General features: G+C 31.2%; 5 protein-coding genes across 6 annotated transcripts in view; all 5 read left to right on the forward strand.

Moving 5' to 3' along the window:
- Nucleotides 1-11,444: 11,444 nt before the first annotated feature.
- LOC114410273 (WD repeat-containing protein 44-like) lies at nucleotides 11,445-16,319 on the forward strand. Of its 2 annotated transcripts, none has more exons than XM_028374147.1 (8): nucleotides 11,445-11,703; nucleotides 12,046-13,270; nucleotides 13,376-13,466; nucleotides 13,581-13,738; nucleotides 13,824-13,875; nucleotides 14,266-14,345; nucleotides 14,487-14,580; nucleotides 14,748-16,319. In XM_028374147.1, the coding sequence occupies exons 2-8, from the start codon at nucleotides 12,164-12,166 to the stop codon at nucleotides 15,275-15,277; spliced, it is 2,112 nt and encodes a 703-aa protein (XP_028229948.1). In that variant the 5' UTR covers nucleotides 11,445-11,703; nucleotides 12,046-12,163; the 3' UTR covers nucleotides 15,278-16,319. The 2 variants fall into 2 exon arrangements, with proteins under 2 accessions (XP_028229948.1, XP_028229947.1); XM_028374146.1 differs by having other exon boundaries at nucleotides 11,445-11,602.
- A 10,007-nt stretch (nucleotides 16,320-26,326) lies between these two features.
- Nucleotides 26,327-28,809, forward strand: LOC114410274 (thylakoid lumenal 17.4 kDa protein, chloroplastic-like). Its single transcript, XM_028374148.1, has 4 exons — nucleotides 26,327-26,478; nucleotides 26,596-26,732; nucleotides 27,619-27,865; nucleotides 28,341-28,809. The coding sequence occupies exons 1-4, from the start codon at nucleotides 26,364-26,366 to the stop codon at nucleotides 28,562-28,564; spliced, it is 723 nt and encodes a 240-aa protein (XP_028229949.1). The 5' UTR covers nucleotides 26,327-26,363; the 3' UTR covers nucleotides 28,565-28,809.
- Nucleotides 28,810-35,219: 6,410 nt separating this feature from the next.
- LOC114410275 (acyl-CoA-binding domain-containing protein 1-like) lies at nucleotides 35,220-40,322 on the forward strand. The gene is made up of 6 exons (XM_028374149.1): nucleotides 35,220-35,892; nucleotides 36,292-36,397; nucleotides 36,561-36,664; nucleotides 37,755-37,846; nucleotides 39,350-39,447; nucleotides 39,715-40,322. The coding sequence occupies exons 1-6, from the start codon at nucleotides 35,432-35,434 to the stop codon at nucleotides 39,892-39,894; spliced, it is 1,041 nt and encodes a 346-aa protein (XP_028229950.1). The 5' UTR covers nucleotides 35,220-35,431; the 3' UTR covers nucleotides 39,895-40,322.
- Nucleotides 40,323-42,851: 2,529 nt separating this feature from the next.
- On the forward strand, nucleotides 42,852-47,500 carry LOC114410276 (importin subunit beta-1-like). The gene is made up of 3 exons (XM_028374150.1): nucleotides 42,852-42,995; nucleotides 43,711-46,134; nucleotides 46,215-47,500. Exons 2-3 carry the CDS (start codon nucleotides 43,718-43,720, stop codon nucleotides 46,411-46,413), a joined length of 2,616 nt encoding a protein of 871 aa, XP_028229951.1. The 5' UTR covers nucleotides 42,852-42,995; nucleotides 43,711-43,717; the 3' UTR covers nucleotides 46,414-47,500.
- A 6,730-nt stretch (nucleotides 47,501-54,230) lies between these two features.
- Nucleotides 54,231-54,511, forward strand: part of LOC114408236 — a 941-nt gene continuing 660 nt past the window's right edge. Inside the window, exons 1-2 of the mRNA XM_028371298.1 lie at nucleotides 54,231-54,395; nucleotides 54,478-54,511. The exon at nucleotides 54,478-54,511 is cut by the window's right edge and continues 22 nt beyond it. Of these exons, the coding sequence (XP_028227099.1) occupies nucleotides 54,332-54,395; nucleotides 54,478-54,511 (98 nt within the window). The 5' untranslated portion in view covers nucleotides 54,231-54,331. The remainder of the gene's footprint in view (nucleotides 54,396-54,477) is intronic.

Below are 54,511 nucleotides of genomic sequence, written 5' to 3' on the forward strand. Positions count from 1 at the left end.
AATTTTTTTTTGGAAAAAAACAGTCAAGTTGAAATGATGAGTAATAAAAAAAACTACTATAAAAGTATTCAAAATTGTTTCAGACAAAACAGAATAAGTTGGCTTCTAAGTTCTAACCATGTATTTTATTTTGGTGATAGCCATGCCTTTTTAATTTTTTAATAGATTTATTTTATTTTAATTAAATTTATTTTGGAGTACTACTTACATATATGTACAATTCACATTGTCATCAGTTTATAAAGTCATGTTGCCATATTAAAAAAACTTTTATGGAAATGTATTATTAATGTGCATTATATATATATAATGACAGACGCAAAATTTTCTTCATGGATACTCACATTTTTGCTTCCTTAATATGGACTAGTATTATCAATGCGACTCTCTTTTCAACATAATAATTGAACCAATAAACCTTAAGACCAAGAAGGTTCAGCTTGTTCCCGTTCAACGTCAAAGTAAGAAAAAACCTACTAAGCATGTACACACGTGTACATTTTAGTGAATACTAGATTGCTCAAAAGTAAGGCTGCGGCTGATTATATCATTGATGATCTGTTTTTCCTTTTTGTGTATTTTGCTTTATGATATCTTGTTTTATTTTAAGAGAAGTTCAAGAAACAAACTTTTTAACCTACTTTTATTTCAAATATTCTTTATTTTTTGTTAAAACTGATTAAAATTTATAAAACTACTAATAAAACTCACTAAATAAAAAATACACTCATGGAGTCTAATTTAATTGATTGAGTAATATGAATGAATTATTATAAAATTTTTAAATTTTGTGATTTTAAATAAACTTCAACTAAACTAATAAAAAATAGTAGGTTAAAAAAGAATGTTTATTAGAAAATATAATAGGCTTAAATATGTTTTTGGTTACTCTAAGTTAATGCTTTTTTAGTTTTTTTTATTTTTTAACTTTATTTTTCTAATTTTAGTTCATGTAAGTTTATCTTTCTAATTTGGTTCTTATATTTTGCTCATTTATAGTCCTATAAATTTTCATTTTTTTTAATTTTTGTTCCTTCAAGCGTGACCTTGTAGGAATTATAAATGAAAAAATTAAAATTAAAGAAAAAACAAAATTTATAAAACACAAACTTACATTAACTAAAAATAAATAAAATATATTACAGAAATCAAAATTAAAAAATGCAAAACTTAAAACTAAAATTAAAAAAACAAACTTACAAGATTAAAAAAAATACTAACTTCGAGACCAAAAACATAAGATTTAATGTTATTTTTAACAAATTATATTTTTCAGTTGTTTCACTTATGATACATTAATTTTTTAAAATTTTATTATAATTTTTTATGTTTTAAAACTTAAAGAACAAAAAATGAAACATTTTAAATTTAATATACTAAAATGAAATATTAAGTCAAATAAGTATTTATCTTATTTTAATTTATTATCGGCAGAGGAACCGAGGGTGTTTATACATTGGGCGGTGACCATGCGTTTGGAAAGAAACATGCCGAGTATCTAACCATTTTCAACGAAACTTATCTGACAATATTACTTGTTATACTTATTGAAGACTAGTTATGGCCGGAGAACTGGTTACCGGCCACCTCGCTTTCAAATTTTATGGTACTCAAAGGCTATAACATGGCAAAGAGCCAACAAAGCACTGATTTCAAATTGCTGGTACGCCAACTATTGCCCATTTTGTTGCCACGAAAGGTCTTTATCCTTTCATTTTTTTTATTAACATTAACGTTTATTTTGTCATCCCTTGATTTGTTTTTGTTTATTATCATAATTAAATTCTATAGCTCTTCAGTAAAATTATGAGGCATCCTAATAAGGGTTGATCTTTTAAGTTAATTATCAAACTAATCTTTATTTTTAGATTTCTTTTCGTCCATTCTTTTATCAAATAAAAACTTTTACCTTACTTATTAAGTTTAAAAGATTAATTAAATTTGATTTAATTAATTCAACCCAAGTGTTTATTCACAAATTTGTCACAATTGTTTAGCTTTGTATAGAAGGTTGAACCTTTGTAAAAAAAATAATTCTCATAATCAACTTGGTTGTAATTACAACACACTCCGAAAGGTTGTAATTACAACACACTCCAAAAGCATTAGTTCATTATTTGAATCTTTAATTAAATGTTTGGTTTCATTCTTGTCATTCAAGTTTACAAAAAATTTCGTATTAATGTTGTTAATTCCATATACATGTATATACTCAATGTCTACTTCTGGTAGCAGATGATCTTCTCCTCTATTTCATAATAACCATATCTTTTTTCATCCTTTGATCTATTGCTTTAAATACATGTGAATTGATGAGTCTTCTGTCATTGATAAATTCAACATGAGCACAAGAGTACCAATTAAACTTATCATAACAACAGACTCAATGACAAACATTTCCAGTCATCTCTTACTACAAGTTATAGAGTTTTACAGGTTACAATTATTCTCCTTTGTCTCATAATAAACATGTATTTGACGTAGTAGATCGACATTGTATTAGGAATGATAGAATTACATTTTTGGTCTCTCTAGTTGTCTTCAATTTTGATTTTAGTCTCCCTATAAATTTATTCACAAATTTAGTCCTCCAATTATGTTCAATCCCGTAAATGTGATCCTCAAGTCTAGATTTAGATGTTGACTGTTACAAAGAAATGTTGATTGCCACATCACGTTCTGATTGGATGTGACACGTGGTTGCCACTACTTCTAGAATCACTCCATTCTCTTCTCCCTCTTCCTCTTCACACCCCACCTTTCCCAAATGTTCCATCTCTAAACCCCCTCGGCGGCAACCACCACCACAGCAGGGTTGGCTACATCAGAGCCCTTTGTGTCGCGGTTTACCTCCACTGAACCGCGCAAGGGCTCAAACATCCTTGTAGAGACCCTTGAGCGGCAGGGCGTGACAAATGTGTTAACATACCCTGGCGGCACGTCGATGGAGATCCACCAGGCCTTCACACGCTCCTCCACCATCCGCAACATCCTCCCTCGCCACGAGCAGGGTGGCGTCTTCGCCGCCAAGGGCTATGCACACTCCTCCGACCTTCCCGACGCCACCAACCTCATCGACAGCCTCATCAATGCCTTAATGGACAACATCCCCATCGTTGCCATCACCAGCCAGGTCCCCTGGCGCATGATTGGCATCGACACCTTCCAAGAAACCCCCATTGTCGAAGTCATCAGATCCATCACCAAGTACAACTAACTCATCCTCGACGTCAACGACATTCCTCGCGTTGTTGCCACCTCCGGCCACCTCGGCCCGATCCTCGTCGACATCCCCAAAGACGTCCAACAACAACTCGTCGTGCCTAATTGGGACGAGCCCATCAACCTCCCCAAGTACCTCGTCAGGCTATCTAGCCCCCCCCCCGGAGATAAATTATAAGTGGCGTACCTTTTCATCGTCCAATCAGAACGTGACATGTGACATTTAACATTCCTTTATAACAGTCAACGTCTAAATCTTGGCTTGACGATCACATTTGCGAGATTGGACATAATTGAATGACTAAATTCATGAATAAATTTAAATGGAGACTAAAATCGAAATTGGAGACAATTAGGGAGATCAAAAATGCGATTTTGCCTATTAAGAATCCATAATAGGTTGTGGTGTCAAGTGTATCCATGTAATTTAATTTGACAATTAATTATTCAAATTAAGGTGACTTTGCCTAGATTATGAATGCACTCTTGTTTTTTCTCTTTTTTTTCCGTCATGCCATTTTTTTACATTTTTTATTGACCAATGTTAATTATTAATTTGTGATTTTTGTTATATTATTTTTGAATTTATAAACAAATTCTTATGTTAATTTGCCATAACAAATTTGTTAGACTTACAAAATGTTTTATCATAAATACACATGTAAATGTTAAGTATTATTCTATGTCATATCAAATGATATTGTGTTGCACACATAATTATTTAATTTTTTTTATCTAACACATTTCAACATCCATGTTTTTCATTTTTTAACTTGTCCATTATTTCTCAAACCGTAACTCAATCCTAAAACGTGAATTATGTATCTCGTAGAATGTAACCCTAGATTAATTTGTTTGTAATATTATTGACACTTTCTTAATTACCTTGGTAGCAGTTTGTGGCTTAAAGTTCAAACATATGTAATAAGCTCATGTGTATTAGTTTCGGATTCGCATTTACATGTTGTATATGATAAAATATTCAATTAAAGAACCTGATTATAAATTTAAAATTAATATACGAACCCTAGTTAAAATAAAATAAAATATAGGAACCTAATTAAAAAAATTTATAGTATTATGAAAACCTACAGAATAATTTAAACTACTTAAAAGGACTCTAATATTCAACTCAATATGTACCAGAATTGATAAAAAAAATGAGTGAAGTTATCCACGCCTAATATATATATATATATATATATATATATATATATATATATATATATATATATATATATATATATATATATTCAAGTTTGAAGATCAAAATATATGTGATTATATGATGAAGGGTATTGGCAAAACATGAACAAACTTCTAAATTTAAAGCTATGATTAAAACAGGTTGATTTTTTTTCTTGAATAACACTGTACTTTAAAAACTACTCCTATAATCCAAACATGATATCAGTTGCTTACGAATTACGATCAATTATAACAAAATTAACTACACAAGGGCTAATTAATTATTACCAAAGTTAAAGCTAAATTTAAAGATGCATTTTTTCATTGCATGAAAGGGTTGTCGGCATGTCGATTATGCCGTAACAATTCACTGTACCACCTAAAACTAGCTAGGTACAAAAGGTTGAAACATTGAATCATTAGTGTTTTCTTTGTTGGTTTTGCAACTAATACAGTGCCCATTAAATAAAATACATTTTCTCAGTTATCTCTCCTTTTCAGTACTTTCCAATGCTTTATCATAATTATACTTGTTCTTGGACTTAATCAAGCATATTTTAATAAGATAATAAGACAGATACCAAACACTTTTAATTAAATTCTCGGGTGACTACTAGATTAACGCTAGTGTAGGGCTAGTAGACAACAATAATAAAAGAGTTAATAAGTAATTGAAAGTAACTTGTTGAATTAAATGGAAGCAGTGGATAGCATCTTTTTTGACTTTCTAGGGTTTGTATGGTCCTGGGGGAGACAAAAACACTCCTCTTCTCCCTAATCTGACTTCAAATAGCACCATTTTACAATAATTTATAGGCAACCGAAAATATTGTGCCGACTATTGTTAAGAGTTTAAACACCCTTTAATCTTAACCGTCCGTTTATGTATTTATAACTACATATAAAGAAAATAGAATATTTTGTTATACGTATTTTTATGTCCATTTTATTATTATAACTACAATTATAAGTTATTATTTTATCCTTATAACTACTTTCATAAACTACACTAACTTCTATTATGTTTCCTTTTATTAAAAAAAACATGACAAAAGTAATTAAGACACATGGTGTCTGTTTTCTCCTAATGATTATATAATAAAGATTTATTTATTCTAATTCCTAGACTATTATCATTATTAAAAAATTAATTTACTTTGAAAATAAATTTTAAACACTTAAACAAAGTCCAACACAATTGGTTGATAATTGTGTTTCTTAAGCATACTAACACATAAACCAGCAAAATCAATAAGGTTCAATACAATTGGTTGAAAATAAATTAATTTACTTCGAAAATAAATTTTAAATACTTAAACTAATAAGGTCCAACACAAAATATATTTTATTAATTTCTATGACTTAAACGTTAATCTCGTGATTTTTAACTATGGACCGGATATATGTAGTCTTTTGTAAATAAATTATAAAAAAACAATTGAATAATTATCAAGTTTATTTCAAATTATATGCAATTTCGTAAACTTTAATTATTTAATAAAAGTTATTCATTGAATGGTTTGATTGATAATTTAATATAATAAAAATTAACAAAATAAATTTATCAGCTCATACTCTTAAAGTAATTTCACCCACATATTAATTTATTTAATGGAAAGTTGAATGAGTTTTGTTTGACACAATTTATTTTAACATTCCAATTTTACTATTATGTGATCCTTCAAATTGAAAAATTATTACATGATCAAAAATCATATGATGCCGATTAGAGGTGATAAATGGATTATCAGATCCAATATAGGCTGAGTTATAAGGAGTTAGAGAAAAAAATTTGAATTCTGATCTGTAAAATGAACCCTAAGTTTTTTCAAGATTTTAGCAAGTTTTTGCCTACTAAGCTCAAATTGAGCTATGATCAAATTGTGAAAAAAAGATAAATAAATCAATTCAGTCTAATAAAAATTTAAAAGCCCAAAGCTTATTATATTTCATCACGTGGGTTTGAGTCAGAATAGTTAATTGTGTCAATATATTTTGTATGCTTCCTTCAACTTTGTTGTGTTGCTTTCCTTTTTTTTTTTAAAAAAAAAAAAAACAAACTCTTAATCAATCTTCACTTAGAATGCTAACCAGTATCTTAGGATATCAAGAGTACTGATTAAAGAACTAAAACAAAAAATAGTTTTATTAAAATACATATAATTGTGTTATTTGTTTTTTATACTTTCTTATAATTTATACAATAAATATTTTTTTTAGTTTCTTAATCAATGCTTATATCTTTGTTTAATATATTTATTTTTTTCAAATATTATAAAAGTATAAACTTAAAACGAATCAATAACGAAATTTCCAGTGAAAAATAAACATTTTGGAATTCATATCACTCAATAATATTTTTTTTCTCAAAAGCATTAGTAAAATCCATATAAATTAGTTGGGATCACTTATTCTTGACTCCTCAACCATGTAATAATTCTTTATGTAAATAGAGGTGACCATGAGAATTGTGCAAAACAAGATGGAGAGTGTGATATCCGTATCTTTTGTCCCCCCCCCTCCTCTTTTTACTTGGGACAATTTTTGTTCCTCTTCTCATTCCATGATTCTCCACAGTACTTGTTGGATCTGCATGAAAATCATTATATTTTTTTATACCAGCTTTAAATTATAAAAACTATATATTGTATTAAATTTTATTAAGAATTTGGCTAAAAAATATCTCATATGTTAATAATTAAGAAAAAACAAATAATTATATACATATATAATTAAAACATTTTATTTATTATTTTCAAACATTTAGAAACTATGCAGAAAAGTAAGGACGATCCTTATCCACAAATATATGCTAGGGAATTTTTGTCCCTGTCCCCATTTCTATGAGGTAGAAATCTCTAAACCCAGGGTCTTAAATATTAAGATAATCATCACAATAATTCCCAGATGATGGAAAAATTATCATCTCTACCTTCCATTACATCTCTTAGTTCTAGTGATTTGGTGAGCTTTATTAGTTTTATTTAATTATGACATCTCCTAATCCTTTGACTTAGTAAGTTTTGGTTTTATTTTCTCCCATAGTCCCATGGCACTGTTGATTAGCCTTACTCTGATATCCTTAACGTAATCATATAAACAGTTTTGTTCTTTTGCTCGTGCAACAATCCAATGCAACACCTCTAGCTAATTTAATTTTTTATTCACTATCACTCCAGAACACGTCCAAGGGAATACCAACATACTTTTTCTTGGGAGTAGCGAACAGAAAACAATAATACTAATCATATAATTATATAGGCAATCAGAAATTAGTCAAGAACTTGCTTCATTTTAAAAGTTAAGGTCCCATCGGGGTTGTACAAAACATGATTGAGATATACATCTCAACAACCAATAAAATGACTTAAAACACAATGGTATGGAGAGGCCGGAGACTGGAGATTATATAAAGAAGCATGTAATGTACTAATGCTAATGGGTTTTACAGTTGAACAAGGATAATGCGTGGTAATATAATTTTTTTCTTCATGTGAACAAAAGGTATTTTGGGTATAAAAGGACGTTTGTAAGGGTAAATTTGGCCTGATAAGGAAACGATGTTTGCTTGAACATTGCTTCTCAATTATAAAGAGAATAAAAACAATTTATGGGTCGTATATCTGACCGTTGACTAACTCCTCATTCACGGTCTTTCATTCTTTTCCATAAATAATAAACAACAATACACTTTTTACGAATCAATTCAACCCTAGATCAATGGCGTGGATCCACTTCGATTAGGTACTCTTGAAGAGTTTCCGGGTCAAAAATAATGTCATGTTATATTGGTGCAAGTTTAGGACATTTGTTTAGAATATTTTATTATTCTAACTCTATTTTAGATCATTACACTTGAATTAAATCGAAATTTGACCACCGAGTACTCCTCCAAATCACCAGAATTAAGAGATGTAATGGAAGGTGGTCTTGTTTAACTGTCTTTGTTTTGACTCCTCCGTTAAGAGTCATAATACTTCTTTTAGAGTAAATTTAATTAATTTGTTATATTTAATATTATTATTCTTAAAATATTTTTAATGATTTTTATTTTTTTATGGTAGTAAATTCCAATATAATGAAGAACATTTAAAAATAATTTTATTTTTTTATTTGAGATTAATAAAATTAAATGATATCAACTATTTTTTTATTTAATATAAAATTAATTATTTTTACTGTAAAGAGGAATTACCATATAAAGATTTTATTTTATCTGAAAAGAACAAATTAAAAATGGAAAACTTTCAAAATTAAATAAAAAATAATGAGATTATATTATTTGGATAGAGATATTATTTGACCATAAAAAGGATAGAAACATTATTTCTATATCTAATGACTTGATATGGTATATCAAAATTTAAAATAAAACTCAAATTTAAATTGAGATTAACTAAATTTAAACAATAATGTTTATTATGAATGAAAAATATAAAATGGGAAATACTTGATGCAGAAGAAGTCATATAATTTAGAATATAAATTAACCTTAAGGTAAGATTAATATTTGAGACTGTCAATTAAGTTCGAGTTTTATTGAGATGTGATAAATGCAAGTTATTTATCTATTCGTTGAATTTGAATAAGACTTCTTCGTCTCTCCACTAAAACATTTTAATTAATATAAAAAATCTTAAAATTCCTATAATTTAAAGATGAGTATTTAAAATTATAATTTAAAAGTGAATAATAATATCTTAGCTCCCTGACTAGATTAATTAGTATGGTATACTTTCTTTTAAGAATAACTTATATAAAATATATTTTTTGTTAGCTGAGATTAAGAATCTTTTCAAGTATATATATATATATATATATCAGGATTTTCAAGAAGATTTGGACACAAATCCCTTATATTCACCTGATACAACAATGAAAACTAATTTCGTAAGTGTTATTTACAATACTATTAACTTTATTAATTTATCTAACACATTCTCTTAATTCAATTAACAATATAAAATATACCACGAACAAAAAATGGTGGGTGTATATTGTGTTAATTTTGATCAATTCATATACCAACATATTTCGTCAATGATATAAAGCTTTTTATACTCCGCGAATGATGTACTATTAGTAATTTGTTAAGAGTATTTTATCTAAAAAACACCAACATATTTCTTTCCTGGTAAATAAATCTTATATGAATCATCTTAAAAATAAAGTGTACTCACCATGTTTTAAAGGAAAATTTGCCTAAATTTTATTTAATATAACAATTAATAGTTATTAAAGTAATATATATCAAGAGATATGAAATATTAAATTATATTGATGTAACTTTGATAACTATTATATAATTTTTATGATTTAATATAGAATGTGATTTTTATTGATCCAACCGTTGAATTATATTTTTATATTATTAAGATTGTTTATGTTAAATTTTGTCAAAATTAAATAATAATATTAAGGTGATAAAATGACAAATATTTTAATATATTTTAAAATATTTATACTACATTGATGTTAATATATATGAACTAAGTAACAAATAATTTTAGATCAATATAAAATTTTATATGTATGATCTGCTTTCAATGTAATCATAAATTTTTTAAAAATATTATCCAGTTAAAAATTATAAAATAATGTAACAGTTGTTAATTTTATAATATTTTTTCATATATATATATATATATATATATATACACACATTTAAAAAATATTTTTTTTAAATAGAAAATTTCTTTTCAATATCAAAGTAAGCTAATCTAAAACCAGTTCGATCTGCATAGCATCAACCGTTTGCTATGTTTTGGTCATACCGTCTGATAACTTTAGACCAACGGTAGGGTAGAAGTTACAAACATGCAACAATTTTTTGGTTTTTTCATTTGTTTGATGAGACACACGACTTTAATGCAAGACATGTTATTTTTTCACGTTAAACACCTAAACAACTCTTTGTATCTTTTGCCTAATCGTGGATATATTGTTAGCAAAAATATTTCCAAACATGGAGAAATACGCACGTTTTAACCTACAAACAGACACAGGGGCATTTATATATGCGTTATATTAGTGTTTAATGAAACAAAAATGATTCATGGACACTTGACATCTAGATGGAAAAAAATTGTATAATACATAATGTAATGTACTCCAAAAAAAAAAAAATTCAAATGACATGTGCTAATGAAGTATTTACAATGATATTTCATGTATCATTACTCTTAATGAAAAAAAATAGATTTCCTATCACAAGAAAATATATTTTCTTTCCTCATTGGCAAGATCAGATCGGAAGAAAAGTAAACATAATAAACTTCATGTTGTTAAAGTCACATGTAAAACTGTGTTAATGATAAGTTGATATATTTGTAGTCGTGCAATCACATAATAACTGCACTTTTTAATCCAAACTAGATTTCATTCAAATTTAAATTCAAACCTTTCACAAAAACAAGAATTAATTGCACTTTAAATAATTTTATTAATGAATAAAAACATATACTATCAAAGAGTATTAACTACGAGGTCAGAGAGTTACAAAAGCTCCACGTATTGTCGTTTTTTTTTTATGTTTTCTTTTAACTAATTTTAATTTATATTTTTCGGAATCACAATTAGCACAAGAGCAAGACAGAGCGTACGGGCAGCAGAGAGAGAAAGAGAGAGGATGTTGCGTTTTGCGCTCACAACACAAAGCCTGCGTAGTGTTCTCCTCCCAATCTCGTTTCTTGGGCCATAGCCATCACCAATACCGATGAATTGTCTTCTTTTCCTGTTTTACCCTTTCCGATCCTCATATATATTTTTTATTTACTTTTTACACTGAAAATGAAAACGATTTTTTTTATATGAATACGTTATTGGTTTGACTCATACTGATTAAATCCTTTATATAACATCTTAATTTTGAATATTAAAAAAAAAAACTTCGAGAATTTATCATTAATAAAATTGGTGATAATTCATATTAATAATATGATTATAAAAATAAAAAATAAAAAATAAAAAATTAAAATTTCTCCCTCCTCCGACTTGTTTGCTTTGTTCACTTTAACAACGTATTCACGCACATATATATTTCCCACTTCGTATTTTCGGTTCTGCTCGCTCCCTCGTCTCATCGCAACCCAACACTTGGATTGGATGCTATGCTTCTTCTTCTTCCCATCAACACCCTTCTAACTTTCCAACACACAATCTTATTCTGATTCTGATCATCAACACAACCCATGTAAGCATGTTTTTCGTTATTCCTTCCCCCCCGCTCTTTTATTTTTTCCCTTAAAAAAGTTGTCTCCTTGCAACACTTCCTCTGCCAAATCCCCTTCCCCGGTAATTCCGTTTGTCTTCACTGGGTTTGATTTTTTTGTGTTTTCCAATTTCCATGTACCCTTTTGTTTTTATTTTTGTGGGTTCATTTCGATTTTTATGTTTCTTTTGGAGAAAAAAAAATCTCATTTTTGTGATTTCTCCGAAGGTTTACACTTTACATTCCCAATTGTCGAATGTAATAAGGCCAGGTTAAATGGGTATGGATTGGGATCTATGTTCGATCTCTCGGTATCTGTTTTTATTTTCTTATTAAATTATTGTTATCGTTGTTGTGTGGTTAAGTGAAATGTTTATTTTGACTAATATTGGTTTCCGTGCTGCTTTTTTATTTTAAATGTGTAGTTCATGATCTGGGTGGCTTCGTCTGGAGAGAGAGAAGAAAAATTGGATTTTGACACATTCCCAGGGCATAAAATGTTGCTTCTGTGAGAGGGGTTTCATGGGTTGAACTCGGAGAATCATGGGTAGCTTCAGCGAAGACGAGGAATGTCGGTTTTTCGATGCTCAAGAGGATGTTGTGTCCATTCCAGATGAAGGGGTATCCAATGGTTTTGATTATGAAGTGTGGATTCGGAGTCCAAGGAGTGTGAGAGAGCGTAGGGGCAAGTTTATGAAGAGGATGGGACTGAGTAGTGTGGATTTGGTTGCCCTTGAAAATGAAAATTCAGTAGATGTGCGTAGTGTTGAATGTGAAGAGGAGGTTATGGACAGAGTAAATGTTAACAGTGGGGCCGTGACCCGAAATTGTGTTATGGAAGAGGAATTCTGTTCAAGCAGGACATCAATGTCTTGTTGGCATAGGGAGAATTCTTCAGGGGAGTTTGGTATGGTGGATAGTTCGCCGTGTCATGATGGAAATTTGGAGGGTAATGTGGATCAGGAGGGGTTGCAGTGTCGGGAGATGAGTGAGGGAAGAGATCTGGATTCAGATCGGTCGGTGGTTGCGGAGGAATTTAAGGAATCAGAAAATGCCTTAAGGGGAACGAATGGTAATGTTACTGTTGGGAAGATGAACAAGTATAGAAAGGGTTGGCTCAGAAGATTGCGGTCGATAACGTGCATGGTTAATAGGCAAGAGGAAGGTGATAATGGGAGAGAAGAAGGTCTTGGTGAAATGTCAGGAACTTGTAGGCTTCAGAAAGTTAAGGTCCGCCAGTCCAAGAAGCAAATGAAGGAACTTTCGGCTCTTTACATGAGGCAAGATATCCAAGCGCATGAAGGTTCGATTTTGACCATGAAGTTCAGTCCTGATGGGCAGTATCTTGCTAGTGGTGGTGAAGATGGGGTTGTGCGCTTGTGGCAAGTGGTTGAGGAGGATAGGTGTAATGAAGTTGACATTCCAGAAATTGACCCGTCCTGCATTTATTTTACTGTGAATAATCTCTCTGAATTGACACCACTGTTTATCGATAAAGAAAAAATAAGCAAACTGAAGAGCCTGAAAAAAACATCAGATTCAGCTTGCATTGTTTTTCCTCCTAAGATCTTCCGGTTGTTGGAGAAACCATTGCATGAGTTTCGGGGGCACAGAGGTGAAGTTTTGGATCTCTCTTGGTCAAGCAATAATGTGAGTGAATGTCATTAATTAAGTTGTTTAATAAACTAAACATACACTTAGGCATAGATGAAAGTTTGCAGAAATTAATTTGGTTTTTCATCTTCTTGGATGCAGTATCTTCTGTCATCTTCAGTTGACAAAACTGTTCGTCTATGGCAAGTGAATCATGACCGTTGCTTGAAAGTTTTCTCACACAGTAATTATGGTGCGCCTTGGTGCTTTTCTTTTCTTTTCAGGCTTCTTGAACTCTTATCCAATAATTTGTTTTTATCATTACAAACTGTCTCAGAGTTTGTTTGTATTTGTTAATGTATTGTAGTGACGTGCATACAATTCAATCCCGTGGATGATAATTATTTCATTAGTGGATCTATAGATGGAAAAGTACGCATCTGGGCAATTCCTGATTGCCATGTTGTTGATTGGATTGATATCAAAGATATAGTAACTGCGGTATGCTATCGGCCTGATGGGCAGGTAACATTTTTTGAACCAATTTTAATTCTATAAAAACATAGACAATATAGGAAATGATCTAAGATGAATGATGTTCTTTATACAGGGAGGGATCATTGGCTCCTTGGCTGGCAATTGCCGGTTTTATAATGTATCAGGTATAATCTTTTTTACTTTTATATTAATATTTTATTTTCCTCAAGTTAAACCAGTTAGGTGTCATTTGGTAGATTTCCTAATAATTGTAAAAAAGTTAATTTAAAAATTGTGCTAAACTTAATGCTATAAATTCATTCACTCTATTTATTTCTTAAATGTTTGATTCATTGTGCTGTTGAAATGTAGTTGTTAATTGGCAGAATGTTAGGTTTATGTTATTAAACTACTAATTTTGACAAGGAAGTAATAACGTTCAGTATGCCTTGAAATGCCAATCAAATTATCATTGGGATGTTATGACTTTTATTAGCTATAATGCTATATTACAATTACAACCACATAAGACTTGAGCTTGGCCATTAACTGATTTTGTATTTTTCTTGAACCAGAGAATCGCTTGCAATTAGATTCCCAACTATGCTTAATTGGTAAAAAGAAACTTTCAGGCAGAGGGATAACTGGGTTTCAGGTATTTTCTTTGTCTTTTGCTTCTTGTGCTAAGTGAGTCGTTTTTTATTTTCATTTTTATATTTTCTCATGAATTTTGTGATTTTCAATATAAGTGTAGTTTTTTTGTGATAATCTGCTGATTATCTGTTATTCATTTCAGTTTCTTCCACAAGATTCTAACAAAGTTATGGTCTCCTGTGCTGATTCACAAGTCAGAATCCTTGATGGGTTTAATGTGATTGGCAAGTACAAAAGTATGTTCTTTTGTCTAACTACTTCATTTATTGATATTTTTTTTTTCATTCCCCAACAGATCTTTACAACTGTAATTCTTTTAGTTCCTAAAAGCTTACTTGTTATTAATTTGAATTTTATTTCATTTTATGTTCTGTTACTAAGATTCTTTGTATTTTTGTTTTAGACCTTAGCACAGGGAGCCCAATGTGTGCATCATTGACTTCTGATGGGAAACATATTCTATCAGCATGTGAGGACTCTAACGTATATCTATGGAATGTTAGTCAAGAAGAGTCTAATCCTGTGAAAGCTAAGAAGATTACATCTTGTGAGCGTTTTTTCTCAAATGCGTCCATAGCAGTAACTTGGCATGGTTTGAAATCGCAAAATATTGAAATCCAACATCAACTGGATGCCTTGGATAAAAGATCATCTCAAGTTATACAACTCAGTCCTCCTGCTTCATTCTCCCTGAGTCAAGAGTTCTTCTTGGAGTCTTTTCCAAAGGGATCTGCAACTTGGCCAGAGGAGAAGCTTCCTGTTTCAAGCCCCAAGGCTAAAACATCAGTGATGCGTAAATCCGAGTACAAGTTCTTGAAATCTTCTTGCAAGAGTACCTCCTCTGCTCATGCATGGGGTATGGTCATTGTCACTGCTGGCTGGGATGGTAGGATAAAATCATTCCACAATTATGGGCTACCTATACTGGCTTGAAATGAAGTGATTTTTCCTAGGTTGGAGAGTAGAATCAAGGTTCATTGCTTTTCTTGGACACATTGTCCTTGGAAAATTACATGCCACGAATGTTCACAGCGATTTAAGAGCGAGGTTAAAAAATTTAGCAGCATCAGTAACAAATCCCGGTTGAGGTAAAAACCTTAAGCAGGAATCGCAGTTTAGATGCGGCGTGAACACTGGCTTTTGGAGGGTCCCCTTTAAGATTTCAGGGGATTTATATTGCTAATTGGTTAATGACAAGTGGTGGCACTATCGTGGTTCTAATGCAACCCTGCTGGAAATTAGCCAGTGGCCAAGGTTTAGCTTGTCTTGGCACCCAGTCTAAATTGCCTTTAGCTACACAAGAATCTGCTGGCCCCTAAAAGAGATACAAAGTCATGTGTTACAACTTGGGAGAGGGGCCTAGAGATATTATTTTGATGTGTTGTGGGGCTATTATTTTGCCAAGATGAAAGGAGAAGATTCAAGAGCTAGTGGCTGAGACTCTCACTATGATCAAAATGCTGGGGGGTGATGATGATTTTATTATTGGCAGGACTAACTAAATGAATCTCTTTGTCTGCCAATCTTCCCGTCCATCTCATGGTAGGGCCTCTTGTGCCTGGGGTTAATACTTGCAAAGTGTGGTGAGGATGCGTGTGGCGGTCATCTCTGTTTGAATAGGTGCCTTTTAGCTGCCTGTTGCTCCAATCATACAAACAGTACCAACAACCAATCCTGTTGCTTTCTGTTTAGTGGCTTCCAGTCTACTTGACTGTCACAGTCTATGGCAACTGATGCAGTGCTGACAATTATTGTTACTAACAAACATTCTGAGTATGGTCTCAATGTTAGGCTGACACCACTTTTTTCTTCTTTTTATTTGAGTTATTTACAACTATCTTATCCTTTCTGATTTGACACCACAATACTATCTCCATTTTGTTGTTGATATGTAAATTTGTAACTTATGTAAGTAAAATTTTGTTGACTTGGCCCAATGGTTGGTGGAAATACAATTAAACAAGTGTTCTTTGTATGGTGGCTCTTTTAATTCATGTTTGGAAAACCGGTGGCTCCTTCTCATACGAAAGTTGAGTCCCAAAGTATCAAGGGAGTTAGTTCCTTTTGCAAACCTAGACCCAAACTTGCATTTAGTGTGTTGGAAAGTCATTGAAAACGTGAAAAACACATTTTTCGGTCTTTGCATGTAGTGTGTGGGTCGACTCTTCGAACTAGGTTCCAAAAATGCACCATAGTGTGTTTGGAATTGTGTTTATACTTCATGTCAATATATTTGGATAAGATTTCGGAGGCTCATTTGACATGAATTTCCATGTCTCACCAGAAGCCATTAGTTCTAGCTTTCGCATCTTCTAAGCATCGTACGTGAAACACTCCATTAATAATGTATTTCCAAAGGCACACAATGATGATGCGGAATCTACTATTGGTATTGTTGTAATTGGTGCATGACTTTTCTACAATTGACTCTTCTCAGACTAAATAATAGTAGTATTTCTGAAATTTTAGTTTTTAATTGTGTTGAATGATGTCATACAAGATGATAAAATTTTGTTGTTCTTGATGTGGTTTCAAATGTGTAATTTAGTTTATTTTCATAATTTTATATGCACACATTCAATGTAAATTTTGTGGTTAAAATTAATTTAGATACCTATTTCAATTATAAAAATCAACTCATGATTACTTATATCAAAATCCAATATAAATAGGTACCGTAGACATGAAGAAAAGATAAACTTTTTTTCTCAAGAGATATTCACTCCTTCAACAAGCGAAAGGCCACAAACACCATTGTTAGTCTCTAGCAATGCCACGAAGAAAGTTTAATTAATAATATGTCACCTACTTTTGTGAAGGGACTTGAGGGGAATAAGTCACAAAAGTTGTAGCCAATTAGATTTCGAAATGACTGATGGGAACCTTTGTCCCTTGTCAAAAAGCAGTTAAACTACCGCGCTGGTTTGTCCTGCGCTCTAATTATAAGGCTTTCTTTTGGTTTTGATTGCACACTCAGTCATATGAGGTCTATGCTTAATTCAGTTCTGTGCTGCTTCTCTCCTTTGTGGCTGGAGAGTCAGAGCAAGTCTTTTTAAGCAAATATATCTTTCCACTTACTATTTTGATGTATGAGTGATCATCCTTGGTTTAACAAGTATTGAAAACACGTAGTGACAATGTTGTGACTAGCAAAAAAGTAGACTAATTTCAAATTCACCTGTTCATGGAGAGTGATTCATGAACATGGGCACAGAATGCTGATGCGATGTTGCCTGCCATGCATTTTAATACTCCAATCCGTCCAATTTACAATGTTATTTGCCATTTCAAAAGCAATACACTTTGTCATTGGAAAAATAGAATGTGTGATGGTCACATGGAGGGTACTTATCATTAGTTTAATCTTTTTTTGTAAGTGATTAGTAGGCTTTATTCACTAGTTCTTAAAGGTGGTGTTTGGTTTATTTCCTGTTTCTATTTTCAGGGTCGTTCTTTATTATTAGCAACACAAATGTTGCACTACTTTTTACTTTTCTTAATTAAAACAGTTGAAGAGAAAATAGTGATAGTAAAATAACCTTATTTTAATAATTTTCTTCACTATATCTTGAATACAGGAAAAATATTAAAAAAATGATATTTGGTAATTATAAATAAAAATACGTTAATCAAATGAAAAGAAGAGTACTAATGGACGCACGTCCTTTCTAAAGCAAAAAGAAGTAACTTATATTTTTTTTCTTTATTTTATGGTAAAATTTAAGGTAGATATATGTAACCTACGCATGTCCAAAAACACACTATGCTTCCTTCATATTACATTCCTTTTCTACACGTGAAATGGAGAATTAATATACCACTTGTTTACCTTTCCTGTTGCGCACACATGTATATAAATCAATAACAGTTCATAACTTAATAATGAACTTAAAATTTTAGTGATTAAAACGTAAATGTTTTTATTTGTTTATAAGACTTATGCATACTACTAATAATCAATATTTTAAATGCAAGAAACCTATACAGCTCCAGGGCGGTGAAGAGTATCATGATATAAAAGGGCAACTTGCAAAAGAAAAAAGAAAATCAGGAAGAGAAGCATGTATGCAAAGGAATTAAAAACTTATTATATATAGGAGCATTAATTATTTGGAAGAATATTTATGTTGTGTCTTGGTTTAACCATTCAAATAACATACTCTATCAATTATATAGATTTTTGACAGGAAAAATGCCTTTTGTAACGTTGGAACACTCTGTATGATCCATAATTGTGATGAATAATATTTAAAAAGGAACACAGACACCTAAAACTTGATATTGCTCATTGAAGAAAAAGCGTCTTAATACATTTTTCATACCAAAAACTTTGTAGAGGAAACAAAATATGATCAATTAATGAAACTCAATGGAGAAACCGTAAAGCATAAACAGGCAAGCCAAATCAAAAGCACATGGTACTGAACATTATGAGCACATAATAGACCCTGGAAAGGAATCGAATCAATGACACAACGAGGGAGAGAAAAAAAAACTGAATGATTAATTTTAGAGGGAGTGTTGGGGTTTGCTGCAATCTTAATCAAAGGGGTTTGTATTTTCAAATTTATGTATGTATGCTTATTCTTTTGTATTTTTTAATGTGTGACAGTTTAACCTTTTGAGATTAGGCCAACCAAGCTAGTACACAGTGTTACCCACCAAAGAGCATTGGTGCAGAGAATCAAATGCTAAAAGCTGTGGTAATCAACGAGGAAAAGACAAAAAGCATAACTTTGGATTAACTTAGCAGAGAGATATGTTTCGAGAAAAATATACATAAATCCGACAAAGAAACATGTAACAATTGTTTCCGCGCTCTCTCATGATGTGCATCAGGATTATAGTTAGTTAATTCTTTGATTACTTTAATAAACGCTTTGGATTTACTGTGTAGTATATTGAATATTTATTCTTTGATCTTGTTTACTAATGCCTTCAGAATATTAATTAAGAACTAAAATAAAAAAAATATATTTAATGTGTAAATCATAAAAGAACATAAATATCACAAATTTTCATTTTAAATTCTTTAATCAATGTTGTTTGGAACAATTAACATTTGTCTTATTCTTTTCATGTCCATCATCATGAATATATAAGAAGAATAGTTATTCAAAACGATGTAATCTTGCACCAAAACCTGCTGAACCCAAAGCATATTTAATCAAATGAACATGAATATTCGTTGTTAAATATTCATGGCATTATATTTTTATTATGTCGATTGAAGAGGGTAATTCGGAAAACTCCAATTATGTTGATTATTACTATTATTGTGGGTATTAGACTAACAAAAATTGTTTGTTTTTTCAAATGTTTTATGTGAGGAAGGCAGGCTCGTGATTCAATGCCACAAAGCAGTCTCGTGTGTGTAGATTGGTCGTTATCATGCAGCTCGTTTCTCACGGTATATTAATGCTTTCGTTATTTACTTTTTCTAACTCCCTTACTTGAAAACATTTTTTCCCCCCACTATATGTTCAACTGTTTTTGTAATTCGTGTCGCAGCCAATTAAGATAGTTGATTTATGTTTAGAAATCGTGCTACAATAGGCAAATCATTTTCTAATCAGACGTTAATAGAACATATTAATGGATTCCTCTAAGAAAAAGAACGTATTAATGGATTACTTTTAGTGCCTAAACATTTTTTTTAGTGTTTTGGGTCTTATATTTTCTATCTAGTTTTAGTGTGCGTCTAGTTTCAAGTATGTTAGAGTTTTTAATATAATTTTACTATTTGGTTTTACGTTAGAGTGAATATCAAAATTGATTTTAAGTTGAAATAATTTTAAATAACTTATGTGTTAGATCTAAAAAATTATATTAAATTTTACTTCTAATTTGATTTTATAATAAAAATCATCCAATATAAATCACATAACTTCAAAATCATTTTTAACTAAAATCAATTTCATTCAAAGATACACTTAATCCTTCATATTAAGTAATAAAAGCTCTTAAGTTTAAAACTGGTTAAACAATGATGTTCACTGAATAATAATAATAATAATAATAATAATAATAATAATAATAATGATAATAATAATAATAATAATAATAATGATAATAATAATAATAATAATAATAAAGCTTTTAAGTATAATGTGACACGTTCGTAAGACCCACCCAAAAACTATCTAAGCAACTCAATAAACAATTATGCACTATGATGTTCTCACGTCCGATTATGATCGAATTCAATTGATTTTACTTTGCAAGTCTAGTATTGAAGGTTGACCAAATTAATTTGGTAACTACTTTGTAATTAGATTGCCCGATCCAATTCAATTTTGTCCACAATGATTTCTTGAATGCATACCAAACTTATGTATAATATTGATGATAAAGAATTTTCGTCACATAGTTCTTTATTTGACTTAATGAATGCTTAAATTGATTTTTTATTTAAAATAATTTATAATCAATTTTTTTTTTGCCAAATATGCTCTACCCATTTCCTTGTAATTACGTGTTTTTATATCAATTAAGTTTTCATTTAAAATTTTCAATATTTCTAAATTTTTCTTACACAAATATTATACTCATATTCTTGCGTATTTGATCTGATATTAACACAAGTCAAACAAAAGTTTGGCACCGTCAAATCGGATACATTGGTCCCTACAGTTCTAAAATGTTGGCTATCTAACACCAGTTGGATTTATTGGTGTCTAAAAATATGAACATAATTACCTAATACCTTCCTGGTTTTAGGTGTTAACCTTGTTAACTTCCTGCTGATATTATTTCAAAAAAAAAAAAACTAGCCACTTATATTTGCAATAGTTGAAATAACACAATGGCTATAAAACAACCCACAAAGGAAACCGATGGCATTCGACGGCCACGGAAAACTTTTAAGGCACTGACCAAATGCAAATGTTAATTAAGGTGTGTTCTATGTATGATATACTGCATTTAATTTTTAAAATAGTTTAATTATAATATATTTATAGTATAAAATAAATATTATCATCGATCATTTATCATGTATAGTAAGATTGTTGATTTTTTAATAATTATTTTAAAATTATCAAGCATATTAATAACTAATTGATTATATAAAATTATTTAGAATGACAATGTAATATAATTAATATAAATTTATGTAGAATGGCCATTTGATGATTCCTTATATGTCCTTGTGGTTTGTAGGATACAAGGACAGCAGAAGAGATCTTGGAATCAATGTAGTTTGAAGTTGACGAACGGAAGGTACAATTGTCAAAGTTAATGCAACCTGCAATATATAATTAAGTGGTGCATAGTCTTTACTTGGACCACAAAGTGTTCCTTTCGTATTAATGCCATTTTTTTCTAGACAGGACATGAAGAAATGTGAAAAGTGTGGTCATGGTGAAGCAAAATTTTTTACCCAACATGTATGAGAAAATTATAATTCATATTCACTACTTATATGAAGTTTATTTATGTATCCAATTTATATTTGAGTTCGGAAGAATTTCAGATAAGATCACTAACGAAGGGCTAAACCCCACTAGAGTCAGTAAGTAATGGGAAGTTTTTGAGTAATTAATATGTATGAAGTTTTAGCGACTATTGTATGAAAAAATAAACTAAAGGCAAACCTTATTCCATACATATGCAATAGCCATAGTGGTCATCAGTTTTAGGGGAATTGATTTGGTACCGTGACTGAAAATATTACCTACTTGCTATTAACTTTTTTTGAAGAAAAAAAAGTGATATTTTCCACCTTGAAAGGCAAAAGATGTTCATGGAGTTTAAGCTGGAAGAAGTAAGGGTCTACTCGTTTCGCAAGAAAAAAAAAGACGAAGAAATTATCTTCAGCCAAGAGTAAAGGAAAGTATTGTAGGAATGGTGGGTCCCACGCAATATTTTCTCTACAAAACAGAGGAGAGAAACGATGAAAGTACATGTGAAAATCATTTTTTCAAAACTGTCCCTAGCCTTGTGGGACGCGATAAGATGGAATATGATTATTCGCTCTAAACATTGTGGGAATCAACTCACAAAATATAAAATTTGGCCAAGAATGAGAATTAATTAGATCAAATGTGCATGCTGCTAACCAAATCTAATGATATTTGATTCTATCTCTCCCATAATTGAATACATGTTGTTTAACATGTGCAATTTTTAAGGGCATAATTAATTATGCCTGTTAAATTTTATAAAAATTCATAACAAACTCAAAATGAGATGTAATATATATATATATATATATATATATATATATATATATATATATATATATATAACAAAATCAAATATTATTTAATACAAGCTCACATAGATAAAATTGGAATTATACAAATGATTTACTTAAAAAAATTATTCTATTATTCACTTTATCACTTTTTTCTCTCTCATTTCATGTCTTTTGTTTCTAATCAAACAATCACATTTTTTACTCTTTTTCTTTTCTCACATTTTCTTTTCTTTTCTTTCATCGCAAACAAACACAGGCTAAAGGTTGAATTCATTTTTGTTTGTTTGTTTGAAAAAACCCATGATGAGGAAAACTTTAAAAGAACGAACACTTATAAATGATAATTCATAACCAGAATCTGTAATGGAACCCCAAGCGATTAAATGATGAAATTGTTGGAGAGCAATTATTATTGGAAAAGTTTGAATTATTTGCACAATGAAATAGGAAATTTAAATAAATCTTATTTATTATAAAAGAAATAAATACATTGTAACCAAAAAATATATAAATAAAAATTTTAAAGGTAATTTTATTGCAATATATTTTATCAGAAATTTTTTTTTAGCCATCATTCTGTTGTTGGCTTTTTTGTATGGACATGTGTGATTTCCACCACTTGGTTGCTAATTAATTTCTACAAATTTTAATCAATCTGTAGTTAAGAAATTTATAGTAAAAATATTTTTATTGGAAAATATAAAATTGTATGTTTATTTTATTTTATTAAGCTTTCGTATGATTTATATAATAAATACTTATATTTTTTATTTTTTAATTTCTTAACTAATAACTTAGGAATACTAGTTAACAAGATTCATTTTTCATTAATTTATTGATGATTGATTGGAGGAATTTCAGTACCCTCGAACGTTGTGGACGCTTTAGACGACTGAGATAACTCTTGCGAGCAGTAGCTACCGCGGAAGCTAAAAACACCTGCACATGCACTCCATTGCCCAAATCAACCAATAAAAGAAAAGTGTAAAATGAGATGTAGATGTGTACCTAAAGGCATGTGATGCCTTGTATAGCAGTGAATGGCAAGAAAAGCAGTTAAATACTTGAATGATTGTTGTGGGAAGATCATTTCAAATTGGTTAGATGTTGATTTCTTCAAAAGGCCATATTACTTAGAGTTGAATTTATACAAGTTATATGTTCAAAATACAAGATCTTTTTAAAACAGGACAATTCGAGTTTGAAATCTAAGTCTGTGGCCAAGACAAATGAAGAGTGTCAAATGAAAAGGTAATTTTAATGCATTATAAAATGACCCAAAATTATTTATTTCTAACCAGTTCATTTTATTGCTTGCTCTTTTATAAATATGGACACAATTTTCCCTTCCACCACTTAATTGATAATTAATTATAAAGTAAATCTCTTGCCTAGAACTTGAATTTTGCAAGCATTTACTTTTTTTTTTTTTTTTTATGAATTGCCAAAGCTGTTACAGATAGCAGAACACCCCTGATATATAAAATACGAAAACCATTACAAAAATGGCAGGGGGGAACCAAACCAGAATCCCCATGAGAAGGCTAACAAACAATCAACAAAAAATAATCATCGAACCATGTAAAAAGGTTGATTCAATCTATAACGGTTCAAGTCTTCCAAAATAAAGGCTGTAAGCGAGTTCCACCAGCAAAAAGGAGAGTTAGAACCGAAAGCATTTGATTAGCAAGATAAATGCAGTTTTTTCCATCCATTAACAAGGTACCAAGGAACCATATCTATACAATTACAAGTTGTCACACTCCAACCAAAGATGTCTCCACTGAAACAAAGAAAACAAATCTCTAGAATTGTAAATCATCCATCATTCACATTAGTTTCTCCATTAAGTCTTCTTTATTAAGTTCAATGGAAAAACTTTCCACATGTCACATTAAGTACTTACATGAAATCCTCATAACGTGTTTGTGCAGTCCACATAACATGTTTGTGTAAGACTCATAGGGGCATAAATTATTTTTTGGAACAATTCAAATTTATAATTTCAAATTTTCATGATATTATTTAGATTAAAAAAATATTATCTTATTTTTAGGATGCTATTTAGAATTAAAAGTATATTCTTTAAATTAGAAATATATTTTCTCTTTTAAGATTATGATATTAGTTCTATATTTTTATTTTTATTTATTGGAGGGGCATGTGCATGTAAGTATGTGACAAAATGACAAATAAATATTTAACAATTTTCCTCTTTAAAAAATTACTGATAAAAAGAAGAGAAACTATTATTTAAAATTTGTTCATTTGAAGGAGGAAATGAGGGAATAAAACATAGTTTAGTTTTACCAAAAGTAAAAGGCACTTGTTTGAACATGAGCAACTATTGCATCTTTTATTTTGATCAATATTTTGTGCAATTTCCAACACTAATTAAGCTTGCGTATTTGTGTTTGTAAAAGATTAAATTCCAATAAATCATAGTTTACTTTTGCACAAAAAAAAAGTAATGAAAAGATATATTTTAAAATAAGCTAAGGTAAATTTACATTGAAGCCTAATAAAGATCAAACCACATGAATGATGAAAGGATGGTTCGTATAATCTCCAAGATTGGTTGGTTATTCGACCGTACAAAATTGTCAGGCACGGATCCACTTGAGACACAATGGGACCTAATTTATAATATAAGTATTCTTCCCACAAAATTTTGTATATGAGTATTACTTCCACAAGATAATATTTGTGGATTCATGAATGAAAATTGTCATGTATTTTTTGTATTTTACATCAATGTCATATTCCCATATCCAAACAAGAGGAACATATAGTCATATAATATTATAATTAGATATGGTGATTGGAATTTGTAGTGTGTATCTGGGATGGAACGAGAAAAGTGAGAAGAGATTAGCATGTTGCGTTGTGAGAAGAGCGTCTTGGTGCTCCAAAGAAGCAAAGAAAGCGGTGGCCAAGTTCTCCCCTAGCCACCTCTCCATTTCTCCTTCTCTCTCTAAAAAAATAACTTTGATTCTATTGCTTTTCTTTGCCTCTCTCTCATATCACGCAAAAGCAGCTAATTAGGCTAGAAATCGGTGGAAAGAAATACATAATCTCTTTATTTATGTATATATATATATGGAAGTTGCAACTTGCAACCCCACACTTATCAACTATGACCAGTTGCTTTAAGAATTCAAGAACATGCTTGAACATCACAAACTCATCCTCAAGATCACAAACAACATTAGTGAGGGCATGCATCCGCATAGCTATTAGCCTCAGCATAAACATGAACAATTTCACCCTCCAGTTGGAACTCAATAACCTACCAATTTGGTTTATCAAACTCCATCCCCAAGACAATCCCTTCTTATTGCCACCAACACTCTTCACCAATCAACTTGAATCTTCATAGCTTGTGATTTCCAATGCATTCCCTATGAGAATTCCAATAAAAACCTTCTATTTTAAATTCTTTAACATGTGTCTTTACGTAGCAAGACCTATTTTTTTACTTAGTTATTAGAATCAATCATATACTAGTCAGAAAAAAGTATAGACAATAAAACTCAATAGGCAAGATAATTACATGCTCATAACTTAAACTTAAAATTTATGCTAAAATAATTTCACACTAGTTAATTCACGTTATGGTTTATAAAATTTAATATGAGTAGTATTCTTATTTATGCTGCCATAACTTGCACTTGATTAATTAAAATTAAAATTTAATTAATTAATAAAAATGGCAGAAAAGAAAGAAGCAATGATGTGGTGCCACGTGTGAAGCAACGTAACATATTTATCCGCGGATAAGCGCGATGGCGGAGTGGTCTGGAAGAGAAGAGAGAAAGAATGGGCAAAGTTTCAATTCCAGTCCCGCAAAACGGTTTCTCCATACGCAATTTCTCAACGTCCAAACGCTCATGTTTCACCCCTTCACCTTCAACGCTCAGAATTTCTTGCTCTGGTCCGTCCAACTCTTTCTCTCGTATTTTCTTATATAAATAATGCTTAGTAATTTGCTTCATTTCAAACTATCAATCAATGTGTTGGTAAAATGAGTAGTGTGGCCGTTGTTTTGTAGGAGTAGCTGAGTTAGATGGATCTCATGAGAATAAGGGAGGTTTGTTTAATTTCAATGGAATCAAGGGCGTGGCTTGTGGTATTCTTGCAGCTTGTGCGGTTACTTCTGCTGCATTTCCCGTTACTGCTGCTACCCAGGTTCAAACTGTGCTTCAATTTTAAATGTATTTTCTTGGATATCTTATTTTTCTTGCATATTTTGATCTATGGAAGTTCAACAAAGAATCATATAATTAATAGAAAGAAACTGTTGGGATTGATATGCCTTGAATTCCCAATAGTTACTATTAAGCTCCCATTTGCATTTTGCTCTCAGAAGCTAATATCAATGGATGAGTTTTCTTTGCTGAGGGATTAGCAAACAGAAGTTAAAGGTTGGAAAGAATGAAGTGGTTTCTCTCTCAATGTATCTTTTGATTCTTTTCATGCTAACATGATATAATCAACATATCGGTTGTTACAGCTGATAAGTTGATTTTTCTTTGGTTACCCTCTTACCATAGGAAGAAATGATGGATAGCTTGTGGTTTTGAGGATGTATGATGTAGTGGTTAAAATTTAGTTGAAGGCAACAAATGTGTTCAAATTATAACACTCAGCTTTTGACATGCTAGGAAACGTGAGGTAAACCACTACTTTGTTTGGAGTATTGTTCCCTCTATACGTGGGGTTTGATTAGGAAGCCTATTACAAGTTTGGTTAAAATTAGACTATCTTCAGAAACATTTCTTTCATTATTCCGATGGTCTTTTGAATAAATCCCTAGAGCCTCACATTGATGTCCTTCACAACTTTGCAGGATTTGAATTGCCTTGGTGAATCACAAGGCATATATTCATAATATATTATTCTTTTCTTCTCTGGTAAAAATAATTTTTTTCAAATTATTCAGTTTTAGTAGCGTGTCGTGTCAGTTATAAATGTTAATGAAAGTTTAAATTTGTAAAGACAAATGTGATTTACACATCTCTTCAAAAGAAGCAGTTGAGGAGAGAATGCAACACCCAATTTGTTTTCCTTGCAGAGACTTCCCCCATTGTCAACTGAGCCCAATCGCTGTGAGCGTGCATTTATTGGCAACACAATTGGTCAGGCAAATGGTGTATATGATAAACCATTAGATCTCCGGCAATGTGATTTCACAGATGAAAAAACCAACCTGAAGGGGAAGTCCCTGTCTGCTGCACTCATGTCAGATGCCAAGTTTGATGGAGCTGATATGACAGAAGTTGTAATGTCAAAGGCTTATGCTGTTGGTGCCAGCTTCAAGGGTAACAATATTTACTTGTGCAAAATCAACTAACTGTTAGATTAGTTTGTATCTTCATCAGCCTTTATAAAGGAAAAAATTCAAGTTTTTCAACAATCTTATTACTCTGAACATTTGAGCCATTATATTTATGAAGTATATCCTTTTTTTAGAGCAATCTACTAAGCTTGAATGGTAAAAGATATAAAACTACCTTGATATTATTCATCTTTCACAAAACCAGATTATCTGTTTGATTAAGAGATATTCTGACTTCTGATAATTATCATGGAGCTTATGCCAACCTTTGGAGCGTGGAATGGCTCACTTATATTCATTTTTGAAAGTGTTCTGCCGCAAACTTTAAAGGAATATGGCGAGCTTGTGAATATTTGATAGAATAAAGTTCCACTTTCCAAAATTGTATGTCAACATGCAAGTTGTGTTTCATGCTATTAGCTAACTAGAAAAAACAATGATCCAAGGATATTTTACAGGGGTGGACTTCTCAAATGCAGTCTTGGACCGTGTGAACTTTGAGAAAGCTGATCTTGAAGGAGCTGTATTTAAGAACACGGTATTGTCGGGCTCCACCTTTGATGATGCTAAGCTGGACAATGCCGTTTTCGAGGACACTATCATTGGTTACATTGATCTCCAGAAACTATGCACAAATAAGACCATCGGTGATGAATGGAGAGTTGAACTAGGATGTCGATGAAAAGCAAAGTATTCATTGCCTTCTATTTCTTGTATGCTGCTATGCTATGACACGACACAAATATTTTGATGAGGGTAGCCAGTGGATGAATGCTACGTCCAAAACCTTAAGGTTCTTGTCAATTTTTCAGTCTTCACCACGAAATTGTTGTGAATCTGAGGGAGGTAAGAGCAATCATATAAGTGAATCTGATATCACACCTTAATTCAAAATCTTAAGATTCAAATTTTTGGGTTTTATTCTCACTTATATGTTCAAATTTTTCATTCTTACTCAAGGTAGGACCTCATACTTGCATTTCAACAAGTATCATAGTAGTAGTACTAATGATTATTTATTTAATCTGTGGTATTATGTCATTCAAATATTGAAACTTGAAAGACATAAAATAATTGTTTTTATTTTAGGGAGTTACTGGCAGCAACCTATCCTTATTAGGTGGAGCTCGACACCGGGCATTAAATCTTGTACTTGCATAGCCTCTTAGGAGAAACTAGAGTCTAGAGATATAATCCTTCAACGGTTTGCTTGGTTTTTGCCTATATATGGCCATGAGGCTTGCTTGGGTTCCCTGCGTCATTCCTTGTGAAAAGGACAGGTGACCAAAGGTTCGAAGGCTTTGGTGGCATGATTGTAATTCTGGGGAAGGATTGTTATAGACATCTCAACATGTTGTGCCTACAATCTCGAATTCTTATCAGGTTTTGCTTTTTGATCAATAGAGTCTGCTCATGAATCAACTTGATTAGCTTCTACGTCTCCACAGTGTTGCCATTTGGGGGAGGTGATTGTGAATAAGATTGACCAAGATCAATTAAAAAAGAAAAACAGAGAGAATAAATCTTTCCTACAAACAACACCAATGTCCTGCACTAGCTCATGATTTATGAATGTGTACCTCGTGTCTTTGATGGGTGTAGTGTGAAAGTGTTACCTAGAAGACTTTAAAACTCAAATTAATACAAGTTTGAGAGATAAAGAGACAACATACCATGTATAGGCAAAGTCAGGGTATATATACGGCCTTTTCTGTCATAAGGGATAACTTGATTGTCTTACTACTAAATATTAGTTACTTGGTAAGGTTATCTGGTGGTCGTTATGATCCTAAGATTTTTGGAGATGGCTCTAGTGATCAGTTATGGTGGCAGTTATATATAGGTTAAGCCCTTACCATTGGCCATATTCCTCAAAACTTATGCAAAGAATATTTGGATTCGTTTGAATATCTAATATTATATGGAATGTAACAATATTAAAGTAGAATGGAATAATAAGATTGGGGAAAATAGATCCACCAAGGAAACTTTGGTTGACTAAAGGACATGAGTGTTATAAATTTTTTGGTACTGTTTTTTATTTTTACAAATAAAAAAAGTAAATTAAGAATATTATTTTATTGTTTAGATATTTTATAATGAGTCAAAAAAAGCTTCTGCTTCATTATTTATGAAGCATATGGAAGGAAAACAGTTGTAAGTATATTATTCTAATTTAGTCTTATTTTAAATAATATGAAAAAACGCTAGAGTCCAGGATGCACATGAAATGAAGTCTCATTCACAGCTTCAGCGTGTGGCCAAAGTTATCAGAGTAATCTAATAAAATTTGATCAAGAAACGGTGCACGATGCATGCAAAATGATGGGATGATGAATACGTTCGGTTCCCTCTATGAATTATGATAATTTGGATGGACACAGCTGGTGTTCTCTCCCGATAAAATCACGATTTTGTATTCCAACTATATTGTAAAACGGGCAAAATTGTTATAATAATGTGGGTGATTTTTATTCCATTCTAGATCTCTCAAATTAGAGAAACAAAAAGTAAAATATTAAATAAATTAAACAAGACGAGATACGTGCAAAGAATCATGCTATTATAGATTTAATAATTTACACAATAAAATATCATTCCACTTCACTTTATATTATATCGTACCACCACTCCTAACCTTTATAAGTGAGGATGCTTGATAAGCTTTGCTATCACTATTGGTCAATACACAATTTTGGTGACCAATTTCATCAAAAGACATATTGGTGTCCGATAGGCTACTCGGTTAACAAATTAAGAAATTTTATTCACACATTACTTTTGTATTTTTTATAAAGAAAAGAGAAATAAAAAGAAAAAAATGAAATAGAGATTAAAAAAAACATTACACTAGTGTGTCTGTTTGTTCGTATTTTTTATTTTTTAAGAGAGATATAAAATTTAATATTTTATAATATTTTTAATTATACATTGATGTATATTAATATAAATTTTAATTTATTTTTTGCTTAACACATACCATTTCATAAATTTTTTTCATGATTATTTTATTTAAGTATGATATTTTTTAATAATATTTTCATTCAAATTAACCGAATAATTATAATGGACAGTAAATGCTAAGAAAAAGTGTTAGTAATGGATTCTACTTATACTAATAATGATTTGACAATTTGACGTAAGAGATCATGATTTCTTTAAACCAAGTGATTTAGATTTAAATTTTGATTGATCATTAAGTATCAAATAAATCGTGTTGAAAGAAAAATATTTATCTTATATGCGTTCATAATTTCTTACGAAAATTAATCAATGCTTAACTAACCAACTTACTATCATTACCATTCTTAAAAAAAAAAAAAAATTCCCCTTATCAAGTTATTATAGTTCAAAGCAGGCAACAAAAGAAGAGAAAATGGAAGATTCTTGATAGAATATACAGTTAAAATTATGTTACAGCAGTACAGGAATGTAAATGGATAAAAAATGCGTGGAGACCAAAACTTGTTATCCTCCTCACTTTTCTTCCTATTATTATTATTATTATTATTATTATTATTATTATTATTATTATTATTATTCACACATATTTATGTCAAGTCAATGGATGGATTAAAATTGTACAATTAAAATAATAAGGGACCAAATTTATAAAGAAAGTTTAAATGTCTTTTTGTTCTTTCAAATTTGGATAAGTTTATTTTTGTTCCTCAGTTTTAAAAGTGTTTTTTTTTTAATCTTCTAATTTAGAAATATTTCATTTTTTTTCCTTACAAGGGACTAAAACGATTACAAAATGAGACTAATTAAGTAAGTTATTTTTAAATCAGGGTATTGAAAATTTATTTTTAAATTTGAGTGAGCACAATTTATCCGAAATTCAAGAAACCAAAAAATATTTAAACCTACGATATAAAAAAACTCATAATAACAATAATAAAAAATCAAAAGTAAAATTAAGTCTAGAAAATAATATAACTCGGGTTAATCGATGGGCTCATTTTTTTGGTAGCATCAACCCACTACCCGATGATAATAAAAATATTTAGGGAATCTCCACACAATTTTAATCTTATAATTATAATATTGATTCTCTCAAAAAATTATAATACTCATCATAAAAAAATAAATTTTATATGTTTAACTAAAAATATAATATAATATTTAAATTTTTTTATGTTATTTTTTTATTAAATTATATATATTAATTGAATTAAAATGTAATTAATAATTTAATCAATGATTTATTTAAAATTTATGAACAAATAATCTTTTTAAAAAAAGTGAGATGATCCCATGTGGGTTTTCTCAAATCCAATAAAATCCGGTGAGGATGAGATTAGTTGAATTTCATTTTTTTCATTTTTATTTTCCATAAATCCGAACTCGTCGTGCCCTTTTGCAAAGTCCCCTTGTCATCCCTAATAGCCTTCCACTTGGAAAATTCCAACCATGCAAGAGCAATCATAAACAACAAATGAATCTGACACTTGACTTTTGGATCCAAATTAATAAGTACTTTGTCATTAACATTAACATTTTATTTGAGAATGTGAGAAAGAATAAATTAAAGTAGAAAGAAGTAAAAAAATATAAATAGTTAGATAGAAAATGGATCGATTTTAGTTGTCTGAATGAAGAGAAATAAGAAGAATGAGAAAGAAAAGTTAAATTTGCTCCTCATTTGTCTGGTTAAAAAATATTATTTTATTAAATTACATTTGAATATCCATGGTAAAATTAAAATGAATTTTTTTTTCTTTTGTTACTTTTGTAAGTTTAACGAACCAATTCTCTTCCTCATACAATATTTTTCTCCAAATTGGCGAAAAAGATTTTGATGCCACTTTCATTGGTATCTTTTTTTTCCCTCTCTTGACTAGTTTTCACTTATCTAAACAATAGAAAAAAATTCTGTCGAAAAATTACATTAGAATTTGAAATTTATTTTATTTGAATTGGTATATTTTTTCACTAATTCAATTGAACCAAACAGAGTGTAGCATATATATAAAGAGATAAAAAAAGGAAGTAAAAACAATTAATGTGATGAATTATATGATAGAGAAATAGAAATGTGGAAATTAAAGAGTGAATAAGTACAAAATAGATGTGTAAAAGTTCTTTAAAAAAAATAAAAGTGAATGTAAAAATTTGGTAAACAAAACTTGGTTATAATATCGTATTCTTCTCCAATTAAAATGAGTATATATTTCATTATCCTAACCGTTACCAATTTAATTTAATTATTTGAGATAAGGACAGATGAAATATGAATTTTAATTAAAAATACTAGCATTAATAATAATAGTGATTTTAAACCCATCGTAGATCATTGGTCATGAGTTACAGTTTTAAGTATGCAATTATATTAAATATTTTAAGAGAAAATGTATTACTTATGATGATAACACAAGACTTAAATAAAGATTAATATTGTGAAAGACAAATGTGATCTATATAAAAAAAAAATTGTGTATGATAAAATTAGATTGTATATCGAATTTTGTCTGCCAAGTAGTATAAGTAGTACTTCTATGCAAGCTCGATTTTATATAGATAGATAGATAACATCATCTTCATTTTTCTTTAATTGGCATGTTAATTTCTCCTCACATCAGATGCAACCTTCTGAAAACTTCACACTGCTTACGCTTATATATCACTGCGTAGCTGCTTACTATGATTGGAATAAAGCTAGCTAGGCACCAACGTACACCAATTGCAATTCCTTTAAAGAACACAATGCAATCATTTTTGGCTTTGTCTCTGCCACGTTTTCGGAGCCCTTGTTTGTGAGCTACTTTTGTTCATCCTCGTTGGTTCAATCTTGTGGTCCATCATCAATGTTTCTTCAATACTTTTGCTCATGACATCGTTCTTGTCCTACCAGCGTGTAGCTGTGTTACGACACTGGTTTTGACTGGCTGAAACAGGTGATGATGAGATGGTAGACATGAATGCTACAAAGTAAAGCATGCAAACTACGCAATATTAATTAGTTTCTAAGCTTTAAACTAGAGATCATAACGCAAATCAATTAAGAAGCAACATGTCATAATTCTTATGTGTCATGCAAATTATGCTTAATTAGGGGAGTGGAAATTAATAAGCATCAACGTCTTCTTTTTGTTTATTTAGTTTGTAATATTTGGTTGAGTACTAATTTGGCGCGCATGTTGCAATGATTAATTAATTCTCATATTGTTATTGCATGGATCTCTAATAAGCTTGGCAAAATGGGCCAATCCATCTTGATTCGTCATCAATTTGCCTCAAGTGGGATAAAATAAGGACGGGTTGACCCGTTGACAAAAAGTGATCGTTGGAAACTTATTTAGAGGTAGGTTGCTCCATCAAAACTCACCTAAAAAAAGTTGAAGAAAAGAAAAATCTTGGAAAGATATTAAAAAATACTAATTAATTATTTAATTTCCTTTCAACATATCACTCATTTTTATTTTATATACATTAAATATTAATAGATTAAGTAGGTCAAGTCAACAAGTTAATTCATCTTATCCTACTTTCCACACTCACCAAATTGGTGAATTAAGTGAGTGAATTAGAACAAGTTAATGGGTTGAATCACCTAACCTAACTTCCTCTATGTAGCTAGGCACACCTCTGTAACTTCTTTTAGTTCCAAATTGCCTTTTCTTAATCTCTTGCCTTTTGCATTTGGTTTTATTCAAAGGAGAGGAGGGGAAAGGAGAAGGTAAAGAAGAGGAGGATTTTGATTAGACATTTTTTTAGTTGAGAAGAGGGATGGAGGAGGGATTTTAATAAAAGGGAGGATAGATAAGTATTTTTTTTTTATTCACAAGGGGAGAAGATGGATTTTAAAAATAAACTTACTTTTATATCTTATAATTATAAATTTTACCTTAAAAAAACTTAATTTCAAAATACAAATAGACACATCTTAATCATCCAATTTAAATGTAAATCTCTTTCCCCTCCCCTCAAAATCCCTAATACTGGCAATAAAGGTTTTATTTAACTTTTTTTCCTAGTAATAGATAAAATGTTTAATAGTAGTGATTATATGGACGACCTTAAGTGGAAGATAATGTAGTCTAAAAAAAGAAGATAAAATTAGTATTTATCTGGCTCTTTTACCATCTCCTTTTATCCTATTGACAACAAAATAGCCCTGTATATTCGTATATTTAATGAAAGTAAACCGAACTTAAACACCACTTGTTCGGACTAGGAAAATTCGAAATTAAAAACGAAGTGAATTAAACGTGGTCCATCTCGTTAATAAAAGCAAAATTATTTTTCCTTTTTAGCGTCCTCTTTAACCCTTTGAATCACCGATTCACAACAGGTAACACGTGTCGCTCTATGAACAGATATACCATAAACCCACAGGTAACCCTCGATGCACCTGATAACTGCCCCACAGGAGAAAGAACCTTTCTCCCTTCTTCCCACCCAGCGCATGGTCCTTCCTGAAAATTCCTCAATTTCTCCGCCAATCCCAATCTGGTTCCTCTCGCGCTAGGGTTTTAGTCTTAGCTCACTCTCATCACAACCCTAACAACACAAATTTCCCACTTTCTAGGGTTTCGTTTCATCCACCATGGCCGAGTGGCAGTCCCTCCTCCAATCGATTTTCGTCGGCCTCATTTTCTCCTACCTTCTCGCCAAGCTCATTTCCATCGTCGTTTCCTTCAAAGACGACAATCTCACCGTCACGCGCGCCGCCGCCGCCGAAACCACCACAACCACGCGCGACGACGCCGTTTCCTCCGATGCGCGCCCTTTCGAGGAGGAGTCGATGGTGGCCGAGCACGGCAGCGTGAGGAACGATAGTGACGGCGACTACGACGACGACGACTGGGAAGGCGTGGAGAGCACCGAATTGGACGAGGCGTTCAGCGCCGCGACGGCGTTCGTGGACGCCGCTGCCGCCGATCGGCTCTCGCAGAAGGTGTCGAGCGACGTGCAGCTCCAGCTTTACGGGCTGTACAAGATTGCCACCGAAGGTCCTTGCAGCACGCCCCAGCCTTCGCCCCTCAAAATGACCGCACGTGCCAAATGGTATTTTCTTCACTATTCTCTGTTCTCTCTTCTTATATTTGCTTTCTCCACACAACTGACATTGTGGAGGAAAAGAAAAAAGAAAACAGTGTGAGTTAGGGATCTTTTGTGCTCTTCGTGTGTTTATATAGCAATGTGTGAAATGTGGGATTGGCGATCATTGAGCTTGTTTTGGATGTATTTGTAGTTTGTACTATTAAAGCTGAGACTGATACTACAACTACATATCCTCTTCGTCTTTTTCTTTTTTGTTTTTTTCTTTTTGTATAGGTAATAGTGACTTCTTTTTTCTTTTTCTGCAGCTTAATGGTTTGAGGAATATCTTATGATATTATTGAATATTGTATGCAAATGTTCAAACAAAGTTTTTTCATTGCCTGTCTCGTCATCCTTTTGTAGGCAAGCGTGGCAGAAATTGGGTGCTATGCCTCCTGAAGATGCAATGCAGAAGTACATTGATATTGTGACTGAGACATATCCTACTTGGCTTGATGGTTCGTCTTTGGTGAGCCAAAAAGCTGTTTCTTCTTGTGCCCTCGATGGATGAATAACTACTTTCATCAAAAGGAGGAAAAATTATTTATAGAATGAAAGTAGTATGTTTAAATACATTCTTTGTGTGTTTATTTTTGCATTGCTCTACCTAACTCTTAGAGTTTCTGTAACAGAGGAATAAAAGTGGGGACAGTGGTGGCCATGGTTCAGAGGCTAAGGGACCTATGGGCCCAGTATTCAGTACTTTTGTTTATGAAGAGGAATATGGCAGTGACTCGTAAGATTCCCAAAACTATAAATTGTATGAGATTTAGTGCACAAGTCACTAATTTGTTCTGGGTGTGTCTGTTGTGGTGCTAAATGTAATTACATTGATGTTTCTGTGATGACTCTCATATTTAGAATGGTGGGGTATCTTGAAAGGATAAGTTTAAGGGTTTTAGTTTCTTTACTCATTTTGAAGGAATGGTAGTATTAATTAACAACAAATAGGTGGATAAAAATCCCATTGAGAGAGGATTCCATACAAAGTAATTGTGTTCTTTACTTATAGAAAACAAAGTATCAAAACCATATAAATCTAAATCCAAAATTTTACTGTTTCCTTAGATATTGGTGACTTTCCTAGGAGGTACACATTGGTAAGTTATGATTACCAATGAATATGCTTTATATGCATGATGGTTTTAGAACATTGAAATAAATAAATAAAATTCACAGATAGCATTGAAAAATCTCATAGGACTAAAACATACGAGTAATTTTATCTCCTATAGGTAATTTTAGCATTAACTTCTATTTGCAACTACCGTTCCTTGCAGAATGGAAGTAGCATATGGTGTAATTTTTTTATGTTTGGAATCCTTGTGTAATACAGTTTTGTGTTTGTATGGGAGGAACAAGTATTGAACTTAATAAAGTATTCTTATATTGACAACTTTGAAGTTTCTAAGCATTTAGGTTAGCATAGAATCTTTGGAATTGTTTCTATCGTTTACTTGATAGTATTAGTACAAATCTGTATCAAGTGTTTATTTTCAATGTGGATGCTTTTCATGTCTCATGACCTCTTTCTTGTACATCATCTTGTCTTTACACTAAACATCAATCATCACCTATTACTGAACTCCTTAAGCCATTGACCTTTTTGGGGATACTATGAGCTTATGACAAGATTTTTTGAAGTTATAAATTGTCAAACTTAATATACTAAGTATTGAGGATATTTTTTGATGAATAATAAATTTTGAACAACCATGAAGTAATAAAACTCAGTAGTCAGGATGCTTCATCATCAAAAGGGTACTGTTTCCTTAAAGAACAAAATATTGATAGACATATCAATGTTTCATTTTCTTCCTTTACAGACAAATGGAAGCCATTCATGGATTTGCCAGGGAAGGAGATATGGCTAATCTGCTCAAGTGTATTGAAAATGGTGTTTCCATGAATTTAAAGGGTGAGTTATTTGTAGCTACTACTCTTCCATATGTATACATTATTCTCGACTGTGCTGTGAGTTGTCAATAATTTTTTTATTGTTTTGGTTTTTGAACGGACCAAGCTTCTTATAAAAGCTTGCGGTGAGCAGGAAAAAGTACAGTCAGTGATTTAGTAAGACAACATTTATCTGAATTTCAGCAGCATTGCTTGACAAGGCTAACATGAGTAAATTCATTTTCGCTGTTTTTAAAACCAAAGGCAGGTGCTACGTTTTTTACTTTTGTTATGAGTTACAACCCAAAACCCAAGCCATAATCTGCACACAGGCTAAGCTAATTGAAACACTACTTAGCCTGGTAAGCCTAACTAGCTCAAAAACATAGTTAGCAAAACCCTTTCCCAAAACAAATTGTATTTACTATGTTACCAAAATTTCATTAGTCTTATCTACATTTTCAACATCTCGAAGATAATTATCACCTGTTGAAATATGCATGCAGTCCAGAAACATCTAGCAGACTCTATATATATTGTTCCAATCCAATCATAAAATGCAATATTTAAAATTGTAGGGGTTACAAGAGAATCAAAATATGAGGCAGCTTCACCTTGTTGATAACCTTCTCCTAAGGGTGGCTTTTTCCCTCAGGATTGGTTCCATCAAATGGAGAATCCTTTCTTCTCTTAACTATTGTCATATCATATTATCTCATCCTTCAATGGGGCTCTATCTTGCTGATAACCTACTCTGTGTTCCATTGGCTCCATCTAATGGGTAGCCTCTCCATGCATTGGTGATTAGGGCTGTTCATGGTTTGGTTATTCAAATAATCATAACCATAACTACTAACTAACCAGATTTTGATTATTAAACGCAGAGAGTTTCAATTTCAGTCAACAAGCCTATGTAACCTGCTTGAAGGTGTATTTGAAGAGAGAAAAATGACTGCTAACTGATGTGACACAAAAGGAATAAATCTTTCAGGACTTGCTCTAGGAATTTCCTATTTATTATGAAAAATAGCCGAGTTGAAGAAATCTGTCTTTTCACATGTTCAGCCTATATTTTAATTTCATTCCCGTTTGATATCCTGGTTCCTATGTTTTTGGGGTGGAGTAATACCAGTGATTCAGTGTTTTTAATTATTTTTTAAATGTGGAAGTTTGATACATAGCAAGGGAAGTAGCTATAATCACTATAGTTGCTCTTCTCTTTTACAAGTTTTATACATAATAAGGGAAGTAGCTATAATCCCAGCTAATTTGCAATATTATGCAAATTGTTGATGATTTTTCCTGTAGAGGATACAGCAACATTGGTCATCAGGTGATATAGAGATGTAGAGGAAAATGTTTCTTCTCTTGACTGCCAATGAGTCCTAAAAGGATCCTCAGCACTCTGATTGTGATTGATATTTTGCTGTCTCATGCCAGTGACTTATCAAATTAAAATTTGCCTTTTATTACTACTGTTATATTCGCTTTTCTTTATCAACGAGCATTTTTGAAATGAATGCAGACAGTGAGGGCCGGACACCATTACACTGGGCTGTGGATCGTGGCCACCTTAATGTCACAGAGTTGCTTGTTGGCAAGAATGCTGATGTGAATGCCAAGGTATTCTCATTCATATATGCTTTAGATGTGCTAATGTCGGGGACTACTTATATTTCTATATTGGCATTGCCGTAACTCTTCAGAATGAGAACAGAGCAGAACCTTAATTGGATTTTGAACAAGGCATTATTGCTCACTGAAGAAATTGCATAATCTCAAAGTATAGCTCAGGCTTTTGGGGATTTTTTTGTTGTTGCATGTTTCAGTTATTTACACTAATGTCTATATAGCCATTTTCTGTTGATATTATGTCTTCTTTTTTGGAAGGATAATGATGGACAAACTCCCTTGCATTATGCTGTTACATGTGAGAGAGAAGCCATAGCCGAGTATTTATTGAAGCATAATGCAGACATATATTCAAAAGATAATGATGGGAGTTCACCACGTGACATCTGTGAGTCAAACTGGCCCTGTATGCAGCATGTGGGGGGAGAAGTAAATTGATTGATTGATTGTTTGCTTGTTGCTGCTTCTGGCCAATACAACCTTTTACCCAAATCCCTATAGGATGTTCGTGTCTATATAACTTGATTTTTTTGTCCTTACTCATGGTGTATACACCCTTTTCAGTCTAGTGTACGCTGTACGCCTATGCACCGCTTAGGAGGTTAGTTAATTAGGTTGTATTCTGTTCTATTATTGTTTCCTCTGCTTAACTCTTTAATTCTGGCTCTCATTTCTTATATATTTCATGGATAAACTAGAAATAGTGACAGGGAAAGGGAATCTTCAACGATATCCTTTCCTCGGAAAACCTTCTACCCTTCTATTGAAGGTGATATAGATTTTACAGGGTTATTTTAGGTCTTCAAATAGTGTTAAGATTATCCGGATTGCAATGAAATCTTTGATTGATCATGCTGTCGCAAGTATGTGGAATCCGATGTTTTAATTAATAATATAATTTAAACTTCTGAGTCAAAATTATTATAAATCAACTAATTTATATATATATTTATTCTGTTCCTATTTATAAGATATATTTTGAAAAATAATTATCCTTTTTATAAGATTTTATTTCAATTGTGTTGTGCATTAATTTTTTTAATTAAAATGTTCTAATTTTTTTTCTCTCCTATGGAAATTTGAGAAAATGAATAGGTTTCTAATAAAATTAAGGATAAATTTTAAAAAAATATTATTCAACTGTCTTATAGTTACAGGACGAATGGAGTATATATATGCTATATAAATTTATATATTATAAATCTTATATCGTTGTCGTTGGCATACTAATATTATACATATATTTTATATAATAGGTTGAATAATATAATATGTACATCTTTTTATACATTTAAAAAGCAGAATAGGTCATGGGATTAAAAATAATATATCTTGATTAAAGGTAAAAAAAAAAAAACATAATGAAACGTTTTATTTTTGTATGCATGCGGCAGACGTCACCCAAGTCTGAAGGTTAGTCTTTAGTTAAAGAGTAACATGATTCTCCTAAGTTTATGGTTTAGGAAAAATATTAGAAAAAAATTTATTAACATTTTTTCCCAAAATTGCTCGCCTCTTAAATATATTCAAATACAATATCTAAATCAGTTTAAAAATATATTTAAATTGAAAATGTAGATAAAAATATATATTAATGAATAGAAAACTATTAAAAATACTAAACTAATTTGGAGTCAAAACGTGGAGAAGATAAAAACAAACACATGAATTAATTATAATATGTTATTATGTATTTGAATTAATTATAATATGTCATTATACTAATTTTTAAATAATTATAATTAACAGATTTGAAATTATTAATTTAAACTATAAGAATTTATAATTTTTTTAAGGACTTCTTTTTAATATAATTGTTTGGCCGTTCAAAAAATAAGCAATTATAATTTTTTTAATATTTAAATTTAAGATGACCTAAAAAAATACTAAACTGTTCAAATATTATGAACTGATATCGTATATAAAAAAATATTATCAAAAAATCGTTGGAGTACAATCAGGTTTTTTTTAATAGGAAAAGCGTACAATCTGTTAAAGATAAAGAAACATTGTAAATTAAGAAATTAAAACAGTAAAGGATTGCATAATTATGAATCTTTAGAAGAATAATAGGGGATAGGAGGCTAATGTTGAACATTAAATAATTAGGAGGGAGGAATTTCATGAGTTTATAAAAGTAAAAAACATAAACCCTAAATAAACATGCAAGAAAAAAATTACAAAATTTGTATATGAAACGAAAACATTAACTAATATCAGTATGTTAAAAACTAATGACATAATACAACAAAACTATTTTGTAACAGTGGGGCCTTTGCACCAAATATAAAGAAGAAAATGAGTAAGAATCCCCACCTTCCTTTGACATGAGTTGCTAAAAAAAATGAGTGGAGTCTTTTACAATTTTCAATATATAAAAATGCTATATTTTCTATTCATTTTCATCTTATTGTTTGTGAGACTCAAATCATGTGCTAGAAAGAGTGGAAATTTTTCTTCACTTTCCCAGAGCCACAAAATCAAAAACCAAAAGAATAATATATTGATAATGATTGATATATTAACCGAACAATTTAACTGTAATTGAATATTAGAAATTAATTTTAAATATAGTTAAATACTTAAATAATTAAATAAAAATAATAAGTGCATGAAAGAGTGAATTTTACCTCTAAAAAAAGAGTGCAAAATTAAGGATAGAAAATTTAAATATAAAAAATTAGGAGAAACAAAATATACACATTTTAAAAATATTTTTATGTAATTTTTTTAAAAAAGTGAAGGAATGCACTTGCACCCTTGAAATGAGTATATATCCCGCCACTGACCTAGATAATTCTCAAATACTTAATGAATGTTTTAGTTTTCTTCAATTCCTGTGATTTTTTAAAAAAAGTTTCTTAAAATGATTTTAAATCAAAATAAATTAATTTTACACACTTAATCTTAGACATAATATTTTTTTGAAAGAAAATAGGCAACTAATAAACATAAGAATGGAATTGAAGCCGATGATAGAGTGTATGAAGGTCAACAAGTTTATGGAACAAGAATAGTAATAGGCCTTGATATAACTGACCTTTTCTCACTTAAAAGTTGAAATGGGTTATGTAGAAGCAAATTGGTTTCCTTCAATTATGGATGACACCAAAAACAAAAACAATAATTTTTATTCAATTCAAACGCGGGCCCGTCGCCCGGGCAAAAGACACCGCCTTTACGCTGTACCCAGCACACGCTATCACTAATCCATTAATTAATTTAAAATAATACTAATAAATCTTACTAAAAAAATTAATTTGTCTGAAAATCTCAAAATTAACTTATCTTTTATATAAAAAAAAAAGACAAATCTTATCTAAGTAAATAAAATATAATAATAATATATGCGATCATTATTATTATAAAAATCTATTTGTTTATTTTTTATATTTTTAATTCCAGTACTAGCCCTTGCGATTGTAACCGCTGTTGCACTTGCTTCTTCACCCTCTTCTTGTTCTTCACACTATTCTCCGACTCTTTCACTCACTCACTCTTCTTCGTTTCGGTTCTTCAGATCTCTTCTCCGATTCCAGGTAATTTTGTTAATCTGATCTCGCTTTTTTCTTTCTTACTTTTCTTTTCCGCTCCGATTGGCTATTTTGTTTTGATTTTGAATTTAGGCGTTTTTGGTTTTCGTTTGCTTTTGTTTCACTCATGTTAGGGTTCTTTGATTCGATGATTTTGTTGCTCTTTTGAATTGCGATCGATATGAATTACTGTTTGTGTTGACTCGGATTCGATCTGTGGTCGAGTTAATCTATGGCTTCTCACTCTGATTTTTGGGCGAGATGAGACACAGGCGGTTGCCAAAGTCAACTGTTCTTCTGGCCGCTAAAACTGTATTCCGTATGCACTTGATTACAGATTTAATGGTTTTTTGTTAATTTGTTTACAAGTTAGTTAATAGAAACCGAAAAAAGCATCTAAATTAGGTGTCTCGTTTGAACTAATCAAAGAATATATAGGGCATGTACTACTACTTTGAGAAATTTAATATAAATATAGGTTTTTCCAGGGTTTTTTCTATCCTTCGTTCCAGAGTCATATGATTATTTCCCTGCTTAATGTCAGAATATTGATATAGTGTGGACTCTGAATTCACTGGTCTTTTAGTTTATTTCTGGATCTGAGATTGGGATAATTTAATAGTGACTTGCTTCTTTGATTGACTCATTGTAATTGCTCCCTATTTTTTCGGATTTTCACTCTTGACTGAAATTGTAAGAGCTGATTGTTTTGTGCCATCAGGTAGAGCATGGCAATGGAAGTTACCCAGGTGCTTTTGAGTGCTCAATCAATTGACGGGAATGTACGGAAGCATGCTGAGGACAGTCTCCGACAATTTCAGGAGCAAAACCTTCCTGGATTCTTGGTCTCTCTCTCTGGAGAGTTAGCAAGTGAAGATAAACCGGTTGATAGCCGAAAGTTGGCGGGTTTGATACTGAAAAATGCTTTGGATGCCAAGGATGAAAACAGAAAGCAGGAATTGGTCCAAAGATGGTTGTCGCTGGACCCTGTGGCAAAGACTCAAGTTAAGTCATGCTTGCTGCAAACACTCTCTTCTCTTGTACCTGATGCTCGGTCTACAGCAACTCAAGTTATTGCTAAAGTTGCTGGAATTGAGCTTCCTCAGAAACAGTGGCCTGAGCTGATAGGATCACTTTTATCAAATATTCATCAAGTTCCTACTCATGTCAAGCAAGCGACTTTGGAGACCCTGGGGTATTTGTGTGAGGAGGTATCTCCTCAGGTTGTTGATCAAGACCAAGTAAATAAAATACTTACTGCCGTAGTTCAAGGTATGAATGCGTCTGAAGGGAACAATGATGTTAGGCTTGCTGCTACAAGGGCATTATATAACGCTCTTGGGTTTGCTCAAGCTAATTTTAGCAATGATATGGAGCGTGATTATATCATGAGAGTTGTTTGTGAGACAACTGTGTGCCCTGAACTGAAAATACGTCAAGCAGCCTTTGAATGTTTGGTCTCAATTGCAGCCATGTATTATGAGAAATTGGCTCCTTACATCCAGGATATATATAACATCACAGCAAAGGCTGTTAGGGTTGATGAGGAACCTGTTGCTCTTCAAGCCATTGAATTTTGGAGTACAATTTGTGATGAGGAGACTGATATCTTAGAAGAATATATGGGTGATTCCAATGGAGACTCCGATATACCTTGTTTTTATTTCATCAAGCAAGCTCTTCCTGCACTTATCCCTCTGCTGTTGGAAACATTACTCAAACAAGAAGAGGATCAGGATCTGGACGAAGGTGCATGGAATATTGCAATGGCAGGTGGTACATGCCTTGGTTTAGTTGCCCGTACTGTTGGAGATGATATTGTGCCGCTGGTAATGCCCTTCATTGAGGAGAATATCACAAAACCAGATTGGAGGCAAAGGGAGGCAGCCTCTTATGCTTTTGGATCTATCTTGGAGGGGCCTTCACCTGACAAATTAGCTCCTCTTGTTAACCATGCCTTACCATTTATGCTTAGTGCTTTAGTGAAGGACCCAAACAACCATGTGAAAGACACCACTGCTTGGACTTTGGGACGAATGTTCGAATTTCTTCACAGTTCAATTGTTGGTACACCAATCATTAATGAGGGAAATTGCCAACAAATTATTACAGTTCTCCTTCAAAGCATGAAGGATGTTCCCAATGTTGCTGAGAAGGCCTGTGGTGCTCTGTATTTTCTTGCCCAGGGTTATGAGGATGTTGGACCAACATCTCCGCTAACTCCCTTGTTTCAGGAAATTGTTCAATCCCTTCTAACTGTTACCCACAGAGAGGATGCTACAGAATCTCGATTGAGAACTGCGGCATATGAAACATTGAATGAAGTAGTAAGGTGTTCAACAGATGAAACAGCTACTTTGGTGGTACAACTAGTTTCTGTCATCATGATGGAGCTGCACAAATGTCTTGAAGCACAAAATCTTTCATCTGATGAGAGAGAAAAGCGGAGTGAATTGATAGGCCTTCTTTGTGGGTGCATGCAAGTAATTATTCAGAAACTAGGGTCTTTGGATTCTACCAAATATGTGTTGGTGCAGTATTCTGATCAGATAATGAGACTATTCTTCAGGGTCTTTGCTTGTAGAAATGCCACTGCACACGAGGAGGCAATGCTAGCCATTGGAGCCCTTGCCTACTCAATAGGCCAGGAGTTTTCCAATTACATGCCAGAATTTTACAAGTTTCTCGAGATGGACCTTCAGAACTTTGAGGAGTACCAAGTTTGTGCTGTCACTGTTGGTGTCGTAGGGGACATATGCAGGGCATTGGAGTTAAAAATACTGCCTTATTGTGATGGGATTATGACACAACTCCTCAAGAATTTGTCAAGTGATAATTTGCACCGTTCTGTGAAGCCCCCTTTATTCTCATGCATTGGTGATATTGCACTTGCAATAGGAGATAACTTCAATAAATACTTAATGTATGCAATGAACACACTACAACTTGCTGCAGAGATGTATGCCCACACGTCAGGTTTTGATGATGAAATGACAGAGTATATCAATTCTTTGAGAAATGGGATATTAGAGGCATATTCTGCGATTTTTCAAGGGTTTAAGAATTCATCAAAAACCCAGCTCTTGATTCCTTATGCACCTCACATCCTCCAGTTTTTGGATAGCATATACATGGAAAAAGACATGTAAGAAAGAAAAAAAGTTATTTTTTCTTTTTTTATGTATTCATTACTCTTTAGTGACTTCATTGCCTTTTTTAATGCAGGGACGATGTAGTTATGAAAACAGCAATTGGAGTCCTTGGAGATCTAGCTGATACACTTGGAAGCAATGCTGGTTCTTTAATACAGCAGTCTTTGTCAAGCAGAGACTTTTTGAATGAATGTTTGACCTCTGAAGATCATTTGATTAAGGAATCTGCTGAGTGGGCCAGGTTGGCTATTAACCGTGCTATATCTGTTTGAGGTTCATCTGAGTTAGCATATCCATTGTCATAAACTATCTGCATGCATTTGGGTGTGTCAAGGTGGGTCTTGGGATTGCATGTGTCAATTTGTCTCCATGGTCAGACAACGGAGGGTATCAGTCTGAAGGTCTTCTAGTTGTCACTAACTCTTGCATCATCACCAATGCATCACTGACTTTTGCATGAGCACCACTAAGTCCAGGTCTGTCAAGAGGAAGAAGGTAGCGATGAATTTGCAAATGCGGGTGTAGTTCTTCATGAAACATGTAATTGATTGAATGACTAAGGGGAGGCAAATGATTCCTGATTGAGAAACTAAACTACTCTTAGTTGGAATTGGATGGTGAGTTTGGAATTGAGGTTACAAGAAGATAAACCCATTTGAGCTTGAAAACGGTTTTTTCCTGAACTGGTCACTTGTTACTGGAGTGGTTGAATTTGCAGGGTTGAACGAACTGGTTTTCATCAACACCACCCAAAGTGCTTTATTTAAAGTGAATCTCTTCCTTTTTTTCTTCTTCTGACTTTTAACCTGCATCAAAATCATTGTTTTGATCATCCTATTGTGTATAATTGCCCCTAGGCTGTTGGTCATCCATATAATTTTTTTTCTCCATACTTGCTTTTCTAGGCTGGGGATCGATTGTGATTGTTGACCCAGGATGGGAAAGATTACATCCTAGCATTATGCATTTTTTTACATGTCAGTTGGTTTCGTAGGTCAAAAATCATCATGCATTCATGAAAATCATCAACCGTTAAATTCCTTTGTTTTGAAATGCATATGTAAATCATATATTGGCTATTCCTGGGGATACAGAAGAAACTTGCCATATACTGTGATGATACCAAAAGAACTTTAGTGTGGTGGATTGTTGTTTCAATTGTTGGAAGGAGTCGTCTGAGTTTAGCTTATTATTGGTGTTATCTTTCTCTTGTCTAAGTAAAAGTTTGTGAATTTTGTCATGTTTCCTGTATATTTTATTTGGTGACGTGAATCTTTCTTTTTGTTACTAAGATAAAATTGTATAATGTTGTTTGGCCACTTTCATTGGCAGTTTTCCAAGTTCTAAATTTGGAGATCACCCTTGTTTTTTGGTAGATGGAGATCATCACCCCGAAATAACTATAAACTTAAAAAGATAATTTGCAAGTAGTTATGCATTATATTTTATTATTCTCGGTGCACTGGTTATATTTCATTCAAATATATGCACTTTTCTCTCTAAAAAATGTCCTTTGTATTGTTTTCCAAGCTAATAAACTGGATTTTGTAATTGACTTTTACAGATTGCTGGCCAATTGACTTTTACCTGGTTTTCAATCCAACTAATCGATCTGGTCCGATTTTGAAATTTAGTGAAATATGTATTTAAAATAATGAAAAATAGTTTTTAACTAAATTTAAAATTGTGAACCAGAAATGCTGACTTAGGTAACTTGTAGGCCCAAGTAAAATAAATAAATATGAAGTCCTAATGCAACCGTATGGGTTGAAGTTCAGATCTTAAGGCTATAGTTGGCAAATCAATTCTATAATCTTTTTACGCGTTTGGTTTTCAACTGCAGAGCATCCAAAAAATGACAAGTTCGAAACTGGTCTAGTTTCGATCTATCCGTCCGTAACCATAAACATGTTTTTTTGTTTAATTTAATCAAAGTTCCTAAATTATTTTTGACAATTCTTTTAAAATAATTTTTTATCTAACAATTTGTAATTAAGGCCTCATCTAAAGTAGTTGTAAGTTTTCAATTTTTTCTTTCCAAACTTTAATTTGAAAACCAAATTTTCTTATATAAAAAGGATTGAAATGAATTTTAAATCAATTTTAAAATTATTTTAACCAATGCTTTAAAAATTGAATGGTAATTGAACAAGTGGAGCTATATTTTACAGTTTATTTCTTTAACTTCGGTTAAATTATAGTCAAATCGATAGTAATTAAATTTATATTTTATAATATTATATAATATTTAAGTAATAGAATAATATAAAATATCCAAAATATTGTAAATTAATATAAATGACTATATTATGTTTTATAATATAATAAAATAATAACAATTGATAATAATTTATATTTATGTGTATCTTTAAACATGTGTTTTTCTACTTGAAAATCATTTAAATAAAAAATAAAATAAAATTATTGAAAAATAAAAAATAAAAACTTAATATTAAAAAATATCGCTTCGAACTAATTTTCTGCACTGTTTCCCCCGATTATGAGATGAGATGGTTTTCCAGAGTTAATGGAATAGGCACCGCTCATTAAACCAGTTACTGATTGAAGTGCTTGATTCGATCCAGTGGCAGAGATAGGGTATTTTAGTTGAGGTGGTCGAATACATTAAATATTATTAAAAAAATTATTTCAAATTTATGTTAGATTAGATAATAATTATTTTATAAATTTAGAATTACGACAATTATTAAATACGTGGGGGTCATATATAGAGTAATTTTATATGTATAATAATTGGTTAAAAAAAGTAAACCGATCTTTAAAATTGTGTAGATATCTATACACAAGTTTCATATTTTAGAGCAAGTTTACAAAATTTGGAAGAAAGATTCTAATTAGATTGATAATAGCACAACTAGAAAATTTTTATTAATCACATTATCAAATATGTATATTTAGGCATGACAATGGAGTAATTTTTACTTATCCCACTCCCGAAATATAATTTTGGACAACAATAACATATATATACTTATAATATATATATATATATATATATATATATATAGATATAATTTTATGATTTAATAGGGGCGGATATCAGCATTATTAAAACCGTCCCGCCCCTGAATTTAAGAACCCGAAAAAATCCAAACTCGAACTTAATCAATTTGGTTTTTTCTCATTAAAATCGGGATGGATTCAAGCGTATGTTCATGAGTGCAGAATCTCGTTGTCATGTGTATGTATATTTAAAAAATACCACATCATAAATTAAGAAATTTGAATATAAAATATCTAATTAAAGTAGTGATATGCTGTGCCTTTCAAAAAAATAAAATAAAATAGGGATATATTGTAATGATATCGGTTAAGTTTTTCCCTTGATATAATTTTCTTTATATTATTATATTGTAAACTTTTATATGAAAATTGTGTGAGATTTATTAAATTGTATTGTAAAATAAAGTGATTTTTAATAAAAAAAATGTTTTTTCATAAATTTGATATTTTTATCTTATATATAAAATAGAGAAAAATAAAAATAAATAAAAAAGGGAGGATGGTCCTCCTTATTTTAACTCACTTGGAAAAAAATTAATTCTAATTGTAAGCTTTTAGGATCTGTTTGTTTTTTACGACTGAACCATTTTGGTACAACTTATGCTTGTGAAAAATATTTTAAAATTAGTGAGATCCATTTTATTATTATTTTTTCATCTCTTTATATATGTCTTCATGGCATTCCTTTTTTATTTATTCTTGAATCAAATACCTTAACTCTTCTATTTTTATTTGATTTTTATATGGTCTATTTCTCTCATCGTTGAGAAATAGAGCATTAGAAATTGTTAGTCTCGTCATATTTCTTGGTCGTTCTTCTCCACATTTCAGCTAATCTTGTCTATTTCCTCATGTTTAGTCTTTAACACCAGTTGTCACACTCCACCTGTACATCCCATCTTCCACACTAACAATTGTGCCCTTAACACAAACCAGGGAAGGGAGCATGCCCAGGTACAAAACAAGGACCCACCATCGTCCGACGAGGTAATTCTTCCATCACTTTCCAATTCAGTTCCATTATATATTCTTCATTTTTGTGATGATGTGCCATTCATGTCACATCTAATGTGAGTACGTGGTTGAATGATTTAATTCGTCTTAATAATGAATTTGGACAGTTGCAAGTTGCAACAGATGCCAACACAAATCATATATACAATAAATGGTCACCTACAATTATTATTATTACCAAATTTATATATATATATATATATATATATATATATATATAATAATAATAATAAGTTTAATTATCATTTAATTATAAATTATATGATAAATTTATTAATTTTTATGATAATTATTTTAAAAATTATATATAAATAATGATTCATGATTAGATGATAATATAAAATTTTATATGATGAATATACATTATTATTAAAATCTTCTTTCAATCTATCATACTTATCTTTATTTTTAAATTGAATTTTGATATTTTAAAAAATTATCAATAGTTAAAATAATCTTATATTATAATATGTTTTTTTATCATAAATTTAAAATATAACTTATATGTGTAAAAATATTTATTTATTACAAATTTTAATTATAACATATATATATTTTGTAAATTATGTATTTGTTATAAATTTTAACTATACGAAATAAATACTTATCATGTATATTGCACAAGCTAGAATACATTGATATATCATTGTTGTTGTTATCATTGATTTTATTTTTTATCAGTACTACTCATGTAATTTTTATTAATAGAAACTAAAAAATACATGATTTATGGAAGAATTAATATTGTTGTCGTCAACAGTTTTTCTTATAAAAAAGATTATAAGATTATCAACAATTTATAAGAAAAACCAAGAAAAGAAAAACTAGAACTAAGAGCTGGAAACTAAATTCAGTTTTAATAATTTAAAGTATATGAACTTATAACTAATTTTTAATTAAGTCCCTAACTATATTTTCGTAAGAGTTTTGTTAATTACATGAACCTAATAAAAAATAATAGTTAAAGAACCTATTGAATAATTAAGCTTTCAACAGATCATTGAATTATGTGAAAAAATTTAGTTAAATATTAATTTGTGCTTAATGGAACTTTATAAGAGTATAGTTAAGGGTCCAATTAAAAAAAATTAAAAGTTTAAGAACCTAATTACAAACTTTCAAAGCATAAGAATTACTTAAAGATTTCCAGATAATTCAAGGGTTTTCAAGTTAATTTAGTCTTTTTTATGCTTGCAATTGTGTCTTATTCAAGTTATTATTTGCTTATGTATGACTTTTATTTTTTTAAAACAAGATATTCTTATCGTTGGAAGGAGGTTAATCTCTAAAAGCATAGAAATCATCAAAGAGAATTAGTTTCATCACTATGAAGATGTATTGTTTTCGTAAAGGAAAAAAAAGGAAGTAAAAGTATGACATGAGTATTCCTAAATATATAATTCTTTTACTAAACCTTACACATGAGTATTCTTACCAAAAACACTTGTCCAAACATGAAGGGAAACTCTCCATAAAAATATAGACATTAAAAATAAGATTATAGTAATACTAGTATTAATAAGAAGTTATTTTCAATATTTTTTTCATTACCTCTGAGAAAATGCACTTTCAAAACTTAATGCTTGTTTTACCAAGATATGATTTTGATTCCGAACCCCAAAAAAGTTCAGTAACTAATCTAACAAGTGTATGTTTGTCCCATGAGACCCTTGAAAAGCCATATGCATCATACGAATATGTAGTATTGTCTAGGTACAAAGTGGCCGTGTTCAAAGGGAAAAATGATAAGTTAGGTTTTTTCCATGTTCTATACAATTTTGAGTTTAGTGGAGAAGGGATCAAATATGGGTAACTTTCTTACTTTTAAATTAGTTCAGAGAAAGTGCTGCTAAGCTTTTCTGATCTGACTGCCACCAATGTATATCTCATAAAGCAGTGGTTTGGATGTGAATGAGATTCGCCATTCTCACTTTTGTTTCCCCCTTCTATTTTAATTTGTTTTTTTTAATCATCTTCCATGTCTAATTACTAATTAGAATTTTGAGTCTTTGACTACTATATGACATAGTGCCACTCATTAGAAGGAACACAAGTGTACATACATTTCTAAAACTATTTTAGTTTGAAAAGATGCTGAAAGGAAAGGACAAAACTTAGATATAATTCTATAATGTTGTTTGTATCATTTTCCAATTAGAATTAGAGTTTTATTTTGATAATCCAGGTAATAAAGATTTATATTAAAGAATTATATAGATTATCGAGATGAAACTCTCTAATTATAATCAGAGAATAATACAAACAGCAACTAAAAAACTAAAAATTGTATCTAAATTTTGTCCAAAAGAAGTCACAGTAAGCATCCAAAATGAACAGCATCTCCACTTTGAGCATCTATGTAGTGACTAAATGCATTAATCTATGCTTGACTCTTCAGTTCCAGATTTCAGAAAAAGTGCCACTCACATATGTAATGTCTATCTGTGGATAAAAATGGTTCAACATATGCAATAGTAGACAGAAAAATTACACCCTTCTCTGTTTACTCCAATTAAGAGCAGTGCATGTGCCAAACACTAGATTTTTGCAATTTTGTGATGAAAGTCAAGCCCCTTAAAAAAAAAATTAAGCCAATTTAGAGAAAGAATCCTGATTGTATGTGCAGTATTATTTATCTAATTACTTTTGGTTTTTACCTATTCAAAGAATGTAAAATTTATTCCAATTGTTTGGTATGAGCAATGCTAAACAACACAAATGAGAATGCTCCCCTTTCCCAGTGATAATTATAAGGAATTCCGGATATCTAGAGTGCACAATTACGTATATGGGCAAAGATTAGATATGCAGGCAAAGATACAAGCAAAATAAAGATATCCATGTGCATGGAATAATCTTCATCATATGTGCCAAGAATATTATTGATGGTACTTAGGGCACTGTCAAGTTCTAACACCTATGGAACCCTTTTCGCTATGTAGTACTTTGTAGGATGGTGCATATGCACGTGGGAATATGTCAAGTTTTAGTTAAGGACTAATAGTATTCTGTTACCTGCATTACAAGTTACATACCAATTTGCTAAAAACAGAAAAAGTTTTAGGTAGTTTAATTAGTCCATTAGAAACAATCATTACCAACATATATTATGGTCTCCTAAAGGATGATTAAGTTAACAATTTCCTTGCTTTAATGTAGGATTAAACTAGTAATGCTAGCTGTTCCCTCTCCTTTTTGCTAGTGCACCCACCAAGGGGCATTTCCACATTCAACTCTCTTCTTGCTGTCTATTTTGAATTTATCTGTAGCCCACTCTCCATGTTTGTCTCCATCCATTGACTAAGAAAAGTGACGAAAGCCGAAATGTGAGGACCAAAAGCACCATTCCGCCAAAGTGGTGATAGGTACCACGGAAAAATTGAAATCTATGACAAGGTTTTAGCAACTTTCACCACCCAATTCATGTGAATGTGCTGTTCGGTAGTAGAGCTAGGTAAAATTAAAATAGACAAGCACATTCGATAAGTTATGTGCCAATGGTGCGTCTTACTGACCATATAATAGGGAAAAGAAAAAAATTACTTGTAGTGAAAGTAGAAAATAAAGTATTTTTTGGATGAACCAAGAATATCCCTTACCAAGAGTTAAGAGTAAAGACTAATTTCTCAAGGTACTGAAATTTATTTAAAAGATTGAATTCTTTTAACAAATATTTTTCATATAATACACAAAAATCTAAGAATCAAATTCCTGATCACATATTTAAAGAAGAATAGTGTTATTTGTCAATTATGTCACACTGCGAAAAAAAAAATATAAAGTATGTTAACTTAGGAAAAAGTGGAGAAGCTGAAAGGGTAGCTCATTTTGAGCCATGCAGAGAAATGTTGGTAATGTGCACATGCAAACAATCACTTCGTCTTTTCTTTGATGCAATTATGTGTAGTCGTATAGAATAGTACAGTTGACTTGAGTGTTGTGGGATAAAGCCTACAAGTTATTGCATTTCATCATATCAGTACTCTGTTGCTATTGGGTGGGGTACACCATGACAAGAGCTCTCTCCTCGCCAAATTTAAAAGGCTGTGCTCCTTCTTGCACTTCCTTGCCAAGACATGTATATGTCATGTTCTTAGTTCCAATCTAACTGCTCATAACAAGAGGAACCATATAGACACCTTCGTACTTGTCATGGCCCTTAAGATCAACACTTTGCTTCTAGTTCTTCTCTTGATCCTCATTCCCTTATCTTCAGGTGAGCAAGTTTCTTTATATAACTGAATACAATTACTAACATTTAACTCGTTCTAGACACATAACAATTTTTTTGCTTTTAGGCTTGGCTGAAGGCTTCGGGGAAAACATGCATCC

The sequence above is a fragment of the Glycine soja genome, chromosome 4 (genome assembly GCF_004193775.1).
Source record: "Glycine soja cultivar W05 chromosome 4, ASM419377v2, whole genome shotgun sequence".
Taxonomy (NCBI): Eukaryota; Viridiplantae; Streptophyta; class Magnoliopsida; order Fabales; family Fabaceae; genus Glycine; species Glycine soja.

Excerpts from the sequence above, each read along its gene's own strand:
- LOC114410273 (XM_028374147.1), top strand. The coding sequence starts at position 12,164 with ATGGGTAGCTTCAGCGAAGACGAGGAATGTCGGTTTTTCGATGCTCAA. Across the intron at positions 13,271-13,375 it reads TCTCTTGGTCAAGCAATAAT|TATCTTCTGTCATCTTCAGT; the intron begins GTGAGTGAATGT and ends TCTTGGATGCAG. Across the intron at positions 13,876-14,265 it reads CCGGTTTTATAATGTATCAG|AGAATCGCTTGCAATTAGAT; the intron begins GTATAATCTTTT and ends TTCTTGAACCAG.
- LOC114410274 (XM_028374148.1), top strand. The coding sequence starts at position 26,364 with ATGGGCAAAGTTTCAATTCCAGTCCCGCAAAACGGTTTCTCCATACGC. Across the intron at positions 26,479-26,595 it reads GCTCAGAATTTCTTGCTCTG|GAGTAGCTGAGTTAGATGGA; the intron begins GTCCGTCCAACT and ends GTTGTTTTGTAG. Across the intron at positions 27,866-28,340 it reads TGTTGGTGCCAGCTTCAAGG|GGGTGGACTTCTCAAATGCA; the intron begins GTAACAATATTT and ends GATATTTTACAG.
- LOC114410275 (XM_028374149.1), top strand. The coding sequence starts at position 35,432 with ATGGCCGAGTGGCAGTCCCTCCTCCAATCGATTTTCGTCGGCCTCATT. Across the intron at positions 36,665-37,754 it reads GAGGAATATGGCAGTGACTC|ACAAATGGAAGCCATTCATG; the intron begins GTAAGATTCCCA and ends CTTCCTTTACAG. Across the intron at positions 37,847-39,349 it reads TGTTTCCATGAATTTAAAGG|ACAGTGAGGGCCGGACACCA; the intron begins GTGAGTTATTTG and ends AAATGAATGCAG.
- LOC114410276 (XM_028374150.1), top strand. The coding sequence starts at position 43,718 with ATGGCAATGGAAGTTACCCAGGTGCTTTTGAGTGCTCAATCAATTGAC. Across the intron at positions 46,135-46,214 it reads ATATACATGGAAAAAGACAT|GGACGATGTAGTTATGAAAA; the intron begins GTAAGAAAGAAA and ends TTTTTAATGCAG.